This window comes from Papaver somniferum, chromosome 9 (assembly GCF_003573695.1).
Source record: "Papaver somniferum cultivar HN1 chromosome 9, ASM357369v1, whole genome shotgun sequence".
NCBI lineage: Eukaryota > Viridiplantae > Streptophyta > Magnoliopsida > Ranunculales > Papaveraceae > Papaver > Papaver somniferum.
In genome coordinates this window covers 130,823,750-130,895,838 of record NC_039366.1, presented here as the reverse complement: position 1 = coordinate 130,895,838, position 72,089 = coordinate 130,823,750, and the positions used below count along the sequence as shown (strand labels likewise).

At 39.5% G+C, this 72,089-nt stretch overlaps 5 protein-coding genes across 14 annotated transcripts; 2 read left to right on the top strand and 3 right to left on the bottom strand.

Annotated features, from left to right (window-relative positions):
- The first annotated feature begins 2,121 nt into the window (after positions 1 to 2,121).
- LOC113310393 lies at positions 2,122 to 6,112 on the top strand. 10 transcript variants are annotated; one of them, XR_003341121.1, is made up of 5 exons: positions 2,122 to 2,419; positions 2,740 to 2,837; positions 2,959 to 4,856; positions 4,995 to 5,090; positions 5,242 to 6,112. XR_003341121.1 is itself a non-coding variant. In XM_026559061.1 (4 exons), the coding sequence occupies exons 2-4, from the start codon at positions 4,769 to 4,771 to the stop codon at positions 6,062 to 6,064; spliced, it is 705 nt and encodes a 234-aa protein (XP_026414846.1). In that variant the 5' UTR covers positions 2,122 to 2,837; positions 2,959 to 4,768; the 3' UTR covers positions 6,065 to 6,112. The 10 variants fall into 10 exon arrangements, 3 of the variants coding, with proteins under 3 accessions (XP_026414846.1, XP_026414845.1, XP_026414844.1); XR_003341123.1 differs by having other exon boundaries at positions 2,686 to 2,837; XR_003341120.1 differs by having other exon boundaries at positions 2,122 to 2,837; positions 2,959 to 3,154; positions 3,297 to 4,856.
- Positions 6,113 to 18,933: 12,821 nt separating this feature from the next.
- On the bottom strand, positions 18,934 to 20,636 carry LOC113312589. The gene is made up of 3 exons (XM_026561333.1): positions 20,609 to 20,636; positions 20,337 to 20,396; positions 18,934 to 20,159 (listed from the first exon to the last, which is right to left on the bottom strand). Exons 1-3 carry the CDS (start codon positions 20,634 to 20,636, stop codon positions 18,934 to 18,936), a joined length of 1,314 nt encoding a protein of 437 aa, XP_026417118.1.
- Positions 20,637 to 50,289: 29,653 nt separating this feature from the next.
- Positions 50,290 to 52,221, bottom strand: LOC113307792. Its single transcript, XM_026556245.1, has 2 exons — positions 50,941 to 52,221; positions 50,290 to 50,871 (listed from the first exon to the last, which is right to left on the bottom strand). Exon 1 carries the CDS (start codon positions 52,214 to 52,216, stop codon positions 50,969 to 50,971), a length of 1,248 nt encoding a protein of 415 aa, XP_026412030.1. The 5' UTR covers positions 52,217 to 52,221; the 3' UTR covers positions 50,290 to 50,871; positions 50,941 to 50,968.
- Positions 52,222 to 57,323: 5,102 nt separating this feature from the next.
- LOC113313186 (protein THYLAKOID ASSEMBLY 8-like, chloroplastic) lies at positions 57,324 to 58,473 on the top strand. The gene is made up of 2 exons (XM_026561925.1): positions 57,324 to 57,773; positions 57,919 to 58,473. Exons 1-2 carry the CDS (start codon positions 57,399 to 57,401, stop codon positions 58,306 to 58,308), a joined length of 765 nt encoding a protein of 254 aa, XP_026417710.1. The 5' UTR covers positions 57,324 to 57,398; the 3' UTR covers positions 58,309 to 58,473.
- A 9,902-nt stretch (positions 58,474 to 68,375) lies between these two features.
- On the bottom strand, positions 68,376 to 70,875 carry LOC113312599. Its single transcript, XM_026561341.1, has 4 exons — positions 70,285 to 70,875; positions 69,324 to 69,423; positions 69,082 to 69,163; positions 68,376 to 68,991 (listed from the first exon to the last, which is right to left on the bottom strand). The coding sequence occupies exons 1-4, from the start codon at positions 70,716 to 70,718 to the stop codon at positions 68,690 to 68,692; spliced, it is 918 nt and encodes a 305-aa protein (XP_026417126.1). The 5' UTR covers positions 70,719 to 70,875; the 3' UTR covers positions 68,376 to 68,689.
- Positions 70,876 to 72,089: the final 1,214 nt, after the last annotated feature.

The following is a 72,089-nucleotide window of genomic DNA, read 5'->3' as shown; positions in this document are numbered from 1 at the left end:
ATATTATATATTAGTTACCATTAATTAATTAATTAATTAATTTTTTATTTTTAATTAAAAAATTAATTCATTTTAGTAAATATTCTCATTTTACAACAGATTTGGTTGGTAACCTAGCAACAAGCTGGGCTCCAACTCCTTTTTGAATAGCAATACCAACTCTATGAAAAATAAAACTACCAAAACCACTACTAGCGTCATTGCTAACCAAACAATTCTTCAGACGCTTGAAAAAACACAAAGTATCTTCACCGAGTTCTCCTAAGGTAGAGAAAGCTAGCACACCCAGACCATAACCATGTGATACACACTTTTCCAAGTATTTAGTGCGTTTACGCGAAACAGCACTAGAATAGCCTTACCTGGGACGAAAGAGCGGGTACCCTCACCAGTGAAAGGTGAGACAACTATGACATCCATGCAAACATCTTGAAAATTTTCCCAGTTAAGAACAAGTATATCAGCAGGTCAGTAAATCTTTGCCATCATGTATATTATTAATTAACTATATTTTTATTAAAAATCTTTTAATTACCATGTATATTAATAATTAACATTAATTCATTAATTAGTTCAAATTGTATATTAATTAACATTGATTCATTTTTGTGAAGCTAAAAAACATTTCATTATAATTTCAATACAATTTTAATATATATAAAATAATAAAAAAATATAACAACAAAATGTGGTAACGCATGAGATGGAAAAACACCAGCAAAGGAATAATAAGTCACCGACAAGAACGTGTGAGGCACAACAATATGTCAGACTAAAAGATGAACTTTCATAATCTATTCTTATTTTCTTTATTATTTATTGAAAATCAAGGCATTTTTTTTGATGGGAAAGACTAATGCCTCAGAATTTTCATTAATAAAAAAATTTGTTTACAATCATATTGATTACATCAGTAAACGGATTAAGATAGAAAGTACATTACATAATTCGAGACTTAAAGAAACGAACAATGGAGAAAATACTGAATATCCATAATCCGACAAGGAACTTGATGTCCTGATGGTTTGAAACCACTGTAGAAGACGTTTGCCGTAGAACTTAGATGCTTCCATAAAGAAGTAATATGCCCGAATTGCCCCGATCGCTTTCGAATTATGTTGATCTTGTCTAATTTGATTAATACGTTGTCGAAAACAGAGCGTCCTTGAAATGTGCTCAATGATGAAGTACCACCAAAAAAGTCAATATAAATCACTCGAAGAGTGGATAGGAAACGATAATAGCAATGATCTACCATATCTACTGAAAATAAAATACAAAAAAAACCCAACCAAAAATTGCTAGTAATGCAATTTTGTTTTATTTAGATTTATGTACATAACCTATATTACCCTACGCCGGATCTTAAATACAATTAAAATCCGGGAAGAAAAACCAATGAAATCTTGAGACAACAATGGAAAGGATGAAGATAACCGTGTACTGGATGAAGATAACCGTCTGTTTTCAAGATAGAGTTGCAGAATAATTTAGCTTATTTGAATCTTATAGCACGCATTGAAAAAAAAAATCAAGGCATTTGGAAATCATTTTCTCATATGTATACATAACAAAGAGGACAAGATATCAGACATATATGATATATATTAAAATAATAATATATTCTAGAAAATAAAATTCTAAAAGTAAATAACTTTTTAAAATAAATAAATTCTAGAAAATAAGAATTCTCTAAAATAATTAAAAAAGGATTTGAATTCAATTTCCAATTCATTAATACAAAAGTATTGATATGTAATTTCATTAATACAAGAACGGGCCCTAGCTCAGCTAGTCATCCCCGTTTCCGAAAGTTTCATGCGCTGTAGGAGGTTCCAGGTTCGAGCCCCCAATGACGTAATATTGCAGGAATTAACATGGATGGTAGAATTAGCTTGCCCCTCTTGTGACACAATCTCAACCCCTTCCCGCTTCGGCTCCCTTGGCTAGGTTACCCATGAGGCTCACTGGTAGGCTAGCACTATAACATGTTCAATTAATGTAGTAGTATGTTGTTGAAGCCTAGCTTGTTAGGCTTCCAACTAATTAATTTAATACTCTTTATCCAATAATAAAAATTATATAAATAATAATAATAAGAGGATTTTAGGGGATTGACGAATTGTGTTTTTGAGAGAGCGACAGGGAGAGAGATAGGGATTGACGAATTGTGTTTTTCTAGATGTTCAGGATTGATATTAGCATATCTTCTCAGTGAAGAAGAAGTTGTGTCCAAATTTTCAGTTGGGGTTTCGTTGATTGGTGGTGGTGTTTATCGATTGGAGTGGTAATTTGTGATTGGAGAGGGGCTTTGTTGATTGAAGAGGATTTTAGGGGTTGGGGTCTTTGGTTTCACAGTTTCAAGTTGGGGTTTTTGGTTCTTGTGGAGGAGTTGTTTGAAGATCGATTTGGGTTTTGTGTAAGTGGATTTCTTTGTTTCTTTATAGGTTTTTGTTTGTCTTCTTTGTTTCTACAGCATTCTCTGAGAAGTATTTTCAATTTACAAGGTCTTATGCTCATCTTTGATGTTTTAATTAGTGGTTTGATGAATGGTACTTTGAGGTTTCATTCTTTGAAATCTTAATTTCTCATCCTTCAAATTCTAATTTTTGTCCCTGTTCGATTATTGTGTGTAATTGAAGCTGCTTTAGTGAAGGGTTTTGTCAATTGTGGTTTGTTTGCAAGTGTGTAGTTTAGACAACTAGCTCTTACTTCTCAGTGGTGCAAGAATTTGTTCAGGGGTTTGTGCTGCTGAGGATTTGTTCTTCAATTCTTCTCTTTTGCTCTGTGAAGATTCTATCAGTGTACCACAAGCTATCAGCCATGCCTTACACCAGGTCTAGACCTTCACCTTCTTCATCGCGATATAGAGCATCATCATCCAGGCCTTCTTCATCCAGATCTCAATGTCCTATATCACCCCCATCTTCTTCTCAAATTTCTTTTGTGTTATCGCAGGGAGATAAGTTTCAATGCCCCTTCAAGGTTTTTGATGAATGTGGTGGTGGTGTTAGGGGGAGGGGGTATGCCAAGAGTTCAATTTACAGGCACTTAGCAGACGGGCACTTCCCCACTATTGAAGCCGAGGATATCTGTAGAGCACGAATACAGAATGATGCAAATTGTTTTGATGCGTGGGAGAGTATTTTAGCAGGTATGCAGATGTGGCTTTGCATCAAATGTCTGCAGGTCCATGCTTGGAAAAAGTCATGCACATCCAAATCACATGTTGCTGATATTTTTGCAGGCCGCTTAATGATAACAATGGTTCTTATTTTCTTATATATGGCACACAGAAACCACAATCTTCAGAAGCATGTAACCCTGCACCTCAGAATTCTACTGAGCTTGTTGATGCAAGCCTCACAGTGGAGATGCTCCACCTGATTTTTCAGAAACAAGTTACCACAATTGCGAGCATCCCCCATCACCACAGATTTTATTTTTCTCGTGCCTTAAAAACTGATTTGGATAAGGTACTTGCAAAACCTTCAGATCTGTATGTTTGGTTGCATCTCCCGTTTCTTCCAATTGGTACCTTAAATCGTTATGTGCCAAAATGTTCCACCGAGGAACGATCTGGTAACAGGAAAAAACTCCAAGTTGCTGCAATCAATCAGGCTTTACAAAGATGGAGTGAACCAAATGGGTGTGTGCACATGATTCAAAAGATGTTTTCTCAACCACAACAAACATACATGCAGTCAAGCACGAAGAAGATAAAGAAGGATACTAGCCTGCAAGCCTGCTAGAAGAAACTTAGTTATGGTCACTATTCTGCCGCCATACACATCCTCTCCTCAGATGGTATTGCAACACCTACCCCTGATACCCTATATGACTTGCAGCAGAAACACCCATCAGCTCCACCCCCACTATCCCCACAGAGAATGTCTCCGCACCGGCATTAACTGTAGATGCAAGTAATGTTCTTGCTGCCTTGAAAAGCTTTCCTATAGGGACTGGTTGCGGAAGAGATGGACTCCACGCACAACACTTACTAGATGTTATGAGTGGTGCCGCTGCAGCCGTGGCTGAGGACCTACTGCAATCTATAACAGGAGTGGTTAATTTATGGTTGTCAGGTAAGTGCCCCCTGCCCTTGGTAAATTTGTTGATAGTGCCCCTTTAACTCCTTTGCTTAAGCCAGAAGGAGGGATACGACCAATAGCCGTAGGCACTATTTCGAGGCGTCTGTGTTCTAAGATTGCAGCCACTGCTGTCTCCAAAGATATGACGGCCTATTTAGATAATTTATAATTTGGTGTAGGGATATCCTGCGGAGGGGAATGGATAATCCACTCAACTAATAGGTTGTTGGAGATGAAGGGACATGATAACTCCATGACAATGTTGCTCGTAGATTTTTCTAATGCATTTAATTTAGTTGATAGATCAATTATTATTAGAGAAGCTAGGGCTCATTGTCTGAGTATTGCCAGTTGGATTGAGTTTTGTTATTCTAATCCGGCTAGACTTTATTATGACGATGTTGTTCTTTCATCTGCCCAAGGAGTTCAACAGGGTGACCCACTGGGTCCGTTGTTGTTTGCCCTAGCCTTGCACCCAATTGCAGAGAAGATTGCCACTCAGTGCTCATTAGATCTTCATGATTGGTACTTAGACGATGGTACTATCATAGGCGACACTATGAAGGTATCTCAGGCTCTTAAAATCATTCAGACAGACGGTCCTGCTCGAGGTTTACATGTGAACGTTACCAAGACTGAAGTTTTTTGGCCCTCATTGGGGACCTGTCAGTCTTGATATGCAGTATTGTAGTGAGGTTGTTCAGGGAAGAGTTGATAAAACTTTGCACCTTTGGGAGAAAGTTCAGAAGCTGCATGACCCTCAAAGTGAGTTGTTACTCTTGCGCAGTTGCAGTGGTGTTTCCAAGCTTTACTTTACGCTTCGAACCACCGGCCCCTTGGCTATACAGTCTGTTGCTATTCAATATGATTCACAACTCATGTTATACTTGTGTCAACTTGTAGTGGGGGATGGTGCTGGTTTTGGATTGTTTCAACAACGTCTAGCCATGCTGCCAATAAAAGTTGGAGGTTTTGGAATATATACTTTGAATGACACAGGTCAGTACTGTTTCCTAGCCTCTTGTGCCCAGACCCAGCATCTACAATAATCCATCTTGAAACAGCCATCAGTCCTAGACCCTAGCTTCAGATTTCAACATGCTCTGCAGTCTTTTACCCAAGTTTGTGGTCTCTCTGTCTCCGATTTCAGCAACAATGACGCTGCCCCTCAATGCATGAAGACCCTGGCAGTCATCTACTTTGGTGCCGTTAAAAAGAAGATACCAACCAACTTTTCTCTTACAGACCGGGATCTGACCTTATGGCATTGCAACCGCACTCCTCATGCAATGGACTTTCTAAAAGCCATTCCTATACATGGGCTAAATCAAGCTATTACTCCTAGACAGTTTCGATCATTTCTAATGTATCAACTTGGGATGCCTCTCTTCAGTAAAGATAGTATGTGTTCTAACTGCAACGGACTTATGTATGTGTTTGGTGACCATGCAGTTCACTGTGCTGGGGAGGTAGGGCAAAAATTTAGACACTATGTGGTGAAGGATGTCTTGGCAGACATGTGTTACAAAGCTGGAGTTGTTGCAAGGAAGGAAGTTTCGTTAGGTTTCTCCTCCAATAATGTATATTCTCTACGGCCCGCTGATATTCTCTTCTACAATTGGGAAGATGGGAAGGATGTTTGTATGGACGTTACCGGGGTTTCCCCCTTTACAAGTGCTAGAACTCGTAATTTCACACCTGGTCATGCTATTTCTGCAACAGTCACTCGTAAACGTGATAAATATCTTGATACGTGTACAGCTCAGGGTTATGGCTTTGTTGTTTTAGCCTTTTCTACTTTGGGTGAGCTAGGTAGTGAGATGATTTCTTTCTTACAAAGGCTGAGAAATTGCCTTGTGAGCCATGATGCAAATCATAAGATAGGTGATTCTCTCTTCTTTAGACTGGGTGTTGTGATTCAGAAAGGCATAGGAGCCCAGCTTGTTGCTCGGATACCTGCACCTAATGTATGATTTTTCTTTTGATTTTAAATAAATAAAATTTACTCCCTCCGTCCCTAATTAGATGACCTAGTTATAGTTTGCACAATTTTTAAGACAAGGATGTTAGTAAAACTTAAAAATGATTTATCTCTTAAACTATATCACGGTTTTTCGTAAACTTTATACCGTTGAAAAGCATTTTAAAACACCTACGTAACGAATGTAAACATAACTATCAAATTATACATATTTCTTATAGTAACAAAAATAGGTCATTTATTTATGGGACAAAACTTAAAACCAAGTAGGTCATCTAATTAGGGAAGGAGGGAGTATTATTTAAAAATAATAATAATAATAATAATAATAAAATAGGGTATGGGTTCGGTGTTTTGGCTTTCTCCACTTTTGGTGAGCTTAGTACGGATTTCTTAACTTTCCTGAAGAGATTAAGGAATTGCATGGCAGGATATGATGCCAATTTCAAGATAGGCAATTCTCTTTTTCATAGGCTAGGGATCGTTATTCAAAAAGGTGTTGGTGCCCAACTTGTTGCTAGGCTACCCACCATCTGTGTTGGCGCCCCAGCTTGTCGCTCGGTTGCCTTCTACCGACTTGTAATATACACACTTTCGTCTTGCTAATAAAATACCCTGAGTGGTTTATAATAAATAATAATAATAATAATAATAAATAAAATAATAATAACGGGCCCTAGCTCAGATGGTCAACCCCGTTCTTCAAAGGTGATGCGTTCCAGGAGGTCCCAGGTTCGAGTCTTCGATGGCGTAACATTGCAGGAATTAACATGGAAGGTGTTGTTAGCTTGCCCCCCTTGTGCCACAATCTCGCCCCCCAGTCCGCCGTTTCGGCTCCCCTTGGCAAGGTTACCCATGAGGCCCACTGGTAGGCTAGCACAGCAACCTGTTCAATTAATGTAGTAGTATGTCGTTGGAGCCTAGCTTGTTAGGCTTCCAACTAGTTTCATGTAATCATCGATCTCCCATTAATGAGAAAAAAAAATTATTAAAAAAAATAAATAATAATAATAATAAAATAATAATAATAATAATATTTATTGCCACTGAATAATAATAACCCTAGAGGAAAGAGAAGCTCCGGCGATCGTGGGGGAGATTTTCAGGCGACTGAAAACCAGAAATCATCCCTGCCTTTGTCCGTGATTCAAAGCATACATCACCCTTTTTCCTCTTTGTTTATTGTTTGATCGCATATAGGGATGCAAGAAATAGTTCTTCTAGGGTTTTTCTGATTCTCAGACTCAGCTTTCCCTTAGATTATTCTATTCCCATAACACGTTCTTCAGCTTCTTCAGGAATCCGTAGGAATGACAGCCCTGAATCCCAATCCTCCATGGCCTCATCTTCGCAGAGTGATAAGCTTCCTTGTCCTTTCGCAACTTTTGATGGCTGTCAAGGAGGTCTTGGTGGTTTGGGGTACTCCAGGAGTGGTCTAACAAGACATCTGAAAGACCATAACTTTCCAACAGAGAATGCCAGACTGGTTTGCGTAAAAAAAATTCAGACAATCGAGAGCTGCTTCACAGCATGGGAAGGCAATCTGTTGGAGTTGGAATCCTGGTTATGCACCAAATGCATGACTACTCATACATGAAAAATGGCCTGAAAAAACAAGTTGCATTCTTCAGATGTCATTCCAGGGCCGTTCAATGGAATTGGTGCAGATTTCCTGATTCATGGTGTTGCGAAACCACGCAATGCGTCGCCTGGTGCAGTGGATAACGCTGGTGCAGGTGTTTCAGTGGGTGAAGAGCTTGCAGGTGGTGAAGAGTTTGCATGCCTTACTGTGGAGATACTAAACCTGATGTTGCAACGACAAATACCTACGACTGTTAGTATTCCTCCACACTGCAGACTACATTTTTCGCGTGCTCTCAAGTCTGCTTTAGATTCTGTTCTAGCTAATCCCATGAACATTGCGGCCTGGATACGATTGTTACTGCTGCCAATTTGTACACTAAACTTGTATGAACCTCAGAGTTCCAGTGAGGAACGCTCCGGTACGAGAAAGAAGTTGCAGACTGCTGTTATAAACAAAGCTTTGTTGGTTTGGAGGGAACCTGCCGGCTGCATCAGTTTGGTACAACAATTGCTTGGCCTGACCAAAAGAGCTTCTAAACAGCGTGCTCCCAGCAAATAGAAGACGAAGAAACATCTAGTAGCTTGTCGAAAAAAGCTGAGTTATGGCAACTACACAGCAGCAATTCGCATTCTTTCTTCCAGTGGCGTTGCTCCACCTACCCCAGACACCTTGTTCGAACTCCAGCGGAAACATCCACATGCTCCAACTCCATGAGTGGAGCTGGTGCTGCGATTTCTGATGAGTTGATGCTGTCGATTACTGGTGTCGTGAACCTGTGGCTTGCAGGTAAATGTCCTATTTCCCTTGGTGAATTTGTGGCCAGTGCTCCCTTAACCCCACTACGTAAACCTGGTGGTGGTTTAAGACCAATTGCGGTAGGTACCATCTGGCGTAGGCTGTGTTCTAAGTTAGCAGCTACTTCAGTTTGCAAAAACTTGAACAACTATCTTGGCAATCACCAATATGGAGTTGGCATTCCTTGCGGCGGGGAGGGTATTCTACACGCAGAGAATAGATTGCTTGAACTGCATGGATCTTATAACACCAAATCTATGTTATTAATAGATTTTGTGTTATCATTCAACATGGTTGATCGATCCATTATTATCCGTGAGGTAAGAACACACTGCCCAAGCATCTCTCGTTGGGTTGAATTCTGTTATATGCAACCTGCCAGGCTATATTATCAAGAGCACATTCTCTCCTAGACACAAGGGGTTCAGCAGGGTGACCCTCTTGGTCCCATTCTTTTTGCTTTAGCTTTGCACCCTCTTATCGAGAAGATTGCATCCACTTGTACGTTGGATTTCCATGCCTGGTATTTAGACGATGGCACCATCGCAGGTGACACTATGGAAGTGTCTAAGGCATTGAAGATTCTCCAAGAGGATGAACCAGGCTACGCGTTACATCTGAATATTTCGAAGACGGAATTATTTTGGCCTTCTTATGATCCGAGAAGGGATTCCGATACTGCCTTTCCTGCGAATATTGGTAAGCCAAAAGATGGTGTTAAATTGCTTGGTGGACCAGTCAGCCTAGATATGAACTTCTGTAGTAATGTGGTGTTGAACAGGGTTGACAAAAACCTCTCAGCTCATAGACAAGATTCAAGAGCTTCACGATCCTCAGTGTGAACTTTTGCTTTTGCGCAACTGTACTGGAGTATCGAGGTTATATTTTGCCCTACGCACTACTTTCCCCCAGGCGATTCAGAATGTTGCCACGCGCTTTGATGATTATCTTATGCAGTATCTTCGTCGTCTTATAGTCGGAGATGGGGCTGGTTTTGGCTTAGTCCAACAACGACTAGCCACTCTTCCCATCAAAGATGGTGGTCTGGGTATTCTTACTATGAAAGATACTATGCAGTACTGTTACCTTGCATCTCAGGCACAGACCCAGCATTTGTAGAATTCTTTTTTGAGGCTGCCTGCAACAACCGACTTATGCCATGGTTTCCATAATACTTTGCAGAGCTTCACACAAGCTTGTGGGATCCCCCTTCCTGATTTCAACATTAATGATGCCGCCCCCCATTACATGAAGTCATTGGCAGCTATCTACTTTGGAGCTATCAAGGAAAATGTACCTTCTCGCTTTTCTTTTTCTGCACGTGAAGCTAATGTTTGGTAATGTAATAGATCTGATCATGCTATGGATTTCCTTAAGGCAATACCTATTCCTGGGCTTAACCAGGCAGTTGGTTCCAAGCAGTTTAGCTCGGTCTTACAATATCGTTTAGCTATACCCCTTTTTGAGGAAGGTAATAAATGTACCTGTTGCGGCAAACTCATGGATATCTTTGGCGATCATGCTATCCATTGTGCTAGCGAGGTCGGGCTTAAATTCAGACATGATTTAGTAAAAGATATTCTGGCAGACATGTGTTACAGAGCTGGTGTTGCGGCTAGAAAAGAGGTTTCTTTGGGCGTCATCAATAATAAGGATTTTCGGCCAGCGGACATCATGGTTTATAATTGGGTAGATGGGAAGGATGTTTGTCTCGACGTCACTGGGGTCTCTCCGTTTACCAGTGCTAAAACACGCAACTTCATACCAGGTCATGCCATTTCTGCAGCAATTACTCGCAAGAACATTAAATACTTAGATGTTTGCACTTCTCTCGGGTATGGGTTCGGTGTTTTGGCTTTCTCCACTTTTGGCGAGCTTAGTACGGATTTCTTAACTTTCCTGAAGAGATTAAGGAATTGCATGGCAGGACATGATGCCAACTTCAAGATAGGCAATTCTCTTTTTCATAGGCTAGGGATCGTTATTCAAAAAGGTGTTGGTGCCCAACTTGTTGCTAGGCTACCCACCATCTCTTGTAATATTGATTTTGAATAATAATAATAATAATAATAATAATAATAATAATAAATACTTACTCGCAATTACTCTTTTTCATAAACACGCAACTTCATACCAGGTCATGCCATTTCTGCAGCAATTACTCGCAAGAACACTAAATACTTAGATGTTTTCACTTCTCTCGGGTATGGGTTCGGTGTTTTGGCTTTCTCCACTCTTGGTGAGATTAGTACGGATTTCTTAACTTTCCTGAAGAGATTAAGGAATTGCATGGAAGGACATGATGCCAACTTCAAGATAGGCAATTCTCTTTTTCATAGGCTAGGGATCGTTATTCAAAAAGGTGTTGGTGCTCAACTTGTTGCTAGGCTACCCACCATCTCTTGTAATATTGATTTCAATAATAATAATAATAATAATAATAAACCCTAGGAAAGAGAAGCTCCGGCGACTGTGTGGGGGATTTTCAGGCGACTGAAAACCAGAAATCTCCCCTGCCTTTGTCCGTGAATTCAACACATACATCTCCCTGTTTCCTCTGTGTTTATTGTTTGATCGCATATAGGGATGCAAGGCATAGTTCTTCTAGGGTTTTTCTGTTTCTCAACTTTCCCCTAGTCTTTCTATGCCCAAAACACGTTCTGCAGATTCATCAGGAATCCATAGGAATGGCATCCCTGATTCCCAATCCTCCATGGCCTCATCTTCGCAGAGTGATAAGCTTCCTTGCCCTTTAGCAACTTTTGATGGCTGTCAAGGAGGTCCTGGTGGTTTGGGTTAGTCCAGAGTGGTTTAACAAGACATCTGAAAGACCACCACTTTCCAACAGAGGATGCCAGATTGGTTTGCATAGAAAGGATTCGGACTAACGAGAGCTGCTTCACAGCATGGGAAAGCAATCTGTTGGAGTTGGAATCCTGGTTATGCACCAAATGCATGACTACTAATACATGGAAAAAGGCCTGCAAAAACAAGTTGCATTCTGCAGATGTCGTTCCAGGGCCGTTCAATGGAATTGGTGCAGATTTCCTGATTCATGGTGTTGCCAAAACCACATAATGCTTCGCCTGGTGCAGTGGATAACGCTGGTGCAGGTGTTTCAGTGAGTGAAGAGCTTGCAGGTGATGAAGAGTTTGCAGGCCTTAATGTGGAGATACTAAACCTGATGCTGCAACGACAAATACCTATGACTGTTAGTATTCCTCCACACTGCAGGTTACATTTTTCGCGTGCTCTCAAGTCTGCTTTAGATTTTGTTCTAGCTAACCCCATGAACATTACGGCCTGGATACGATTGTTACTGCTGCCAATTTGTACACTAAACCTGTATGAGCCTCAGAGTTCCAGTGAGGAACGCTCCGGTACGAGAAAGAAGTTGCAGACTGCTGCTATAAACAAAGCTTTGTTGGTTTGGAGGGAACCTGCCGGATGCATCAGTTTGGTACAACAATTGCTTGGCCTGACCAAAAGAGCTTCTATACAGCGTGATCCTTTCAAAAAGAAGACGAAGCGACATCTAGAATCCTGTCGAAAAAAGCTGAGTTATGGCCAGTACACAGCAGCAATTCGCATTCTTTCTTCTAGTGGCGTTTCTCAACCTGCCGCAGACACCTTGTTCGAACTCCAGCAGCAACATCCATATGCTCCACCTCCTATTATACCCACTGAAGCTGTTTCAACACCCTCCCTGACTGTTGATTCCAAGTCTGTACTTTCAGCCCTAAAGAGCTTCCCCAAGGGTACATCTTGTGGCAGAGACGGTCTCCGTGCTCAGCACTTGTTGGACGCCATGAGTGGAGCTGGTGCTGCGATTTCTGATGAGTAGCTGCTGTCGATTACTGGCGTCGTGAACCTGTGGCTTGCAGGTAAATGTCCTCCTTCCCTTGGTATATTTGTGGCCAATGCTCCCTTAACCCCACTACTTAAACCTGGTGGTGGTTTGAAACCAATTGCGGTAGGCACCATCTGGCGAAGGCTGTGTTCTAAGTTAGCAGCTACTTCAGTTTGCAAAACCTTGAACAACTATCTTGGAAATCACCAATATGGAGTTGGCATCCCTTGCGGCGGAGAGAGTATTCTACACGCGGCGAATAGATTGCTTGAAATGCATGGATCTGATAACACCAAATCTATGTTATTAATAGATTTTTCGAATGCTTTCAACATGGTTGATCGATCCACTATTATCCGTGAGGTAAGAACACACTGCCCTAGCATCTCTCGTTGGTTTGAATTCTGCTATATGCAACCCACCAGACTATATTATCAAGAGCACTTACTCTCCTCGACACAAGGGGTTCAGCAGGGTGACCCTCTTGGTCCCCTTCTTTTTGCTTTAGCTTTGCACCCTCTTATCGAGAAGATTGCATCCACTTGTATGTTGGATTTCCATGCCTGGTATTTAGACGATGGCACCATCGCAGGTGACACTATGGAAGTGTCTAAGGCATTGAAGATTCTCCAAGAGGACGGACCTGTCTACGGGTTACATCTGAATATTTCGAAGACTGAATTATTTTGTCCCTCTTATGACCCGAGAAGGGATTCCGATATTGCCTTTCCTGCGAATATTGGTAAGCCAAAAGATGGTGTTAAATTGCTTGGTGGACCAGTCAGCCTAGATATGAACTTCTGTAGTAATGTGGTGTTGAACAGGGTTGACAAAACCTCTCAGCTCATTGACAAGATTCAAGAGCTGCATGATCCTCAGTGTGAACTTTTGCTTTTGCGCAACTGTACTGGAGTTTCGAGGTTATATTTTGCCCTACGCACTACTTGCCCCCAGGCGATTCAGAATGTTGCCACGCGCTTTGATGATTATCTTATGCAGTATCTTCGTCGTCTTATAGTCGGAGATGGGGCTGGTTTTGGCTTAGTCCAACAGCGACTAGCCACTCTCCCCATCAAAGATGGTGGTCTGGGTATTCTTACTATGACAGATACTATGCAGTACTGTTACCTTGCATCTCAGGCACAGACCCAACATTTGCAGAATTCTATTTTGAGGCTGCCTGCAACAACCGACTTATGCCTTGTTTCCATACTACTTTACAGAGTTTCACACAAGCTTGTGAGATCCCCCTCCCTGATTTCAACATTAATGATGCCGCCCCCCATTACATAAAGTCATTGGCAGCTATCTACCTTGGAGCTATCATGGAAAAGGTACTTACTCGCTTTTCTTTTTCTACACGTGAAGCTACTGTTTGGCAATGTAATAGATCTGATCATGCTATGGATTTCCTTAAGGCAATACCTATTCCTGGGCTCAACCAGGCAGTTGGTTCCAGGCAATTTAGCTCGGTCTTACAATATCGTTTAGCTATACCCCTTTTTGAGGAAGGTAATAAATGTACCTGTTATGGCAAACTCATGGATATCTTTGGAGACCACGCTATCCATTGTGCTAGTGAGGTCGGGCTTAAATTCAGACATGATTTAGTAAAAGATATTCTGGCATACATGTGTTACAGAGCTGGGGTTGTGGCTAGAAAAGAGGTTTCTTTGGGCGTCATCAATAATAAGGATTTTCGGCCAGCGGACATCATGGTTTATAATTGGGTAGATGGTAAGGATGTTTGTCTCGACGTCACTGGAGTCTCTCCGTTTACCAGTGCTAAGACACGCCACTTCATACCAGGTCATGCCATTTCTGCAGCAATTACTCGCAAGAACACTAAATACTTAGATGTTTGCACTTCTCTCGGATATGGGTTCGGTGTTTTTGCTTTCTCCACTTTTGGCGAGCTTAGTACGGATTTATTAACTTTCCTGAAGAGATTAAGGAATTTCTTGGTAGGAAATGATGCCAACTTTAAGATAGGCAATTCTCTTTTTCATAGGCTAGGAATCGTTATTCAAAAAGGTGTTGGTGCCCAACTTGTTGCTAGGCTACCCACCATCTCTTGTAATATTGATTTTGATTAATAATAATAATTATAATAATAATATTACTATTTTCCCTATTTTCAATAAAAGCCCTCAGAGGCACGTTTCCATAATAATAATAATAATAATAATAAGGGTATGAGAGAGAAACTCCGGGCGATTTACAGGCGACAGAAAGTATGCAAATTTGTTCCGGCAATTACATCGAATTTCCTCCATAGAATTCTGATCACTCTTCTTCTTTCAAATCCCCTTGTTATCTCCTTTCGATTGATTCCAATGTTAACCACAGTCTCTCACCATCTGAGGTAGTTACAGCGGTTATTTTTCTTTACAGAAGCCATGCATCGTACTCGTTCTAGATCATCTTCCTCATCACAACATGGGGTATCATCATCCGTGACGTCGTCTTCTATATCAGGTTCTCAATACTTTAGCCCAGCAACGGATTTTACTCCATCCCATGATCCTGGTGAAGATACAGAGTCAAACGGTGATCACTTTCATTGTCCTTTTAAAGGGTTTGACGATTGCAGAGACGGGGTTAATGGTAGAGGGTTCGTTAGCAGTTCGTTCACCAGACACCTTAATGACAGACATTTTCGTACTACAGAGGCTAAACAAACCTGCAAGGATAGAATCAGCAACAACTTGAATGTTTTTACAGCATGGGAACGAGTTCTAGGGTCATTACAGATGTGGCTCTGCAGTTTATGCATGAGTATGCATGTCTGGAAAAAACCCTGTCGTCATTCAAGCCATCATGGAAAAATTGTCTCAGGACCATTCAATGGACAATGCGCTGATTTCCTTATCTATGATATTACCAAGCCTGTTGCGACTGCCGCAGACACAACATACACTGTGGCTGAGAATACCCCATCTCTATCTGTAGAACTTCTCAATGAAGTCTTTCAAAGGCACTTTACCACTATCAATAGTATTCCCTCACCCTGCCGACTGAACTTCTCAAGAACTCTTAAATCATGTTTGGACGCCGTCATATTAAGTCCCACTGACTTATCAGCATGGATAAAATTACTGCTCCTTCCTATTTGCATTCTCAACCTCTACACTCCTAAGAGCACACCTGAAGAGCGTTCTGGCAACAGGAAACTCTTGCAAGTTGCCTCTATCAATAGTGTAATACTCACATGGAGAGAACATAATGGATGTGCTACTCTCATCACCAAACTGTTGGAAGTACCAAGGCGTGAACCATTGAGAAAACCAAGAAGCAAGAAGACCCAAGAGAGTGCCAACTTGCAGGCTTGCAGGAAGAAGTTGAGTTTTGGGGATTATACATCGGCTATCCGAGTTCTCTCATCAAATGGTATTGCACCATGCACTACAGATACACTAACGGAACTGCAGGAAAAACACCCACATGCTCACCCTCCTACTATACCCACTGAACCAATCTCTGTTGATCCCATTGCTGTAGATACAGGTGCAGTCCTTGGTGCTATAAAAAACTTCCCCAAAGGAACATCCTGTGGCAGGGATGGCCTCAGGGCACAACATCTACTTGATGCCATGAGTGGAGCATCAAGTGCAGTCGCAGATGAGCTTGTCACATCAATCACAAAGGTAGTAAATATCTTACTTGCTGGAAAATGCCATGCCATCCTAGGTGAATACATTGCTAGTGCTCCCCTTACACCATTGCAGAAACCTGGTGGTGGGCTTAGACCCATTGCAGTGGGTACTATATGGTGCAGGCTAGTTTCCAAAGCTGCAGCTGTAAAAATTGGAAAGGAAATGTCTACCTATTTGGGTGACTACCAATTTGTTGTGGGAGTGCCATGCGGTGGGGAAAGTATCCTCCATTCTGTCAACAGACTCATGGAGTTAAAAGGTACAATGAACAATACTTCCATGTTACTCATCGACTTCTTGAACGCATTCAACATGGTTGATCGTACAACACTAATCCAAGAGGTCAGATCCCATTGTCCTGCAATTGCTCAATGGGTAGAATTCTGTTATGCTAAACCAGCTCGGCTATACTATAATGAGTTCATCTTATCCTCGGCTAAGGGAGTGCAACAAGGTGACCCCCTTGGTCCGTTGCTCTTCGCACTTACTCTCCATCCTGTTGTATTGAGCATCGCCTCCAAGTGCAAGTTAGACTTAAATGCATGGTACCTCGACGATGGCACCATCATTGGTGATACGTTGGAAGTCTACAAGGCCTTGGCTATAATTCAATCTGAAGGTGTCTGCAGGGGTCTTCACCTCAACATCACCAAAACCGAGTTATTTTGGCCTACACCAGATCAACGGAGTTTAATTCCAGGCGTTTTCCCTGCCAACATTGGTCGACCCTCAACTGGTGTCAAACTCCTAGGTGGTCCTGTCAGTCTAGATTTGCAATTCTGCAAGGAAATGGTGATGCAGAGAGTGACTAAAACCATCAACCTCATGTCAGTGGTCAAGAAGCTCAAGGATCCGCAGAGTGAACTATTATTATTGCGCAATTGTACTGGGGTCTCCAGATTATACTTCACTATGCGCACAACAAATCCCTTAGCATTGCAGCAAGCTATGACTCACTTTGACGATCACCTCTTTCATTATTTGCGACAACTTATTACTGCAGATGGGGCAGGATTTGGTCCATTGCAATACCGCATCGCTACCCTACCAATCAAAGATGGAGGTCTCGGCGTATATACGATGCATGACACCAGCAAGTACTGCTACTTGGCTTCACAGCTTCAAACTCGGGCTATACATGATGTCATATTGAAGGACATCCCTCCTACCATTTAAAGCTCAACATATCAGCAAGCCTTAGCAGCCTACATCCAAGTCTGTGGTCTTACCTCTTCCTCACATAGGTTTGACGATACATCCCCTCATTCTATGCACTCCCTGGCTGTCTTATACTTCGAAGCAGTGAATAAACGGATCCCCACAACCTACCATTTGAGTGTACGTGACAGTGTTTTATGGCAATGCAACAAGCTCAAACACGCCCAAGATTATTTACTTGCCATACCCATTGCCGGTTTGAATCAAACCCTTGGACCCCGTCATTTCAGATGCGTTCTCAGCTACCGACTTGGCATCCCGCTTTTTCCCGAAGGAAGTCATTGTTCAAGCTGTAATAAGGAGATGGACATATTTGGAGACCATGCCTTACATTATGCTAGCGACGTAGGACTCAAATTCCGACATGATCTGGTACGTGACATTTTTATGGATATATGTATCAAAGCCGGTGTCGCAGCACGTAAAGAAGCAGCCTTAGGTTTTCTTTCAGATGAGAATGTTGTTTTGAGGCCTGCTGACTTATTAGTACACAACTGGGAAAACGGCAGAGATACATGCTTCGATGTCACAGGCGTTTCTCCCTTCACTGGGGAAATTCGTTCTTTCACCCCGGGCCAAGCTCTCTCTAAGGCGATTCTCCGTAAACGCAACAAATATTTAGAGAAGTGTGAGTCACACGGATATGGATTTCATATTCTCGCTTTCACTACATTGGGTGAACTAAGTGAGGACACGGTGGCTTTTGTAAAGTGGTTGAAGAACTGCCTATCTCACAATGACGCAAATTGTGGCACTGGCAGTTTTCTTTTTCATCGTTTATGTATTGTTATTCAAAAGGGTGTTGGTTCTCAGCTTGTAGCTAGGTTACCAACACCTTCCATGTAATATTACTATTTTCCCTATTTTCAATAAAATCCCTCAGAGGCACGTTTCCATAAAATAATAATAATAATAATAATAATAATAATAATAACATGGAAGGTAGAGTTAGTTTACCCCCCTTTTGACACAATCTCAGCCCCCATCCGCTTCGGCTCCCTTGGCTAGGTTACCCATGAGGCTCGCTGTTAGGCTAGCACAACAACCTGTTAAATTAATGTAATTGTACGTCGTTGGAGCTTAGCTTGTTAGGATTCCAACTAGTTTCATGTAATAATCATTATCCAATAATATAATAATATTTAAAAAAAATAAAATAAAAAATAAAAATAATAATATAATAATAAACTATTTACAATCATAAGTGGACATTGATAAGAGAGAATAAAACAGACAAAGGCAAAAAATACACAAATGAAACAGACAAGCACTAGAAACAAACTGTAATTTTATTATTATTATTATTATTATTACATAGAAACTTATTATTGAGATGAAAGATCAAGGTTACAGGAAATGGTGGGCAGCCTAGCAACAAGCTGAGCGCCAACACCTTTTTGGATTGCCACTCCTACTCTATGAAATAAAAATCTTTCAATTCCACAGTTTGCATCATTGTTCATAAGACAATTCTTGAGTCGCTTCAAAAACACTATTGTATCTTCACCTAATTCACCCAAAGTGGTGAAGACTAAAACACCAAAGTTATATCCATGAGACTCACAAGTAGCTAAGTACTTGTTGCATTTGCGAAGAATAGCTTTTGCAATAGCCTTCCCAGGAACGAAAGAGAGAATGTCATTTGTGAAGGGATAAACCCCCGTGACATCAAAACATGTATCTTTCTCGTTCTCCCAGTTGTAAACTAACAAGTCAGCTGGAAGTAATGTGTGGTTCCCATCAGAGATAAAACCAAGTTATGCCTCTTTTCTAGCTGAAATCCCTGCTCTGAAACAGATGTCTACGAAAATATCACGTACAAGATCATGCCTAAATTTATTGCCAACCTCACTGGCACAATGTAATGCGTGGTCACCATATATATCCATCTCCCTGTTGCAGCTAGTACATCGACTATCTTTGGGGAAAAGAGGAATGCCAAGACGATAACTAAGTATACATCGAAACTGTGTAGGACCAAGTGTTTGGTTTAAACCACTTATAGGTATAGCAAGCAAGTAATCTTGGGCATGTTTCAATATGTTACTTTGCCACAACATACAGTCACGTGTAGACATATTGAAATTGGTGGGAAGCTGTTTCTTCACTGATTCAAAATATATTACTTCCAGAGAATGCATGGAATCCATGGATGGGGGGGAAGCACTATCAAAGTTAAGCAAAGAAGAAGTTATACCACAAACCTGGGTGAACGTCTGCAAGGCCTGCTGACTAATGGGGCTTGGTTCTGCTGAAGTTATGCTACTCAGGATGATGCGCTGAATAAACTGCGTCTGAAATTGAGAAGCCAAGTAGCAGTAGTGGGTTGTATCTGACATGGTGTAAATCCCAAGACTGCCATCCCTGATTGGAAAAGTTACAAGCCTGTATTGTAATGGTCCGAAGCCTGCACCATCAACTGTCACTAACTGCCTCAGGTATTGATAAAGGTGATCATCAAAGTGAGTTTTGGATTTCTCTAAGGCCAGAGGGCAAGTGGTGCGCATGGTGAAGTATAGTTTGGAAACACCAGAAAAATTGCGCAACAACAACAATTCACATTGGGGATCATTAAGCTTCTTGACAATATTCATGAGCTGAATTGTCTTGTTCATCCTTTGCATAACCATATCATTACAAAACTGTAAATCCATGCTTACCAGACCACCAAGTAATTTGACACCTGAAGACGGTCGACTGATGTTGTTAGGAAAAACGTCAGGGTCAAAACTTCTTGGATCTGCAGCTGGCCAAAAAAGTTCAGTTTTATGAACATTAAGATGAAGACCTCGGTGTAATCCTTCAAATTGGATGATATTCAAAACCTTTAAGACTTCCATAGTGTCTCCAATGATAGTCCCATCATCCAAATACCAAGCCTGCAGGTCAAGGCTACATTGAGATGCAATCTTGTTCATAATAGGATGAAGTATAAGAGCAAAAAGCAAGGGTCCAAGGGGATCACCTTGTTGCACACCTTGTGCTGAGAAAATAATGACATCATTATAATACAACCTGGCAGGTTTTGCGTAACGGAATTCCACCCAATAAGAAATTGCAGGTCACTGCGCTCTGACTTCTTTAATTAATGATGTCATATCTACCATGTTGAAGGCATTGGAGAAGTCAACAAGGAGCATGGTTATATCACTCAAATGACCTTTCAATTCCATAAGTCTGTTAACAGAATGAAGTATACTTTCTCCACCACATGGCACACCTACACCAAATTGAAAATCACCCAGATATGCAATCATTTCTTTCCATACTCTTGTAGCAGCAAGTTTGGAAACTAACCTTCTCAAAATGGTACACCACCAGGTTTCAGCAGAGGGATTAGGGGAGAACTAGCGATATATTACCCAAGAGCAGATGGACAACATCCTGCTAGCCAAAGATTAACCACCTTAGTAATCGAGGATAATAGCTCACCTGCTACTGCATTGGAAGCACCGCTCATAGCATCAAGAAGATGCTGAGCTCTCAAACCGTCTCTCCCACAGGATGTGCCCTTAGGGAAACTTTTTATAGCTTAAGAATAGCCCCAGTGTCCACTGATAATGCATCACAATTAATGGCCTCAACTGAAATGGAGGGTGGGGGAGCAGAAGGATGTTTCTGCCTCAACTCAGAGAGAGTAGTCTCATTGCAGGGAGCAATGCCATCCGAGGAAAGAACTCTGATAGCTGCAGTATAGTGTCCATAAGATATCTTCCTTCTACAAGCCTCAACATTAGCACACACCTGTGATTTATTCTTTTTGGCTTGCTCAAACTTCTACGAATGGGCTGTTCTAATAGTTTATGAATCAAAGTGAGACATACATTAGGTTATCTTCAGTCAAGCAAAGCCTGATTAATAGACGCAACTTGTAGCTTTTTCATGGTGCCAGATCGTTCTTCTGAAGAGCTTTTAGGGATGTACAGGTTAAGAGTACAAATAGGAAGAAGTAATAGTCTGATCCAAGAAGATATCTCCCTAGGGTTGAGAATAATTGCATCTAGACATGACTTTAGTGTCTTTGAGAAATTCAACCTACAGGGTGGAGGAATACTCACAATAATAGTAAATTGTTGTTGAAAACATCATTGAGCAATTCTAAGGAGATAGATGTAGCAGTATTCTATACGCAGGAGGATGAGATGTCTACAGAAGAAGATGAGCCCGCATTGTGTTGAGGTTTCACTGCACCATGAATAAGAAATCCCACATCAGTGTCATTCAAGGGTCCAGCGATAACATCTGCAGGGTGAGATTTTGAATTGCAGGGTTTCTTCCATGCGTGAATGCGCAGACATTTAATGCAAATCCACATCTTCAAAGCGGATAAAACCTTCTCCCAAGCCACAAAACAATCGGCATTGTTCAGTATTCTATCCCAGCAAATATCCTTGTCTTTATCAATCGGGAAACGCCAATCTGAGACATGCCGATAGAAAGCGCTCCTGGCATATCCTCTACCGCAACTCCATCTTGGCATCCATCAAAAATTTTGAAGGGGCAGTGAAACTTATCCCCTTGTGAAGAGGATATGGAAAGATCCAAACCCCTATCTCCAACACCAGTTTTACAACCATCAAAATCCCTGAAAGGGCACTGAAGAGAATTGTTAGCAGGTTGAGAATCAAAACCTTGAGGGATGGGGCTCAAGCATTGTACCTGTCTAGCCCTAGTAACCATAGGCATAATGAGGAAGAGAAAAATAAACACCAAGAGCAAGAATTAGAGTTTAGAGTATGGGAATTCAAGGTTTCAATCACCAGTGAAAACTTAAAGTACCACACCACAAAACACTAATTAAACCTTCACAGTGGAAGGGAATCAAACACAACTATCCAAACAAGGTTCCAAGTACTGATAGAATCACACCCCAATTCCGAATTGAAGCAACACTGAAGAAATACAACAAAAATCCCCAAACACAACTGCACAAACACCTTTAGCTCCTTAATCCTTCCTTGAAACACCAAAACCCCCAAATTGTAAAACACAACTCTTGTAAAAATTCCCAATTTCCACGCAATTAATCAAGAAAACAAACCCCAATTCAATTTTCTACAAACACTCTCTGAAGGAAAACAACCACAGTCTTAAAGCAAATACAAAAACCCCAGTCGACAATTACACAGAAGAAAAACTAGGGTGAAGAAAAGTCGAAAATTTACATAGAAATTAAGCAAAAGGGAGAAAACCAATTCACAAAAACCTAGAAACAGACTACAACATTAATTCTGAATCAACAATCACACAATTTCAAAACCCTCACTGCCAATAGAGGAAAGAAGGATTTCAAACCTTAGTTGAATAAACAGAACCCTAGTTGAATAATTGATAAAAACCCCTATGCAAAACGGTGAAAACAAGAATTCAAATACCTGATGGAAACACTAAAAACCCTTAAGAATCGAAAAAAGCTACCATTGATTTCGTTATTATTTTTTTTTTTTTTTTTATTATTTTTTTTTTTTTTTTTTTTTTTTTTTTTTTTTTTTTTTATTATTTTTTTTTTTTTTTATTATTATTTTATTTTATTTTTATTATAAAGAAGCTTTATTCATAAGATGAAAAATCAAGGTTACAAGTAATGGTGGGAAACCTAGCAACAAGTTGAGTGCCCACACCTTTTTGAATAGCTACTCCAACTCTATGAAATAAAAATCTACCTAAGCCACAATTGGCATCATTGTTCGCAAGACAATTCTTGAGTCGCTTCAAAAATACTATAGTATCTTCACCTAACTCTCCCAAGGTGGTGAAGGCTAAAACACCAAAGCCCTATCCATGAGACTCACAAGTAGCTAAATATTTGTTACATTTGCGGAGAATTGCTTTAACAATGGCCTGCCCAGGAACAAAAGAACGAATGTCATTTGTGAAGGGAGATACCCTTGTGACATCAAAACAAGTATCTTTCCCGTTCTCCCAGTTGTAAACTAACAAGTCAGCTGGAAGCAAGGTGTGATTCCCTTCAGAAATTAAACCAAGTTGTGCTTCTTTTCTGACTGAAACACTTGATCTGAAACATATGTCTACAAAGATGTCACGAACGATATCATGCCTAAATTTAATCCCAACCTCGTTGGCACAATGTAAAGCATGGTCACCATATATATCCATCTCCCTGTTGCAGCAATTGCATCGACAATCTTTGGGGAAAAGAGGAATGCCAAGACGATAACTAAGAATATAACGAAATTGTCTAGGACCAAGAGTTTGGTTTAAACCACTTATAGGTATAGCAAGCAAGTAATCTTGGGCATGTTTCAATCTGTTGCTCTTCCACAACATACAATCACGTGCAGACATATTGAAATTGGTGGGCAGTTGCTTCTTCACAGATTCAAAGTATATTACTGCAGAGAATGCATGGAATCCATGGAAGGGGGGCAGTACTATTGAAATTAAGCGAAGAAGAAGATAAACCACAAACCTGGGTGAACGTCTGCATGGCCTGCTGACTAACGATACTTGGTTCTGCTGAAGTTATGTTACACAGAATAGTGCGCTAAACCGACTGCGTCTGCAATTGAGAAGCTAAGTAACAGTAATTAGCAGTATCTGGCATGGTGTAAATCCCAAGTCCGCCATCCCTGATTGGAAGAGTTGCAAGTCTATATTGTAACGGTCCGAACCCTGCACCATCAGCTGTCACTAAATGTCGCAAGTATTGAAATAGATGAGCATCAAAATGAGTTTTGGCTTGTTCTAAGGCCAAAGGGCAAGTAGTACGCATGGTGAAGTAAATTTTAGAAACACCAGAACAATTGCGCAACAACAACAATTCACATTGGGGGTCATTAAGCTTCTTGACAACATTCATGAGCTGAATTGTCTTATTCACCTGTGTAAAACCACATCTTTACAAAAACTGTAAATCCAAACTTACCGGACCACCTAACAATTTGACACCTGAAGATGGTCGACTGATGTTGGGAGGAAAAACACCAGGTTCAAAACTTCTTGGATCCACAGCTGGCCAAAAAAGTTCAGTTTTCTGAACATTAAGATGAAGACCACGGTTTAACCCTTCAGATTGGATAATATGCAAAGCCTTTGAAACTTTCATAGTGTCTCCGATGATCGTCCCATCATCTAAATACCAGGCTTGTAAGTCAAGGAAACATTGGGATGCAATCTTCTTCACAATGGGATGGAGAGTAAGTGCAAAAAGCAAGGGTCCAAGGGGATCCCCTTGTTGCACACCTTAAGCTGAAGAAAGAATAACATTATTATAGTTCAACCTGGCTGGTCTTGCATAACAAAATTCCACCCAATAAGAAATTAAAGGACACTGCGCTCTGACTTCACTAATTAATGATGTCATGTCAACCATGTTGAAGGCGTTGGAGAAGTCAACAAGGAGCATGGATATATCACACAAATGACCTTTCAATTCCATAAGACTGTTAACATAATGAAGTATACTTTCTCCCCACATGGCACACCTACACCAAATTGAAAATCACCTAGATATGAAGCTAATTCTTTCCCTACTCTTGTTGCAGCAAGTTTGGATACTAACCTTCTCCAAATGGTACCCACTGCAATGGGTCGAATACCGCCACCAGATTTCTGCAAAGGGGTAAGGGGAGAACTAGCAATATATTCACCAAGTGCAGATGGACAGCAACCTGCTAGCCAAATATTTACAACCTTAGTAATCGAAGATAATAACTCAACTGATACAGCGTTGGCAGCACCACTCATTGCATCAAGAAGGTGTTGATCCCGCAAGCCATCTCTTCCACATGAAGTGCCCTTGGGGAAACTTTTTAACGTCTTTAAAACATCCCCTGAGTCCACTGATAATGCATCACATTTAATGGCCTTAACTGGAATGGAAGGTGGGGGAGCAGTAGGGTGTTTTTTCCTGAATTCTGAAAGAGTAGACTCATTGCAGGGAGCAATACCATCAGCCGAAAGCACTCTGGTAGCTGCAGTATAGTGACCAAAAGACATTTTCCTTCTACAAGCATCCAGATTGGTACTAACCTGTGATTTCTTCTTTAAGGGCTTGCTCAAACTTCTACGTATAGGCTGTTCTAACATTTTTTGAATCAAAGTGAGACACCCGTTAGGTTCTCTCCAACCCAACAAAGCCTGATTAATATATGCAACTTGTAGCCTTTTCCTGGTACTTGATCGTTCTTCAGAAGAGATTTTAGGACGATACAGGTTAAGAGTGCAGATAGGGAGAAGTAAAAGTTTGATCCAAGAAGAAATTTCCCTAGGGTTAAGGATAATAGTATCTAAACATGACTTTAGAGTTCTTGAAAAATGCAGCCTGCAAGGTGGAGGAATACTCACAACTATGGTGAAGTGCCTTTGAAATACATCATTGAGCAAATCTAAGTAGATAGAAGCAGAAGTACTCTCTATGCAGGAGGATGAGATTTCAGTGACAGCAGCAAGTGGTTTGACAATGTCAGATACCAGAAAATCGACATGCCCACCATTATAAGGTCCTGGAATGACAATATTATTGTGGTTGCATGATTTTTTCCAAGCATGTAAAACCAAGCAATGACTACACAACCAACAATGCATTTGCTGCAAAACCTTTTTCCAAGCAGTGTAAAAACACCTATCTTTACTTAGACTTTCTCTGCACTGTGGTTTAGCATCTTCCGAAGAAAAATGTCTATCGCTGGGATGTCTTTGAAAGGAACTACGAACATACTCTCTGCCATCAACCCTCTCAGTGCACTCATCAAAAATCTTGAATGGGCAATGAATGCGAACACCATGAACAGGGGAAGATACCGGTACAGGGCTGTTGTAGATAGGTGCAGACGAAATTGAAGATGCCACAGGGATTGAGGTAGAAGAAGAAGAACAATATCTAGTTCTAGGCATAACTACAAACCAATATGATTAGGGATCAAAGAATGGGACAATAAGAATTCAAAACATGAAAAACAACCTCAATTGAAAACTTAGAATACCATTCCTTAAATTACTAATCAGGAAAAACAACAGCTTGAAAGAGTCTGGTACACACTTCTTCAAATCAGAAAAAAACCACCTGTGCCTACAAAACACCACACAGAAGAAAAAAAACCCTCCAATTACACTAAAGAAGCTTAATACAAACACTTACAAAAGCCCCACTTCAAAGTCTCTTGATAAAAATTCTGCACCACTGAACAATCACAGCCTCAAAACAAAAACTGAACAGAACATAAGATGAAACTATTCACATGCAACACCTAAGATTAAAAATTAGTTTCAACAAACTTCTCCCTTGTCGTCAAACCACAATAAACACCCCAAATTCAATCCTCAAACACACAACAGTACTAAATTTTCAATATCAACGCCACTGAACACCCACAGAACAAGCACATTCTCAAAACAAACAGATAACAAAAGAAGAATACACACCTTTCACCACTGAGAATTAAGAGCTAATTGATCAACCTACTCCCTTTTGCAATCAAACTGATCGAGAAAACTAAATCCTGGTATTCACTTGACAAAGCCCAGAAAAACTGCTTCTCTGAGAAGAAGGATGAAGAGGACAGCCACAAAAACCCTAACCCAGTATTGCAATCGGCGAAACCACGATGCCCCAAATTCCCAAAAACGAAAAACTACTGCTGGAAAAACAAGAAATCAAATCCCTAATTCAAAAAGAATTAAAGAACTGAGGAAGGAGAACTAATTGATTCTTTAGTATCCAAAACCGCGAAACCCACCACAAATTCACCTTCAAAAACACCAACTATCAATCTGAATAAAGAAACCCCTCTTTCACAGAAACACCACTTACAATTAAAACAACTTATTACAAAGAGTTTTTATTAGTAGTATGTAAAAAAAAAAAAAACCCTAATCAAAACCTAATCTGAATAAATTATTAGTATTAGTATTAGTATTATTATTAGTAGTATGTAAAAAAACAATTAATATTTATTACAAAGAGTTTGTTGGTAGCCTAACAACAAGCTGAGCACCAACACCTTTCTGAATAGTAATTCCAATACGATGAAAAAGAGAACCTCCTACTTTGGAATTAACATCTTGACTAGCAAGACGATTCTTCAACCTACTCAAAAATATACAAGTATCTTCTCCCAATTCACCAAATGTTGAAAAAGCAAAAATACCAAACTCATATCCGTGTGTCAGGCATTTGTCTAGGTATTTATTACATTTGCGAGTAACAACCGCAGAAATAGCATGCCCTTGGGTGAAGAAGTAGTTCTAGCACTAGTGAACGGCGAGACACCCGTGACATCAAAGCACGTATCCCGACCATTTTCCAAATTGTAGACAAGTAAATCTGCCGACCTTAAGGCATGAGCAGTGTCGGATAAGAAACCCATAGAAACCTCCTTGCGAGCGGGCACATCGGCTTTGTAACAAATATCCGCCAAAACATCACGAAACATGTCGTGTCGAAATTTGATGTCGACTGCACTAGCACAATGTATAGCATGGTCACCATACTTATCCATAGCACGATTACAACATGAACATAAGTTATTTTCCTCAAACATTGGTATACCCAATCTATAGTTAAGAACTCCTCGAAATTGACGAGGTCCGACTGCTTGATTAAGCCCATGAATGTGAACAGCTTTGAGAAAATCCATAGCATGCTCCGTTCTATTACATTGCCAAAGATCAAATATCCCTCGCAGATAGTGAATACTTGGTGGGCAGTTCCTTCTTAATCACATCAAAGTATGTCGCTGCCAATGATTTCATGAAATGGAGGGCAGCATCGTTGATGTTAAATTATGAAGGAGATAAACCACAAGTTAGAATACATATACCTGCAAAGCATGCTGATACTGTTGGCTTGCATCAAAGGAGGTTGTATGCTGTAAGATAATATCCTGCAGGTCTGAAGTCTGGGCACATGATGCTAAATAACAATATTTGGAAGTGTCTGCCATAGTATAAACACCCAATCCACCGTATTTAATAGGCAAAGTAACCATGCGCTGTTGAATCACACCAAAACCAGCACCATCCCCAACTATTAAGTGTCGCAAGTATTGAAACAACGATGTATCGAACTGTATTGTGGCTGGTTGAAGTGTTGAAGGGCAAGTTGTACGTAAAGTGAAGTACAACTTAGACACACCGGTGCAGCTACGTAAAAGGAGGAGCTCACTCTGAGGATCTTGCAACTTCTTGATAGTGTTCATAAGCTGTGTTGACTTCTCAACTCGACTCACAACCAGATTGCGGCAATATTGTAAGTTGGTACTAACTGGTCCTCCAAGTAACTTGACACCCTCAGTGGGTTTACTAATATTGGCAGGGAAAACACCGGCTATATCTCTCCTCGGGTCAACTGTTGGCCGATAAATTTCAGTCTTGATGATATTTAAAAATAAGCCTCTTGTAGGACCTTCCTCTTGAATGATTCTAAGAGCTTTAGCCACCTCTAGAGTATCTCCAGCAATAGTGCCATCATCAAAATACCATGCATGTAAATCGAGTGTGCATTCCGAAGCAATCTTGCTTACCAGTGGGTGTAGGATGAGAGAAAATAGTAGTGGCCCTAAAGGGTCGCCTTGTTGTACTCCTTTTGCTGATGACAGGACTGAGTCATTGTAATAAAGGCGAGCTGGTTTTGCATAGCAAAACTCGACCCATCTAGATATGGTAGGGCATCTAGCTCTGACCTCATTGACCAATACGGTTCTATCCACCAAATTATTATTATTATTATTATTATTTTATTTTATTTTATTTTTTTTATTTTTATTTTATTTTTATTTTATCTTTATTTTATTTTTTATAAAAAAATTTATTCATAAAAGGAAAGATCAATGTTACAAGAAATGGTGGGTAGCTTAGCGACAAGCTGGGCACCCACACCTTTTTGAATAATAATACATATTCTATGAAAAAGTGAATTACCAATTTTATAGTTGGCGTCATTTCTAATAAAACAATTCCCCAAACGCTTTAGAAAAGTGATAGTGTCTTCACTTATTATTATTATTATTATTATTATTATTGAGAATCAAAATCAATATTACAAGAGATGGTGGGTAGCCTAGCAACAAGTTGGGCACCAACACCTTTTTGAATAACGATCCCTAGCCTATGAAAAAGAGAATTGCCTATCTTGAAGTTGGCATCATGTCCTGCCATGCAATTCCTTAATCTCTTCAGGAAAGTTAAGAAATCCGTACTAAGCTCACCAAAAGTGGAGAAAGCCAAAACACCGAACCCATACCTGAGAGAAGTGCAAACATCTAAGTATTTAGTGTTCTTGCGAGTAATTGTTGCAGAAATGGCATGACCTGGTATGAAGTTGCGTGTTTTAGCACTGGTAAACGGAGAGACCCCAATGACGTCGAGACAAACATCCTTCCCATCTACCCAATTATAAACCATGATATCCGCTGGCCGAAAATCCTTATTATTGATGACGCCCAAAGAAACCTTTTTTCTAGTCGCAACACCAGCTCTGTAACACATGTCTGCCAGAATATCTTTTACTAAATCATGTCTGAATTTAAGCCCGACCTCGCTAGCACAATGGATAGCGTGATCGCCAAAGATATCCATGGGTTTTCCGAAACAGGTACATTTATTACCTTCCTCAAAAAGGGGTATAGCTAAACGATATTGTAAGACCGAGCTAAACTGCCTGGAACCAACTTACTGGTTAAGCCCAGGAATAGGTATTGCCTTAAGAAAATCCATAGCATGATCAGATCTATTACATTGCCAAACAGTAGCTTCACGTGCAGAAAAAGAAAAGTGAGAAGGTACCTTTTCCCTGATAGCTCCAAAGTAGATAGCTGCCAATGAATTCATGTATTGGGGGGCGGCATCATTAATGTTGAAATCAGGAAGGGGGATCCCACAAGCTTGTGTGAAGCTCTGCAAAATATTATGTAAACCAGGGCATAAGTCGGTTGTTGCAGGCAGCCTCAAAATAGAATTCTGCAAATGTTGGGTCTGTGCCTGAGATGCAAGGTAACAGTACTGCATAGTATCTGTCATAGTAAGAATACCCATACCACCATCTTTGATGGGGAGAGTGGCTAGTCGTTGTTGGACTAAGCCAAAACCAGCCCCATCTCCGACTATAAGACGACGAAGACACTACACAAGATAATCATCAAAGCGCGTGGCAACATTCTGAATCGCCTGGGGGAAAGTAGTGCGTAGGGAAAAATATAACCTCGATACTCCAGTACATTTGCACAAAAGCAAAAGTTCACACTGAGAATCGTGCAGCTCTTGAATCTTGTCTATGAGCTGAGAGGTTTTGTCAACCCTGTTCAACACCACATTACAGCAGAAGTTCATATCTAGGCTGACTGGTCCACCAAGCAATTTAACACCATCTTTTGGCTTACCAATATTCGCAGGAAAGGCAGTATCAGAATCCCTTCTCAGATCATAAGAAGGCCAAAATAATTCCGTCTTCGAAATATTCAGATGTAACCCGTAGCCTGGTCCATCCTCTTGTAGAATCTTCAATTCCTTAGACACTTCCATAGTGTCACCTGCGATGGTGACATCGTTTAAATACCAGGCATGGAAATCCAACGTACAAGTGGCTGCAATCTTCTCGATAAGAGGGTGCAAAGCTAAAGCAAAAAGAAGGGGACCTAGAGGGTCACCCTGCTGAACCCCTTGTGTCGAGGAGAGAATGTTCTCTTGATAATATAGCCTGGAAGGTTGCATATAGAAGAATTCAACCCAACGAGAGATGCTAGGGCAGTGTGTTCTTACCTCACGGATAATAGTGGATCGATCAACCATGTTGAATGCATTCGAAAAATCTATTAATAACATAGATTTGGTGTTATCAGATCCATACAGTTCAAGCAATCTATTCGCCGCGTGTAGAATACCCTCCCCGCCACAAGGAATGCCAACTCCATATTGGTGATTGCCAAGATAGTTGTTCAAGTTTTTGCAAACTGAAGTAGATGCTAACTTAGAACACAGCCTACACCAGATGGTACCTACCGTAATTGGTCTTAAACCACCACCAGGTTTAAGTAGTGAGATTAAGGGATCACTGGCCACAAATTCACCAAGGGAAGAGGACATTTACCTGCAAGACACAGGTTCACGACACCAGTAATCGACAACAACAACTCATCAGAAATCGCAGCACCAGCTCCACTCATGGCGTCCAACAAGTGTTGAGCGCGGAGACCGTCTCTGCCACAATATGTCCCCTTGGGGAAACTCTTCAGGGCTGCAAGTACAGCCTTGGAATCAACAGTCAGGGAAAGTGTTGAAACAGCTTCTGTGGGTATAGTTGGAGGTGGATCATGTGGATGTTTTTGCTGGAGTTCGAACAAGGTGTCTGGGGTAGATGGAGAAACGCCACCGGAAGAAAGAATGCGAATTGCTGTTGTGTAGTGGCCATAACTCAGCTTTTTTCGACAGGCTACTAAATGTTTCTTCGTCTTCTTTTTGCTGGGAGCACGCTGTTTAGAAGCTCTTTTGGTCAGGCCAAGCAATTGTTGTACCAAACTGATGCAGCCGGCAGGTTCCCTCCAAACCAACAAAGCTTTGTTTATAGCAGCAGTCTGCAACTTCTTTCTCGTACCGGAGCGTTCCTCACTGGAACTCTGAGGTCCATACAAGTTTAGTGTACAAATTGGCAGCAGTAACAATCGTATCCACGCCGCAATGTTCATGGGATTAGCTAGAACAGAATCTAAAGCAGACTTGAGAGCACGCGAAATATGTAGCATGTAGTGTGGAGGAATACTAACAGTCGTAGGTATTTGTCGTTGCAGCATCAAGTTTAGTATCTCCATAGTAAGGCCTGCAAACTCTTCACCACCTGCAAGCTCTTCACCCACTGAAACACCTGCACCAGCGTTATCCACTGCACCAGGCGACGCATTGCGTGGTTTCGCAACACCATGAATCAGGAAATCTGCACCAATTCCATTGAACGGCCCTGGAATGACATCTGCAGAATGAAACTTATTTTTGCAGGCCATTTTCCATGTATGAGTAATCATGCATTTGGTGCATAACCAGGATTCCAACTCCAACAGATTGCCTTCCCATGCTGTGAAGCAGCTCTCGATTGTCTGAATTCTTTCTACGCAAACCAGTCTGGCATTCTCCGTTGGAAAGTGATGGTCTTTCAGATGTCTTGTTAAACCACTCCTGGAGTACCCCAAACCACCAGGACCTCCTTGACATCCATCAAAAGTTGCGAAAGGACAAGGAAGCTTATCACTCTGCGAAGATGAGGCCATGGAGGATTGGGATTCAGGGATGCCATTCCTACGGATTCCTGAAGAAGCTTAAGAACGTGTTATGGGCATAGAATTATATAAGGGAAAGCTGAGTCTGAGAATCAGAAAAAACCCTAGAAGAACTATGTCTTGCATCCATATATGCGATCAAACAATAAACAAAGAGGAAAAAGGGTGATGTATGCTTTGAATCACGGACAAAGGCAGGGATGATTTCTGGTTTTCAGTTGCCTGAAAATCTCCCCCACGATCTCCGGAGCTTCTCTTTCCTCTACACCTTTCCAACTGAATCAAATACAAGGTACAAAATCGATGGAGGGCAACCTAGCAACAAGTTGGTCCCCTACACCTTTTTGAATAGCCATTCCCAACCTATGAAATAAAAAGTAATCAGTATCACAATTGGCGTTGTTGTTAGCAATACAATTCTTTAATCTATTCACGAAAGCCACCAAATCATCACCTAGTTCTCCTAAGGTAGTGAATGCTAAAACTCCAAAACAATAACCATGAGTTTCACAAACGGCTAAATACTTATTTCGCTTGTGTAAAACTGCTTTAGCAATTGCTTGACCCGGGATGAAGGTGTGAATGCAACTCGTGAAAGGAGAGACACCGGTAACATCTAAGCATGTGTCCTTCCCATTCTCCCAATTATAAACCAACAAGTCAGCCGGTAGCAAGGTGGTATTCCCATCTTATCAAAGTCCAAGAGCCACTTCCTTTCCAACTGAAACACTAGCCTTGAAGCAAATGTCTACCAAAACATCACGTATAAAATTGTGTATGAATTTCACACCAATTTCACTGGCACGGTGTAGTGCATGGTCCCCAAAAATGTCCATATCCCTCTTGCAAATAGTACAACAACTATTTTCTGGAAAAAGAGGAATGCCAAATCGATAATAAAGCTTCGAAACTGTCTAGGACCAAGAGTTTGGTTCAAACCATCTATAGGTATCGACATTAGATAATCTTGAGCATGTTTCAACTTATTATTATTTATTTTTTTAATTATTTTTTTAATTAGAAAATTATACTTATTATATAATATTTTTACAACGTACAATACTAAGATCACTACACATCGGTAGAGGGAAGTCGAGCGACAAGCTGGGCACCCACACCTTTTTGGATAACAATGCCTAGTCTATGAAAAAGAGCTCCATATATCTTATGGTTCGCATCGTGGCTGATAAGACAATTCCTTAATCGTTTCAGAAAAGTGATTGTGTCATCTCCTAGTTCCCCTAGAGTAGTAAAAGAAAGAACTCCAAACCCGTATCCATGTGTAGAGCATTTCTCAAGATATTTATTACGTTTGCGAGTAATATCCATGGAAATTGCGTGTCCAGGAGTGAAGTTGCGAGTACTAGAACTTGTGAAGGGGGAGACACCTGTGACATCAAAGCAAACATCCTTACCACCTTCCCAGTTAAGCACCAGAACGTCCACTGGCTTAAGATCCTTGGAAGAGTTAGATCGTATACCTAAGGAGGCCTCTTTCCTAGCGGGTACTTTAGCTTTGTAGCATATATCGAACAAAGCATCTCTTGCAATGTCATGGCGGTATTTAAGTCCCACACCCTTAGCACAGTGTAAAGCGTGATCTCCAAAGACATCCATCAGTTTCTCGCAACTTGAGCATAGGTCGTCTTCGTCAAAGATAGGAATGCCTAGGTGGTATTGAAGTACAACCCGGAATTGTCTAGGCCCAACTGAAAAAGCGGGGGTCTAACAACACCACCCAATATTTCGCTTAGCAATCTGTATGGACTAACTCCGAAATACTTTATAGAGAATCAACTATACAGTCAGACTCAATCTAGGTAAAAGTATTTCAAGGAGTTAATATCTCTCTCTTGTTTTAATTTACTCAAGCTAATAGAAATCAGAGAGTCCTAATCAAATACAAGGATTAACTCGGATGGTACCAAAGACCAATATCCGAGGATCAATCAATGACAATAAACAACCAAGGGTTGGATTACTTTAATTGATGATCTAATACACAACCTGTATTATTTCAATTATATAGATAAAACAATATAATGCGGAAACTGAAATAACACAGACACCAGAAATTTTGTTAACGAGGAAACCGCAAATGCAGAAAAACCCACAGATCTAGTCCAGATTGAACACACATTGTATTAAGCCGCTACAGACACTAGCCTACTCCAAACTAACTTCGGTGTGGACTGTAGTTGAACCCCAATCAATCTCACACTGATCCAAGGTACAGTTATGCTCCTACGCCTCTGATCCCAGCATGATATTGCACACTTGATTCCCTTAGTTGATCTCACCCACAGCTAAGAGTTGCTACGACCAAAAGTCGAAGACTTTAATAAATCTGTATCACACAGAAAAGTCTACGATAATAGATAAATCCGTCTCCCACGAATATACCTACGAGTTTTGTTGCGTCTTTTGATAAATCAAGGTGAACAGGAACCAATCAATAATACCAGACTTATATTCCCGAAGAACAACTTAGTATTATCAATCACCTCACAATAATCTTAATCGATGCAGCGAAAAAAGATATTGTGGAATCACAAACGATGAGACGAAGATGTTTGTGACTTCCTTTATATCTTGCCTATCGGAGATATAAAATCTCGAGCCAATTATTACAATCGTACTCGTAACGATAGAATATGCAAGATCAGTTCATACAACTACAAGAAAAGTAGTATCGGTCTGGCTTCACAATCCCAATGAAGTCTTTAAGTCGTTAACCTGGTTTAGAAGAAGAAACCAAAGGTTAAAGGAGAATCGACTCTAGCTTAGCACAACTAGTATCACACATAATGTGTGGGGATTAGGTTTCCCAGTTGCTAGACTTCTCCCTTATATACACTTTCAAATCAGGGTTTGCAATCAATGTTAGCTTAGTAACAAAGCATTCAATATTCACCGTTAGATGAAAACCTGATTAGATTCAAGCTAATATTTCTCAACTGTTAGATCGAAAACTTAGCTTGTCACACACAAATGAAATGTCCAATTTTGGGTTTATGAACCGTACCCAAACATTAACATTTGTTGCTTTAAAAAGTCAACCAAATGGTTAGCCATATGATTACTTTCATATCAACCATATTCTTCTTCACCATAACTAGTTCACATGACTCAAATGAACTAGTTAGAGAGTTGTTCAATTGCTTAGATCTTATCTAACTACACAAGACACAATCGAAGCAAAAACGGTTTGATTCACTCGAATCGGTTCATGAACTTTATAGCCATGGTTTGCAAAAGCATTCCTTAGTTTAAATAAACATGAGTTCAATAATAACCGGTTTTAGATATAACCTGCTCAAGTTCGCGGACTGGGTTCGCGGACTTAAGCTCATGGAAGGAGTTCACAAACTCCAACAGAAATTCTCGGGTCGAGAACTTCCGCCAGTTCGCGGATTGAGTTCACGTACTTGGCTCGCGCCACTTCTATTTCTCTTGATCAACAAAGTTCGCAAACTTTGATTCAAGGAATAAGGACTTGTACATATATGTGTTTCCACAACAATGCTTATATCCTACCAATGGTTATGTAATCTAAACTTTCATTTCAATCATTGAAACATTCTCAGAGGACGGATATAACTGTTATTCACAGACCATTTTTCGTCAGAGCAATTTTCAAAGTGATTGAAATATAACATGACTTTCGTCACTAGGTAAAGATGAATTCGGCTAAAGTGAAAGTTTACCAACACATATTTCGAGAAATAGATAGGCGAGATAAACTCGGCTCGAAATAGCAAATGTGTATAATGAAAGTCTATATATCAAAACGACTTTGTCTCAAGAGTATGAGATAAAATAGATAGACTTTTGAGTGACAGATAAGTTCAAGTCTCCACATACCTTTTAGTCGATGAAGATCCACCAGTTCCTTGAGTAGTCCTTCGTTTTGTATGATGATTGCCATGGAGTTCTTGAGCTCAACTACACTTTCTATCCTAGTCCGAGACCTTTAGCTATGTATGCTAGAAATCAAGACTTATAGTTTTGATCACTAACATTGACAAACATGCTTGAGATAGCAACGCATGCGAGTTCGACCGAGCAATGCTCTAACAATCTCCCCCTTTGTCAATTTTAGTGGAAAAACTATTAATACATATGGAATACAAAAAATAAACAAATTAACTTTTGTTGCTCCTATTCCACATGCCTGATCTTCAACATTACTCGAAATCTTAGTCACTTCCAAGTACTCCAATGATCCCAAAGGTTGTAAGTTTAGCATCATCGTTGTTGACGTATCTATAACAACAAGAAAACAATAGTTCTCAATCATTGTTATACAGTGTCATAGTATCATGACACAGCGTCAAAGTTCAATTGTATCACAACTTAAACAACAATACTATGGTGATATGTATCACTCCCCCTTAGTCAATACTCCATCTCACATGGAAACCACTCCCCCTTACATAATGATCCGAAAACCATATGTATTTGTAGTGTGAACTACATATTAATTCTCCCCATTTTTTTCAATAAAATTCGCAAAGGTACAAGAACGGGATCCTAATGAAATTTCCGAAAGAGACATTTCATGACCAAAAGAAAGAACACACATCATCTTATTTAGATGCAATCATAAAGCCGAAGCTAAATGCATTCATCAAGGAGTTTAAAGATACAAGATAACCCCTATAATATTCCACAGCCGCACTCCCCACAAAGATTTGGCAATTAAGCGCAAGTTCAAAAAGAACTCTCCCCCATAAAATGTCATTCCCAAGGGAACAACAAGAGCGACCTTAATTTCGAAAGAGAAAAGAAGGATTTCTTTGGACATAACAACTCACATACAAGTATGAATTTGAATCCAAAATATTAAATTTACCATAAGAAGTTCATGATTAATTTAATCAAAAATTCTCAACACAAGTAAACTTATGGAGACTTAAGAGCGCTTAATTAGATTAATCACAAGTAAGCCCATAATTAATTTAGTCGAAATACGCAACCAAATTAACCACAAAAGTAATCAATTTAATTGGTCATACTCACATAAGAGAGTCTATGGAGCAATGACTAAGTTAAACAAACAACCCAGTCATGAACGCTCAAACATAAGAAAACTTATGGAGTCATAACTAAATAACCAAACAAGATTATTAATTTAATTGAAAATGCTCGACATAAAGTACCTTACGGAACAACAACATAGCTAATAAAAAATAATCAACTTGGTTGTTTAATGCTCAACATAAGACGCTTTACGGAGCCTCACAGTAATACATAAAATATGGATCAGGGAAGATCAATTACTGCGGAATACACAAGGATTCATTCTACTTTCCATCACTATTCGCATAACGACATTTAATAGACATAATCCTTGCAAACAAATTTTTTTAACCTATCTTCCATCAATAATTGACAATATAGGCTTAACTTTTGTATTTGTCAAAAGTTCATTCATTCTTTTATCAATACATGCATATCGACATACGAAAGACTTTACTTTTGACAAGATATGGGACAATCAAGTTCACAGACGCAAACACACATATCCCATAAACAATTGCAATATATAAAACCATAAAGATTAATACTGCAAAAATCATCTTCCAAACAAATTTAGATAAATCTAAAAACATGAAGATGAAAATGTTGGACATAGCTATGTGTAATCACAATAATGGGTATTCCAAACTCTAGTTATTCTTCTAATAAAAACAGAAAATAGAAGATTTACTAGGCAATAAGACCTTTGAAGAATTCTTTATCGTCCTCGAACTCCTTGTCGTCAACAGCCATTGGCACATAAGGTTCATTAAGGTAGGAGTTTATATGAATAAACCTTCTCGGCTGATGTTGTCAAACCAGGGCCTTCTGAATCTCATGAGTCTTACACACAAAAGCCTTTATTTGTTGAATCTCCTTTCGCATCTCCTTCAACTCTTCAAGAACACCAGAAAACTTCTGAGAGTTTGAAGGAACGGCTCTTGGCTTCCTCACATTCCTTCGTTTTCTTCTCAAGGTAGGAGATAACGGAGATTTTTCTTTTTCCTTCATGATTGATGGCTTAACAATCACATTAACATCTTTTCCATCAGAAGACATCATGCTTGGAGTATCCATAACGTATGGGTTTGTGAGAGGAAATCACAAATTGAACTCAACAAGTAGTCTTGAGATAAAAAGAGGTTTTGAGGGAGGAAAAAGTAATGTAGGGTTTTGAAACCATTAAACAGGTTCGTTCACGTCCAACTCACAACCCTATAAAGAGTCGAATTGTTGATAATAACCCTCCTTTGTTGATAGACAGGGAAGAACGAAAACTAAGAAAAAGAAAGAAAACTTTTCCTAAAGCCTGAGAGGTACAAAATCATTGTCTCTTTTGATTAGGCACATGAGACAAGATTTCCAAATCAACACAATCAAGTTGCGTTGTGGTGAACAACCATTTGTCCACCATTTTCCTCTTGAGAGGAATCCTTAGACTTCTGTCAATCAAACCGACTCGACCATACTTTCTTCTCTAATGGTCTTGGTTTATCCTTGGAAACTAACTTCTTAGACGAAGATAAGATCCTACATACCTCAGCGGTCTTCTGAGCAAGTTTAAGCTTCCTTGCTAAATTATTTGCTCTTCGTTGAAGTTTGTTGATGTGCCTCAATTGGTGTTTGTACTTGTAACACTTTGAAAGTTCATGACCCTTTAGAGAACAATACGAACACGTCAAACTAGGATATAAATCAGGCTTCTGAGATGTGCATGCAGCTAGACACATGGTGGAACCTGAAACATTACAAATAGAGTTTCCAAGAAATGGGTCAATTTTTTCTTCCAGATTAGTTGGATTATCTTCTGAAATAATATTGAGATTGATGTATGTATTGCTACAGTTATCAAAATCAATATTTTCACAAAGAAGTGCAACACTTGATTTCTCGTCTTCATTAGAATCATAGCTGTCAGACATTTCATCAAGAGTTGCAGCAAGACCTTTGTTCCCAGTGTATTTTCTACGATTTGGACACTCGTTTGAAAAATGACCAAATCCTTTACACTTAAAGCACTGAGGCATATCCTCATCATCAGTCTCATCTCTTTCCCTGTTTTTAGGAGGAATACGATTATGAGGTTTAACTGATGCTTTAGGTTTATCTCTGGAGAACCGTTTACTTCTCTTCAACAGAAGATCTCTAAACTGTCTTGTGATCATCGAGACTGACTTGTCAAGATATTCATCTGATGAATCTGTCTCAGAATGATCATCTTCAGAGATATACACTTTTTTACTCTTATCAAGTAATTTAGTGTCCTTTTGTGCTTTGAACGCGACATCCTTAGTTTTGGATGAATGTTCGTAATCAAAGATCTTAAGCTTCCCAACCAGCGTATTTCTGGAAAGATTATCAAAGTTATTTCCCTCAACGATGGCATGCTTCTTAGAATCGTATCTAGATGGCAGCGATCTGAGAATTTTCATCACAATGTCCTTTTCAGGAATAGTCTTACCCAATGCAAAAGATGCATTAACAATTTCAGACACTTTGTGATTAAACTCATCAAATGTTTCTTCATCTGCCATACGAAGGTTATCCCAATCGGAATTAAGGTTTTGAAGCCTAGCTTCCTTTTCACTGGAGCTACCTTCGAATACGGTTTCCAAGATATCCCAAGCTTCTTGCGACTTAGTGAAATTAGTCACATGGTGCTGAAGATTTGGGGTAATGGCATGTATGATCGCATTTAAACCGTCGGAGTTTTGCTTTGCAGCAAGTATCTCAGCAGCGCTGTATTCACCAATAGGTTTGGGAACGTTTATATCTCCAACTGCCACAACGGGAGGATCATATCCATTAACAACATATACCCATGATTTAAAATCACGCGCTTGAAGAAAAGTTCGCATAACAATTTTCCACCATAAGTAATTAGAGCCATCGAAGACTGGTGGTACGTTAATAGAGATAGCACCTCTGTCCCTAGAGTCAGATCGCTACAAACACAGACTTGTGAGGTCTTGAACGTGCTTGCTTGCTCTGATACCAATTGAAAAAGTGGGGGTCTAACAACACCACCCAATATTTCGCTTAGAAATCTGTATGGACTAACTCCGAAATACTTTATAGAGAATCAACTAGACAGTCAGACTCAATCTAGGTAAAAGTATTTCAAGGAGTTAATATCTCTCTCTTGTTTTGATTTACTCAAGATAATAGAAATCAGCGAGTCTTAATCAAATATAAGGAATAACTCTGATGGTACCAAAGACCAATATCCGAGGATCAATCAATGACAATCAACAACCAAGGGTTGGATTACTTTAATTGATGATCTAACACACAACCTGTATTATTTCAATTATATAGATAAAAAAATATAATGCTGAAACTGAAATAACACAGACACCAGAAATTTTGTTAACGAGAAAACCGCAAATGCAGAAAAACCCAGGGACCTAGTCCAGATTGAACACACACTATATTAAACCGCTACAGACACTAGCCTACTCTAAACTAACTTCGGTCTGGACTGTAGTTGAACCCCAATCAATCTCACACTGATCCAAGGTATAGTTATGCTCCTACGCCTCTGATCCCAGCAGGATACTGCGCACTTGATTCCCTTAGTTGATCTCACCCACAGCTAAGATTTGCTACGACCCAAATTCGAAGACTTTAATAAATCTATATCACACAGAAAAGTCTACGATAACAGATAAATCCGTCTCCCACGAATATACCTACGAGTTTTGTTCCGTCTTTTGATAAATCAAGGTGAACAGGAACCAATCAATTACCAGACTTATATTCCCGAAGAACGGCTTAATATTATCAATCACCTCACAATAATCTTAATCGACGCAATGAAAAAAGATATTGTGGAATCACAAACGATGAGACGAAGATGTTTGTGACTTCTTTTCCATATTTCCTATCGGAGATATAAAATCTCGAGCCAATTATTACAATCGTACTCGTAACGATAGAATATGCAAGATCAGATCACACAACTACAAGAAAAGTAGTATCGGTCTGGCTTCACAATCCCAATGAAGTCTTTAAGTCGTTAACCTGGTTTAGAAGAAGAAACCAAAGGTTAAAGGAGAATCGACTCTAGCTTAGCACAACTAGTATCACACATAATGTGTGGGGATTAGGTTTCCCAGTTGCTAGAGTTCTCCATTATATACACTTTCAAATCAGGGTTTGCAATCAATGTTAGCTTAGTAACAAAGCATTCAATATTCATCGTTATATGAAAACCTGATTAGATTCAAGCTAATATTTCTCAACCGTTAGATCGAAAACTTAGCTTGTCACACACAAATGAAATGTCCAATTTTGGGTTTATGAACCGTACCCAAACATTAACATTTGTTGCTTTAAAAAGTCAACCAAATGGTTAGCCATATGATTACTTTCATATCAACCATATTCTTCTTCACCATAACTAGTTCACATGACTCAAATGAACTAGTTAGAGAGTTGTTCAATTGCTTAGATCTTACCTAACTACACAAGACACAATCGAAGCAAAAACGGTTTGATTCACTCGAATCGGTTCATGAACTTTATAGCCATGGTTTGCAAAAGCATTCCTTAGTTTAAATAAACATGAGTTCAAGAATAACCGGTTTTAGATATAACCTGCTCAAGTTCGCGGACTGGGTTCGCGGACTTAAGCTCATGGAAGGAGTTCACAAACTCCAGCAGAAATTCTCGGGTCGAGAACTTCCGTCAGTTCGCGGATTGAGTTCACGTACTTGGCTCACGCCACTTCCATTTCTCTTGATCAACAAAGTTCGCAAACTTTGGTTCAAGGAATAAGGACTTATACATATATGTGTTTCCACAACAATGTTTATATCCTACCAATGGTTATGTAATCTAACCTCTCATTTCAATCATTGAAACATTCTCAGAGGACGGATATAGCCGTTATTCACAGACCATTTTTCGTCAGAGCAATTTTCAAAGTGATTGAAACATAACATGACTTTCGTCACTAGGTAAAGATGAATTCGACTAAAGCGAAAGCTTACCAACACATATTTCGAGAAATAGATAGGCGAGATAAACTCGGCTCGAAATAGAAAATGTGTATAATGAAAGTCTATATATCAAAACGACTTTTGTCTCAAGAGTAGGAGATAGAATAGATAGACTTTTGAGTGACAGATAAGTTCAAGTCTCCACATACCTTTTAGTCGATGAAGATCCACCAGTTCCTTGAGTAGTCCTTCGTATTGTATGATGATTTCCATGGAGTTCTTGAGCTCAACTACACTTTCTATCCTAGTCCGAGACCTTTAGCTATGTAGGCTAGAAATTAAGACTTATAGTTTGGATCACTAATATTGACTAACATGCTTGAGATAGCAACGCATGCGAGTTCGACCGAGAAATGCTCTAACACCAACATCTTGGCCAAGCCCACTAATAGGGATTGCTTTGAGAAAGTCCATTGCGTGAGGAAGCCTGTTTCCATTCCATAAAAATAAGTCACACTCGGTTAGAGTAAACGTTGTGGATAAATTTTCAGAAATCACATCAAAGTACTTTGCTGCCAGATTGTTCATATACTGGGGGGCAGCGTCGTTGATGTCGAAGTCCGAAGAAAAGACACCGCAGGCTTGCGTGTAAGACATCAAGGCAAGTTGATAGTTAGTGCAGGGTTCTGATGCATCAGGGCTTGGTAAGATGGTGTTCTGGAGATGTCGGGTCTGATGACACGAAGAGAGATAGCAGTAGACACCAGCGTCAGTCATTGTAAGAATGCCTAGGCTACCCTTTTTGATGGGAAGAGTTGCAATTCGTTGTTGCATTGTTCCAAAGCCTGCACCATCACCAACAATGATTTTACGGAGATACTGCATGAGGTGCATATCAAAGTTTGACGCTGCTGGGTGTATAGCTTGGGTACAAGTTGTCTGCAATGTGAAATATAGTTTCGAAACGCCACTGCAATTGCGGAGTAACAACAACTCGGCTTGCGGATCTTGTAATTGATGAATTTGGCCATTAACTCAATTGTCTTGTCCACCCTCCCCTGAACCATGTCTTTACAATACTGCAAATCGTGACTGACAGGCCCTCCTAGAAGTTTCGCCCCCACGGTTTGTTTACTGATTTGTGCAGGGAAGACGCCTGCGTCATCTCTCCGAGGGTCATAAGATGGCCAGTATAATTCAGTTTTGGATAAATTCAAATGCAAGCCTCTGCGTGGTCCTCTTCTTGTAATATCTTAAAAGCTTTAGAAACTTCCAAGGTGTCACCTGCAATTGTTCCATCATACAGGTACCAGGCATGAAAGGTAAGAGAGCATTGCGAAGCAATCAATTCGGCAATAGGATGTAGTGCTAGAGAAAATAATAGGGGACCAAGGGGGTCACCCTGTTGGACTCCTTGCGCAGAGAAAAGTATCGAGTCATTGTAGTAAAGTTTAGCAGGTGACGAATAGCAGAATTCGACCCATTTTGAGATACTGGGGAAGTGACGTCTTACTTCTCTAATCAAGGTTGACCTGTCAACCATGTTAAAGGCGTTTGAAAAATCTATCAGCAGCATAGTCATGCTAGAATCATTACCATATAATTCCAGCAGCTTATTAGTCGCATGCATGATTCCTTCTCCACCTCCTGGGATGCCAACACCGAATTGTAGGGTACCTAAATAGGTTGTCATATCTCGGCAGACTGGGGAGGCTGCAAGTTTGGAACATAACCTGCGCCAAATTGTCCCTACAGCTATCGGCCTTACACCGCCCCCAGGCTTAATTAGAGGTGTTAAGGGAGCACTCGGGACGTATTCACCGAGCACGGAGGGGCATGAACCATCCAACCACAAATTGATTACACCGGCAATTGATTGAAGCAATTCATCTGCAATTGCTGCGGCAGGGACACTCATGGCACCGAGTAGATGCTGCGCTCTCAGGCCATCTCTACCATAAGAGGTGCCTTTAGGAAAGCTTTTAATAGCTGCCAAAACAGAAACGGCATTAACAGATAATGCGTCAACTAGAATACACTCTGCAGGGATTACCGGAGGTCGTGCTGCTGGATGCTTGAATTCTAACTCCTGCAATGTCTCAGGGGTTGAAGGTGCGACTCCATTGGATTGGAGAATACGTATGGAAACTGAACAATGTCCATTGTTTATTTTCCGCCTGCAGGCATCAATGTTGGTGTCCTTCTTCTCCTTCTTTGTGCTAGCTGATGTGTGCCTGGGTTTTGGCTTAGAAAGATCCAGCAATTGTTGAGTCAAATGATAACATCCGTGTGGTTCATTTCATTTAACGAACGTCTTATTTATTGCTGCAATTTGCAGTTTCTTACGTGTGCCAGATCGTTCTTCGGCAGAGCTCTTTGGCACGTAGAGATTTAGGGAACATGCTGGTAGGAGGAGAAGATTCACCCAGACTTCCAGATTCATGGGGCTAGCAATGACAGCATCTAAGGAAGTTTTAAAGGCTCTTGCAAATTGTAATCTACACGGAGGTGGAATACTTATAATTGTTGTGATTTTTCGCTGGAAAATCATATTGAGCATTTCAACTGTGAGATTGAGAACTTCACCAGAAACATTTGGGGGTGGATTCTCAGATGAGGAGGCACCAGCACTTCCCTGAGGTTTCCGGACACCATGGATAAGAAAGTCTGCATGAGAACCATTAAGCGGGATAGCAATGACTTCAGATGCATGGGATTGCGATGTGCATGGTTTCTTCCATGCATGAATGCGTAGGCATTTGATGCGTAACCACATCCACATGTTAGTAAGAACCGTTTCCCAGGCAACAAAAAATCAACATTATTCCGTATCCTTTCCCTGCAAATATCTTTATCTCTCTCTGTTGGGAAGTGTTTGTCAGATATGTGCCGGTAAAGCGCACTTTTAGCTTAGCCTCTGCCATTGTAACCGTCTAGACATCCATCGTAGTTTTTAAAGGGACAATGGAATTTATCCCCTTGTGAAGATAAAATGGATGGGTTCTGGGAAGATGCCGGTGATTGGGGGTAATCCTCAATATCTGATTCATGGTGGATTAGGTTTTGTGAAGTAGAAGATTTCCTTCTCGTTCTAGGCATTGTAACCGTAGAAACTGACACTGGATCGGTGAAAAACTATGGTTATGGCATTGCATTCCTAACGCTGAAGACAATAATAATGATGGAGAAGAAAGAGTATAGTGATCGAATAGAAGGAACGGTGGAGTAGGAGGATCAATTCCTGGTTTTCTCTCGCTAGAAAAATCGCCTCCCAATCGCCGGACACTCTCTCTCCTGGTTTTTTATTATTATTATTATTATTATTATTATTATTATTGTTATAACATTAAAAAAATATTAAGGAAATTACACAGATTTGTTTGAAAGGGTTGGGAGCTTAGCAACAATCTTCGCTCCAACACCTTTCTGAATAGCTAAACCTATCCTATGAAAGAGAGAACTTCTCACCTTATAGTTAGCATCATAGTTGGCCAAGCAGTTCCTCAATCTGTTTAACAATATTATAAAGTCATCACCCAACTCTCCTAATGTCGAGAAGGCTAGAACTGTAAAATTATGCCCATGAGATAAGCATCTATCAAGATACTTGGATTCTTGCGCCTAGTAGCAGCAGCAATAGCACGTCCCAGAACAAAACTTCGAGGCCCATCACCTTTAAAAGGGGAGATCCAGGTAACATCGAAGCAAGTGCCACGTCCATTTTCCCAATTATACACCAGTACATCAGCTGGCCGAATGTCATTGCCATCAGACATAAAATTCAGGCCCACCTCTTTCCTCGCAGCCACTCCAGACTTATAACAAATGTCAATAACCACGTCTCGTACTATGTTATGTCGAAATTTCACTCCTACGTCATTAGCACAATGAATGGCGTGGTCACCAAACATGTCCATGGAGCGACCACAACAAGAGAAAGAACTGTCTTTAGGGAAAAGAGGCATTCCTAAGAGATATTGTAATACAGCCCTGAAGTGCCTAGGTCCAATATTCTGACTCATGCCCTCAAGGGGAATTGCTTTCAAAAAGTCCATCGCGTGAGCTAAATTGTTGCTTTGCCAAAGAACAACGTCTCTCTCAGTCAAAGTGGAACTTAGTTGGTATTTCCCTTTTAACGACATCAAAGTACCAAACTGCCAGAACTTTCATGGGATGTGGGGCAGTTTCTTTGATGTTGAAAGAAGAAGGAAGACCATAAGTTTGTATATAAGAGTTGAGCGTTGCCTGAAAATGCATGTTATGTGATGAAGTGTCAGTATTACATAGGATAGTACCTTGTAGCGTTTCAGTTTGAAGGCATGAAGCTAGATAGCAATACTGACTAGCGTATGACTTTGTATAAACGCCGAGTCATCCGTATTTAATAGGCAAAGTAGCAAGTCGATGCTGTAGTGGTCCATATCCTGCACCGTCGCCAGTAATCAAATGTCGTAAAAAGTAGAATAGGTGTTGATGAAACTGTGTACTGGATGCTTGTAGAACATGAGGAGTTGTAGTTCTCAGTGTGAAGTAGATCTTAGAAACCCCAGCACAGTTGCGCAGGAGTAGAAGCTCACTCTATGGGTCTTTTAGATTCTTCACACATTCCATAAGATGAACAGTTTTGTTGACCCTAGACAATACAATTTCACTGCAATATTGTGCATCAGAACTTACTGGCCCTCATAACAATTTAACTCCAACAGCAGCTCTCCCAATGTTGGCTGGAAATACACCTTCCTCAAGATTCCGCGAATCAGTAGATGGCCAAAACACTTGTGTTTTATTGATGTTCAGATGTAAGCCCCTAGCAGGGCCCTCTTGCCTGATGCTATTGAGAGCTTTAGATACTTCTAGAGTGTCATCAACTATAGTACCGTCATCGAGGTACCAGGAATGTAATTGCAGAGAGCACTCAGCAACCACTTTACTGACGAGAGGGTGCAATGTTAAGACAAAAAGCAGAGGGCCTAGGGAATCTCCCTGTTGGACCCCTTTAGCAGAAGAAAGAGTGGATTCGTCGTAGTATAACTTTGCCGGAGTGGGATAGCAGAATTCGACCCACTGCGATATGCTTGGACATCTATTTATCACCTCTTGGATAAGGGTAGTTCGATCCACTGAATTAAACGCATTTCTAAAGTCAATTAACATCATAGTTAGATCAGATTGGGTACCTTTCAACTCTAAGAGCTTGTTTGCTGCGTGCATTATCCCTTCACCTCCACATGGAACTCCTAATCCGAACTGGTAATTTCCCAAGTATGCAGACATTGCAGTGCTGACTGATGTTGTCGCAAGCATAGAACAAAACCTTCTCCATATTGTGCCGATAGCAATCGGCCTAAGCCCCCCATCAGGCTTGAGGAGTGGAGTGAGAGGTGCACTGGCAATGTATTCGCCTAGAACTTTAGGGCATTTTCCAGACAACCATAGGTTAACCACGCCAGTTATGGACAACAAAAGCTCTTCAGAAACAGCAGTTGTAGGGCCGCTTAAGGCATCAAGTAAGTGTTGTGCTCTAAGCCCATCCCTCCCACAAGAAGTACCCTTAGGGAAGCTTCGAATTGCATCCAACACAACCTGAGTATCAACTGAAACAGGCGCAACATCAATAGGCTCTAAGGGGATAATGGGTGGGGGTGCATGAGGATGTTTCAATTGAAGTTCATGCGATGTACCTGCAGTATGAGGAGCAACTCCATTCGATGAGAGAATCCTTATGGTCGCAGAATAATGCCCATAACTGACTTCTTGCATGCCTGAATGTTGGACTTGGGTTTCTTTTTGGCTTGCTTTATGCTTCGTTGGTTTTCTTTGTGCGCTTCCATCAGCTGGCGAATCAATGTGATACAAGCATCATGTTCCTTCCAAGCAACCAAAGATCTATCAATTGCAGATTTCTGAAGTCTTTTCCTATTGCCGGATCTCTCTTCATTGGAGCTTTTAGGCACATACAGACTGAGAGTGCAGACATGCAAAAGGAGTAACTGCAACCATGGAGTTAAGTCACTGGGGTTGTTCAAAACTTTGTCTAAGGAAGCTTTTAAGGTCCTAGAAAAGCTAAGCCGACAATGTGGAGGGATGCTAGAAACTGTAGTGATCTGTGTTTTGAAAACCAAGTCAAGCAAATCAATAGAGAGACCTGGAGAATCAACTGCATTGGGTATTGAATTGTGAATATTATGTTCATGTGAACGCGAAGTGGATGTTGATGTAGAGTTGATGGTGGACTTAAGGGAAGGAATGGGTTTCTCGACACCATAAAAGATAAAATCTGCCCCCCTGCCATTGAAAGGTCCAGGTAATGTCCCTCCTTCATGATCCTTGCACAGTCTCTTCCAAGAATACCATTGCATACATGGGAAACAAAGCCACATCAGAAGATGATTCAATAATTTTTCACAAGCCCCGTACACCCTAATTTCTGTACGTATTCTTTCGCTGCATATGATTAGTCCATCTTTAATTGAAAAATGCCTATCTTGGAATATATTTATTATTATTATCATGAAACAGCACCTCAGCGGGCCTTTATTAAGAAAACCTCAAAAAGTATTAATTATTAGGGCTTTTTAATAAAGTGACCATGTTTTTGCAGTATATTTCAGAACCTGGCCGTTATTTTGAATGTTTACATAAAGTGGCCGACATAGACATTCTCCATCCCGTTTTTTCTGAAAAACGGATAACTGCAGTTAACTATCTAGGTGTCGGTTATCCTTCTTAGGAAAAGACCTATAAATCCCTCTCATAAACTGACTAGGCATAACCTAGTTGACCCGTACCAAGAGATTGAGTCAATACCTAGTTAAACCATGACTATCTCATGTTCTTCTCAATACCTGTAACGTGTTCTTCCCCGTGTTCTTCCCCAAATTGAATCATTATTAACAACCCTAATTAACCAAAACTCTTAGGTCTTAATGCATCACCAAAAGTCCTAACCAAACAAACTCTAAATCACCCATTAATCACCTAAAACAAAAAAATCCATTCACTTCTCCTTATCTTTTCTCTGCCAGAAATTAAAATCAAGCTAGGGTGTTCTTTCTTTGTCAATTTGTCAACAAAAAAAATCAGAATCATCAATTTATATGAGAATACAACTACCCGATTCATAAATTATCAAAAAGAAATTCATGTATTATAAATCCCCCAAATTTCTTAAGAACCCTAATTAAGAGAATCCCCAATTCAACATCCAGAAACCCTAATTCACGAAATTCAGTTCAAAAAAACATGTATAAGATGAATTTAACATAAACCCATTGTCTCAAACTGATTCAATTTGATTGAAAAATCATCAACATCGTCAAAAAATACATCTACCAACTTACGAGAGATATAATTGAGAGAGAGTGAGACTAGTTGCAACAAAGAGGTTCTGCTGGTGGTAGAGTTCAATTCAATCAATAATAGAAACTCGAATAATCCATACTTCAAAACTCTATCACAAATCAAAACCACTCGAATGATTTCTCCTTCTGTAACTCTCCTCCTCTAATTTCTCATATCTTCCAAAACTTCACAAATCTTCTAAACAGAGTGATATCGATCTCCTCCTCTACTCACTCAAAACTTCATACATCTTCGATATGATTTCTCACCAACAATCCTTATGCATCTCTCCTATGCTTGAGAGAAGAATTTTTTTTTAAACGAAAACAGGTCTATCTCGACATAATAAAGAGATGACTAGGGTTACCAAGGATATGGTGGTAATTTTAACAGTGATAATCGACTAAATCAACCTAGTTGACCACTTTGGTGGGTCCACCTGTTATATCTAACGGAAAGGCCAGTTTATAAAAGGATTAAATTTTCTGACCGGTTTATTAATTAGGTGTGCGGAAGCTGGTTATTTTCTTAATTTGCCCTTATTATTATTATTATTATTATTATTATTATTATGAAAGGGAGCCGCAGAGGCATATATTAAGAAAAACCAAAAGGTATAATTACAGAGACTTGGCTGGGAGTCGCGCAACAAGTTGTGCCCCAATGTCTTTTTGAATAATAATTCCTAGTCTATGAAAGAGAGAACTTCCTAAATGGTTATTAACATCGTAAGTAGCCATACAATTCTTCAACCGCTTCATGAAGTCGGTAACATCATCACCCAATTCTCCCAAGGTTGTGAAAGCCAGTACACCAAAACTATACCCATTGGACGAACATAACTCTGCATATTTATTGCGTTTCCGCGTAATGACAGCGGCAATGGCTTGTCCGGGTGTGAATCTTCGGTTTCCACCTTTAGAAAATGGGGAGACACCGGTGACATCAAAGCAAATATCACGTCCATTTTCCCAATTGTAGACCATAATATCCGCCGGTTTGGGAGGAGTACTCCTATCTGTCGTGGTTATCGAAACTTCTTTCCTGGAAGAGACTCCTGCTTTATAACATAACTCATCAAATAAGTCTCTTACCAAGTCATGTCGATATCAATCCAACCTCGCTTGCACAATGGATTGCGTGATCTCCAAAACGATCCATAATCCTGTTGTAGCATGAACAAAGGTTATCCTCATCGAAAAGCGGTATGCCCAGCCTATATTGCAAAACTGACCTGAATTGGCGCGACCCTATGAACTGGTTCAAGCCATGGATGGGGATAGCTTTGAGGTAGTCTTGTGCATGGGATTTCTTGTTGCATTGCCATAAAATAGAATCCCGTTCAGACATACAAAAGTGGTAGGAATAGACTTCGTAACAACATCAAAATAACGTGTCGCCAGATGGTGCATAGGTTGGGGGGCGATGTCATTGATGTCGAAAGAAGATGAAGACATACCACAAATTTGCATGTACGAGTCCAACGCAGACTGGAAGTTGGGACCAAGATCTGTTGATCCTTGTAAAATGTTGCTTTGCAGATACTTGGTTTGGTAACAGGAGGCAATGTAGCAGTATTGGTTGGTGTCCTCCATTGTGTAAACACCCAGACCTCTGTAGTTGATAGGTAACGTAGATATACGCTGCTGAAGTTGTCCAAAACCCGCCCCATCTGCAGTGACTAAGTAGCGTAGAAACTGGCTTAGATGATGGTGGAAACGTTGTTGGGCAGAGTCTAGAACTTGAGGCCGAGTTGTTCTCATAGTGAAATACAACTTCGAGACACCAGCGCAGTTACGAAGAAGTAACAATTTGCTCTGTGGATCGTTGAGCTTTTTAATGCAGTCCATGAGATGTGAAGTTTTGTCGACACGATCTAAAATGGTGCTGCTACAATATTCCGTGCTTAAACTGACAGGACCACCCAGTAAACGAACATCTTCCACAGGCCTGCCAATATCCGGTGGGAAAAGTTGATTGCAACGTATATCTGGACTAGGCCAGAACACTTCTGTTTTCCGGATATTCAAGCATAAACCTCTTGTCGCACCATCTTCTCTAATAATCTGCAATGCTCTTGCCACTTCCATAGAGTCCCCTACAAGTGTTCCATCATCCAAGTACCATGAACGAAGGTCAAGTGAGCATTCTGAAGACATCTTACAAACAAGAGGGTGCAGTGCAAGAGAGAAGAGCATCGGTCCGAGCGGATCACCATGTTGAACTCCCTGGGCAGACGACAATATATGTTCATTGTAATACAATTTGGCCGGCTTAGCATAACAAAACTCGACCCATTTCGAGATACCAGGGCATCTTTCACGAACTTCATTGATTAAAACAGATCGATTAACTAAATTAAAGGCGTTCGTGAAATCAATAAGCATCATAGCCAGGTGGTCTTGGTCAACTTTTAATTCCAGAAGTCGATTTGCAGCGTGCATGATACTCTCTCCCCCACAGGGAATCCCAACACCAAACTGGTGGTTGCTTATAAGGTAGTGTGTCATATCTTTGAGAACTGCAGCAGCTGCGAGTTTGGAACACAGACGGCGCCAAATTGTTCCCACAGCAATTGGGCGTATTCCACCACCAGGTTTCAGTAATGGGGTTATTGGTGCGCTGGCAATATATTCTCCCAGGGCAGAAGGACATGAACCAGAGAGCCATAGATTAACAACACCAGTGATGGCCGCAATAATATTTTCTGACACAGCTGTTGCTGCACCACTAGTAGCATCAAGCAGATGTTGAGCGCGTAGTCCATCACGTCCACAAGACGTTTCTTTCGGGAAGCTTCTTATGACTTTCAGCACTGCCTGAGTGTCTACAGAAATTGCAGCAGATGCAGGCTCCTCAGAAGGGATGTATGGTGATCGTGCAGAAGGGTGTTTCGATTTTAATTTGTGGAGTGTGTCAGGATTATCAGGTGCTACACCATCAGAGGATAAGATGCGAATAGCTGTTGTATAATGGCCTGCACTCAACTACTTTTGACATGCTTCAACATTAGTTTTGCGTTTCTTCCGTTGTGGACGTTTACGTTGCTGCTATGTCTGTTGGTTACGATGTGCAACTTCAAGTAGATGCCGAAAAATACTGATACACCCATTAGGTTGACCCCACTGGATTAAAGATTGGTTGATGGCAGTTATTTGCAATTTCTTCCTCGTGCTTGAGCGACTCTCATTGGCATTGTTTGGCACATACAGGTTTAAGGTACAGATAGATAAGAACAAAAGTTGTAACCAAAGAGAAATCTCACCTGGGTTAGACAACACTCTATCAAGTGCAGTTTTTAAATCCCTAGAGAAGTTCAATCTGCACGGTGGTGGTATGCTGGAAGTTATAGTGAATTGCTTCTGGTAAACCAAGTCCAGCAACTCAAAAGACAAAGCAGTTGTGTCATCCGGCATATCTGACGATTCTGCAACAACGGGGGGAGATTCACTGGTCACAGGCTTATCAATTCCGTGTATCAGAAAGTCTGCATTTCGGTTGTTGAAAGGTCCTAGTAATATGTTTACATTATGGGGACGACAAGGCCGCTTCCAAGATTGCACTTTCATACAGTCTCCACACAACCACATTTGCAGGTGGTGTAGGAGTCTCTCCCAGGCATTGTAAACATGAAAATTAGTACATATTCGTTCCTTGAAAGTTGTCATACGTGTTGCAGATGGCCAATGGTGATCACGAATATGGCGAAGGACTGAGGTTTTTGCGTAACCTCTTCCATTGTATCCATCCTGGCAGTCATCAAAGATTTTGGATGGACAGTGTACTAACTTTCCATCTGTTGAATCCGTGCAAGGATCATCGGGCTCTTCCGTGTCTGAGAGGGATTGCACTTGGGAAGATGAAGAGTTTTTGGTGATCGGCATTGCAACATCCAAGATAACCGCAATAACCGTTCAACAAAATCCGAACAACCAACAAAACCCTCACGAAATTGGAATCGAAATGCGGAGAAGAAGATGACGGATCAAACGATGTATAGGGTGAAGTGATTGTGAGTGCTAGGAATCGTGAAATAATAGAAAAACAATATAGGTTTTCAATCGCCTATATCATCGCCGGATTTTCTCTCTCCTGCGTATATTATTATTATTATTACTATTATTATTATTATTATTATTATTATTATTATGTGAAGTCACCTCTGAGGGCATTTATTAAAGATAAACAAAGAAATATTCATACAGAGTTTGTTGGTAGTCGAGCTACCAACTGAGCACCAACACCTTTTTGAATTGCAATGTCTACTCTATGGAATAGAAAGTTGCCAGTTTCATTGGCATCATTGTGAGCAAGGCAGTTCTTCAGTCTCTTTAGGAATATGGTAGTGTCTTCGCCTAGTTCACCAAGGGTGGTGAAGGCTAAAACACCCCGCTCGTATCCATTTGCTTCACAAGTAGCAAGATATTTGTTGTGCTTGCGTTGGATAGCTTTTGCGATTGCCTGACCGGGTGCAAAATAGCGGATGTCACTCGTGAAAGGAGATACGCCGGTGATGTCAAAACAGGTGTCCTTCCCGTTGGTCCAATTGTAAACTAGGATGTCCGCAGGGATCAAAGTAGTGTTATTCCCTGATGAGAGACCTAGTGACGCTTCCTTCCTTGTCGAGATTCCAGCTCTGAAACATATGTCGACAAAGATATCCCGTACTAGGTCATGGAGGAATTTAAGCCCAACCTCACTTGCGCAGTGGAGTGCATGATCCCCGTATATGTCCATTTCTCTGTTGCAGCAAGTATAACGGCTTCCTTCATCGAATAATGGTATGCCATAGCGATAGCTGAGGATGTATCTGAATTGACGAGGGACAATTATCTGGTTTAAGCCACAGATGGGTATCGCTAGTAAGTAGTCCTGTGCGTGCTTTATTTTGTTACCCTGCCAGAGCACATTATCTCTCACAGACATGTTATAGGCAGTGGGTATTTGTTTCTTGATAGCCTCAAAACATGTTACAGCCAACGAATGCATAGAATGCATGGGATGGGGGATGTAGTATCGAAACTAAGAGGAGAATATTGAATCTCGCAAACCTGGTTGTATGCCTCTAGGGCCAGCTGCGTTGTTGTACTTGGGCTTGTAGTGTCAACGCTGCTCAGAATGGTTCGTTGAACTGTCTGTGTCTGAAACTGCGAAGCTAATACTTCGATGTGTCAGACATTGTATATTATTATTATTATTATTATTATATATATATATTTATATATTTTTGTTTAATCAGAAAATTAATCAATCTTATATATTATCAATCATCAGATTCATTACACGGCAGACAAATAATTTTGCATACATAGCAGACAATTCTTTTCAATCCAATCACAAGTTACTAACTATCAATTATTATTTTCTCATTAAAAAAAATATATGAGGTAATCATGGATGGGCACACATCAAATACATAGCAGACAACAAACACTTCTTCTGATTCGCATCATGTGAGTAAAAGTAAAAGTAAAATAAAATATGTATACACCACCCTCATTAAAAAAATAGAAGCCATGTAAAAAGACTTTTTTTTTTAAATGGCATAGAACAAACAAACAACGTATGACAGTGCAACCAATACCAAAAGCATATTCAAACAAATATGGTTGAGATATCAATCATCAATATAAAAATAGCATATACATAACAAACATTATCAGTCATTTTAATCAACCATACAAAGACAAGGATACATACAAGGACAGAGATGCATCAGAAAGCATATTATATAAAAACAAAAGGGGATTTGTTTAGGCATACCTCGAAAGTATCCGATTGAAAGGAAAAATAAATAAATTGAAGTACAGATCTGATGATATCACGACTGATTATTTCGTACTGTGAATTGATATTAATCAACGTAGGCGCTGGGAAGAGCTCGTGCTTATAACGTTTTGGAGTAAGAATGAGAAAGAGAGAAAAGGGAGAAGAACTTTTCATTAACCAGAGATGGAACCATATTACACATGTATAACATTTTATTTACAAGAGAAGAGAAACCCTAGAATTTTAATGGACCGTACATCCATGGGCCATAGGCCCTACAACAACTAGGAGTAGTGATTTAATTTTCTTTCCGCACATCCTTTAGAGAGAACCCTCATTTGGGGCATGCATAAAAAATTTGGGGCATACATATGGATGACCCTAACTAGTGTGGGGTGATAAGGGGTGTCTAATGAGTGGTTAAGTTACTTAAATACCTTTGATTAATTAATTAATTTTTATTATTAACTTTTTTTAGTTTATTTTTTTAAAAAAAATTTGAAATTTTTCTTTTTTTAAAATTTTTTTTTGTCTTTCTTATTGCATGGAATTTTTTTTTACGACAATTACAGAGCAAAGTTCGGCTAACAATAAAATCAAAATTATCAGCCGAACTTCTCTTTTTTTCATCCTGAAAGTGTCGATGAACAGTTCGGCAGATAATTAAACACGAAGATGTTAGCCGAACTTCACTTTATAAAGAATAATATTAAGTTCGGATGTCCTGTTTTTTTTATCGAATCTGTCGAACCTAGGTATGTTTTCACAAAACACAAGTTCGGTTGACATATTATCAGCCGAACCTACGTATGTTTAGGTTCGGCATATCACTTGTCCGCCGAACTTGGATTCGTTAATTTTTTTTTTTAAAAAAAAAAAGTTAAATTAAAAAAAACACGCTCAAGATTACCTTTTGGCCATACCCATTAGTGGTCTGAATCAATGTCTTGGACCAAGACAGTTTAGAGCCGTAGTTTGCTACCGCCTGGGTATCCCCTTGTTTGTCGATGGAAGTCTATGCTCTACTTGCAATGGGCACATGGATATTTTTGGTGATCATGCTCTTCATTGTGCCAAGGATGTTGGGATCGAGTTTAGGTATGACCTGGTACGTGACATAATCATTGACATCTGTTACAAAGCTGGCGTGCCCGTACGTAAGGAAGCCGCCCTTGGGCTTCTTTCTGATGATAACAGAGATTTGCGCCCTACTGGTATCCTTGTTCTCAATTGGAAAAATGGTCAGGATGTTTGTATGGATGTTACAGGGGCCTCACCTTTCACAGGTGAAGGTATTCACGGTTTTGTCCCAGGCCAAGCTATTTCCAATGTTGTATCGCGTAAACGTAACAAATATTCAGATCAATGTGTTTCACATGGATACGGTTTGGGTGTCCTAGCCTTTACCACGTTAGGGGAACTACGTGATGATACTTTGTGTTTTTTTAAGAGATTGAAGAATTATCTAGTTTGTAATGATGCTAATAGTGGCGTAGGTAAAAAAAAAAATTCTATAGGCTAGGTGTTGCTATTCAAAAAGGCGTTGGTGCCCAACTTGTTGCTAGGTTACCCGCCAAGGTTCCGTACGAGTCATTTGATTGATCATTAATAAGTTATCAACTTTATAAAAAAAAATTAAAAAATATAAATAATTAGGGCATTTTTACCAATGTGAAAAATAGTTAGATATGGGCACCCTGGAAACACTACTTCCACTTGTTTTTTTGTCTTATTCAAGAAGCCCCAAAATCTTTAGGTATGCCCCAAATGATGGTTCTTTAGAGAAGCTTTTAGATCCGTCGGTCATTTAGTGGTGGGCAGTGGGCCTGGTGGCAACTTCGTGTCATTTTTAGTTACATTTTTATTTGTATCGCTCTCTCCCAGTCAGGGTTTTAGTGGAACTTCCAAATTTGAGCTTCTTCAATGGCGATTCGTTCATTTTGGAGATCAAAAAGTAGGTTTATGATTTCTTCAATGACTATTCGAGACTTTATAGTACCAATCATTGCAGAATCACCCACTCTTATAATACCTCAAAACTCAATCAATGAAATTAATCAAATGAACTCATCAGTGAGGTGTTACCATGATGGTAGACCAAGAGGACCACTTTGGAGAGGTAAGAAATTGATTGGTAAAGAAGCTTTATTTGTGATTTTGGGCATCAAAAGATTCAAAGATGATGAAGACAAGCTTGGAAAGTTTATTAAAACTCAAGTTTTTAGATTGTTGAAGATGGATATGATTGCAGTTCTCACTGAGCTTGAGAGGCAAGAGGAAGTTGGTTTGGCTTTAAAGGTGAGATTTTGATGCTAGAATCTTCATTTTAATTTCATTTTGGTTCTGGGTTTTTGATATCTTGATAGTTATCATACCATTTCTTGTTGATTCTGTAGAAAAAGTCATAATTTTTGGGAGTTTTGAAATGTTTTTTCTTTTCCAGATGTTTAGGATAATTCAGAAGCAAGATTGGTACAAGCCTGATGTGTATCTGTACAAGGACTTGATTATTGCGTTGGCGAAGAATAAGAAAATGGAGGATGCAATACAAGTATGGGAAAGCATGAGACAAGAGGGTTTGTTTCCTGATTGTCAAACTTATGCTGAAGTAATTCGAGGTTTTTTAAGGTATGGGTCACCAGGGGATGCTATGAATGTATACGAAGACATGAAGAAGTCTCCTGAGCCTCCAGAGGAATTACCATTCAGGATTTTAATGAAGGGTCTCTTACCTCATCCCCTTTTGAGAAACAAAGTGAAGCAAGATTTTGAAGAAATATTTCCTGATAGACATGTGTATGATCCTCCGGAAGAGATATTCGGATTGCGATGAGGTACTATCATGCTTATATATTGATATAGTCTATAGCTTTCTCTTACATGCACTTTAGATGAGGCGTTTCTTTATTATGTTTGAACTCATTCCTTATCCATGGAACATCGGGTCCTTGTATTGATGCCTGTTATATAGAAAGGAATTCATCTTTGCTTTCAGTCATATCTGTTAGTTATATTTCAGTGTATATTTTAGTCTATTGTGAATTGCGACAGATCCATACTAGTTTGCCCGTCATTCGTTAACACAGGAGTCTTCCAATTCGTCAGATAACAACAAAGATGATACATAGCATAAATAGTATGGATAACACCTGAGCATATGAAGTTAATGCATAAAAACTGTCAAGAGTCCCCAAGATCATAGGTCAACTAGCCTAATGATGACCAGCAAACAACACCATTAGATGATGCGGTTCTGCACTTCCCCAGAAATGTTTTGTTGTTCTGGGAAAATTGGTTAAGTGCCAAGATGATGCATGAAAACCACCAAGACTCCCCAAGATTATTGGTCAACTAGCCTAATGATGACCTACAAACGACGCCATTAGATGACGGGGTTCTGCACTTCCACAGATCAAAAAACTAGTCCCTCTCTTAGTCTCTTATCAAAATAGACAAATAGCCCAGTTGCTCCAAATAGCATAAGTAGGTATATTGTTCATTCAGTTTCCCCCCAAAATAGTTTGTGTTAGCGATTCTCTCTTTTCTCTAATCTCTCAATAGTGACTGCTGACTCTGTGAACCAATAAGCTTACTCAGCTTGCAGATGCTCAACTCACCACCATTACTCTCGACCTTATTCTGCAAGCTTTTAACTACAAACATGTCTACGAGACCTTTTAATACGAGCATTTTACCTGAAGCTTTTCTTTATTCTAGAATTCATTCCTTATTCATGGAAAATTGGGTCCTTGTTATGATGTCTGTCATTTGAGAAACGAAAAAGGTTCCTTTTTCGAGGATACAGTAAACTCATTTTATTAATTTCAGTGTTTTCTTAGTATACTCTATTGTGAACTGCAACAGGCCTATGCTACTTGTTTTACTCGGTATACATAGACACTTGAGTACAACAACTTGGTTACTTTACTAATGATGATGCATACAAAGCAACAAAACTCTGAGATCATAGGCCCACTGAGACGGACTGTAGACGGTCTACTAGGTGATGCGACTATTCACTCCCATGAAATTATTTGGTGGTGCTAGGCGAGTTGGTGTTTGGCCTAGCATTTGGTCGTGGAGTCTTTGGCCATAGTTGTGCTCAAACTGACAATTGATGTTCTAGGATAGACTCATTCTTAATTAAGGTCTCCTTCGTTTTTGACTTTAGTTGAAGGAACCTCCATACCTTTAACGAACTGGCATGTATTTTCTGATACCGAAGCAGCAGAAGTATATAGTAGATCATGCAAGTGGAGATTTTTCCAAAGCATCACTTTGTTTCATTGCAACTAGATTTACTTTTGTATTTGTTGTCTCAATCAAGTCATTTGTTTTATACAAGAACGGTTGAGTGTCTAGAAATAGATTAGATCTATTCTGATCCTATAACATAATAAAACGACTTCGGTAACTGACCATCAAACAGTATCTATTATTCATGGTCCAATATATACATGGAGTAGAATACCAATTCCTAAAAGAATAGGAAAAAAGTAGTTCTTCTCCATTTAATGCAAAATTTTTTGCTTTCTGAAGTTCAAAGTTCACCTGAATCAGAGTTTGTAGCATCCTTTTTCTTATGTTTCATCATTAGTTTTCATATGTTCTTCTTTGATCCATTCTAAGTTCTTTTCAGCATAACCACCATATTGCAGCATTTTTCAATGTCATGAACACCTTTAGCAGGGATGCATATCCATGTAGAGTTGTTTCCAGAGTCATTATTGTTAATTCCCTCTACCACATGTCTAAAAATGTGTAGAAAGAAATTGGTTAAACTGCTAACAGTTGCCAACATCTGTTCTTTAAGCATGTCTATTAAACAAATCGACCCAAATGCCGCACATCCAAATGGTACTCCACCCCAACATGTGGGAAAATACAAGCGTGTTTGCTTTTGTTTTAGGCTTTTAGCACCCAAAACATAAATCAGATGTTACCAACATTTACAACAATAGGTAATAGAAAATCAGACCTTCAACAGAGGTATTCAGAATTTGTAGCAACAGAGGGTGATGCTGAACTTCTGAAATCTTTCTTCGTCTTCCTTTGTTAGCTGAAAGACAAGGTATATAGGTATTTCTGTATCAGGTTTAAGGCTTTTGAACTTAGACACGTTGTCCATCTGTAGTATTATTTTTGTGTTTGTATAGTTAGGGTACCTATGCATAAAAAGTTCCCCAAAAGCCCAAAGGTAAGCTCTATAAGACGGCAATTAGACCTGTGATGTTGTATGGTGCTGAATGTTGAGCTACTAAAAGACAACACATTCAGAAGATAAGTGTAGCAGAGGTGCATATGCTGCGGTGGAGTTGTGGACATACAAGACATGACCGAATTAGAAATGAAAGATATACGCGATAAACTTGGAGTGATGCAAATTGAGAGAAGCTTATTCAACATCGTCTGAGATGGTTTGGACATATCCAGCGGAGGCTTCCGGAGGTGCCTGTGCGCACTGGTATCATAGTCGTAAACACAAAGAGGGGCAGAGGTCGACCAAGATTGACATGGGAGGAAGCAATGAAAAGAAACTCAAAGGAATGAGATACATCTAAAAAACTGGCTTTGGACCGAAATATGTGGAAGTTAGCGATCCATGTGCTAGAACCATGACCTAGGGAGTTTGGCTAAGATTTGTTTAGGGGTAGTATTAGAGGCTCGGACTCTGTATAGTGGCCGGGGATCAAGGACGTAAAGCTTAGGACTTTGGCACTTAGGATTTTTTAGTATACTTGGTATATGTATTATTTCTAGCATCATTGGTAGCATTACTGTTGCCTTTTTACTTTTCTGCTTTTGAATTTGGTAATTTCGACATGAATTTTGTTTGTATAGTTAGGGTCAAGGCTCTCTATGTTTTGTGTTGTTTCATGAATTGTGAGATCGTAAGTTATTTTGCTTGTGTTTTGCGATCGTGAGACTAGTGACTTTCCTACTAGGATAGGCTTGCACCAATGGTGACTTATTTTGCTTCTGCTTAGCGATAGCGAGATCAGTGACTTAACTATTAGGAAAGGATTGCACCAAGGGTCAGCTTTGAGTCCTTACGTTTTCGCCCTGGTGATAGACATACTAGGGGAGATCCCCCAGTGCATGCTCTTTTGCTGATAATGTGGTGTTAATTGGCGAGAATAGGGTGGGGTTAATAGACAACTGGAGCTGTGGAGACAAACTCTAGAGTCCAAGGGTATTAAACTTAGTAGGACTAAAACCGTCTACCCTAGAGCAAAGGATGGCGATGTCACTTTAGACGGACAAGTAGTACCTAGGAAGGATACTTTTCGATATATAGGATCGATGCTGCAGAGTGATGGCAAGATTGATGAGGATATTGGTCATAGGATTCGAGCAGGATGGGAAAATGACTACATGCAACCGGAATCCTGTGTGACAAAAAAAGTACCGCAAATTCTCAAAGGCAAGATTCATAGGAACGGCGATTGAACCTGCGATGTTGTGTGGTGCGGAATGTTATTCAGAAAGTAAGTGTAGCAGAGATGCATCTGCTGCGGTGGAGTTGTGAACATACTAGACAGGACCAAATTAGAAATGATGATATACGAGATAAACTTGGATTGGCGCCGATCATTCATTGGGCTGAGATGGTTTTGACATCTCCAACGGAGACCTCCGGGGGCACCAGTGTGCACTGGTATCGCAAGCCGTACCGTAAATACAAAGATAAGCAGAGGTTGGCCAAAATTAACATGGGAGGAAGCGTTGAAAAGAGACTGAAAGGAATGGAATGTGTCCAAAGAGCTAGCTTCAGACAGAAATGTGTAGAAGTTAGGGATCCACGTACCAGAATGATGACCTAGGGAATTTGGTTAAGATTTGTTTAGGATAACATTTAGAGGCTAGGACTCTGTCTAGCAACCTGGGATCAAAGACCTAGAACTTTGGCCCCTAAATTTTTTTAGTAGTTAGCATAAGATTTTTTACTACCCCAACTTTATTTACTTTGTTTATTTGATTTAGGTAACTTCAACATGGGTTCCATTTCTAGCCTACCCCAACTTGTTTGGGGCTAAAGGCTTGGTTATTGTTGTTGTTAAGGTTCTCGGTTTTTTGGTTTGATTTTGATGAAACTCTTGATGGAGTTTGGCTTTTTATAGTGTTATATGATCAAGTAACTTACATTATAGAACATAAGAATCCCTTTGTAACATGTTGCAGGATGAAGTAAAAGGAAGCTGGGAGCCTGTTAGATATTTATATATTATATGTAAATGAGCTCTGGTTATGTAAATTCTCCTAATTGAAGCTTTTTCTCTGAAGTGGATTAGGTCTTTAACAAATTGCTAATAGGTTCTTGTAGATTTGCTCTTGATGTCACTAAGCATGACCTGATTGTTATAATCCAAATGCATCTGTCTTTTCATGGAGGTCTTTTACTGCTCGTGGATGGATTTTTAATGGATGTTTCTTTTTATAGTTTACAATGTTTAATCCTTCAAAGTCAAGCATAGAAGAGAAGAGTGTAATACTATGTGTTTAATTAAAACTAACCTGATGTAGTTGTTTATGAACATCTTATCAGGAAATGCTCTATGTGGTATAGGCATCTTATCAGGAAATGCTCTATGTGGTATAGGCATCTTATCAGGAAATGCTCCGTGTATGTGAGCTATTTACTGATGTCTCGCTTTCACAGTTTGTAATGTTTAATACTGCTAAATGATGCCGGGAAGAGTGTTTTACATGTTTCAATACTGAAATCATGTATTTGTTGATTTACATCTTTTTAGGATATGCCTTGTCGGGGTAAAACCCATGCAACAAGTAGTGATTGGTAGCTTTTATTTCTTTTGCCATGGTTTATCATTTTAGGTTAAAGATATGTAAGCCAGATAACTGATACGTGCTTTGGTTCTGGCAGAATGTGCCCTATGTGTTTGTTCCTTCGAAGGAAAGTGCTGGCCGAGCATTTGGAGACACAAGGTCTGTTATTGCTTGTTCAATGACCAGCATCGAGGGAAGCCAGTTGAAAACCCGAATTAGTCAGCTTTATACTAGTGGAAGTTCCATTAAAATGATGAGAATAATAGTAAGATTGGTGTTAGATCGGTGAGAAATGAAAGAAATTTTGAGATCCAGAAATTATGTAGGCGGCTGAAGATATTTTTAAGGGTGGAGTACGTTTATGTATCAAGGCTTAATCGGCTCAAAAGTCGTCATGAATTTTTTTTAAAGATAACGACCCTCAAGAGTCGTCATTGTTTCAGTGACGACTCTAATCAGTCGTTATTGCTTATAAAAGAGTCGTTATTTTCTTTAAAGATTCATTAATGGCGGAATACATTAAAGGGTTGTCATATGCGTAGTTGAATTAACGACTGTCTATAGTCGTCACTAAACAATGAAGACCCTTGAGGGTCGTTTTTGGAACAATAACGACTGTTTAGAGTCTTTACTGAAACAATGACGATTCTTGAGGGTCGTTAATTTTTTAAAAATTTCCAAATTTGAACAGAATTTCTTTTTTGCAAACATAAAATTTGGAAAAAAAAATTGATTTTGATTTTAAAATTTTGCATTAATTAAGTGAGATTATCACTAATTAGATAAGGGTAGATTAGGCATTTCCAAAATATTTGGATAAGAGGTGACCCAAATTAGAATTGGGTGACCTTTTTTATCCTCTAGTGGGAGGCCCCAAATTAATGCCCAGGGCCCCCAATTCAGCGTTGTTATGTATGTTCCTAGTCTGGGGTATAAAGCAAATGATCCAACGGTTGTAGGCGTGGCAGCAAGTCAATATCTCAACTAATGATCCAACGGTTGTTGGCAGATTCCACACAAGACCAGATGTAAATGCGTCGATTAATCACTGTGAACGGTTTGTCCTATTTAAGCTGCGCCTAGTGCACTGAGCAAGTAGTGGGAGGATTACAATCTGACTCGTGTCAATTCAGAGTGTTGGGATGATTGTTTGTTTGTTGTGCATCAAGTTCGTGTCAAATGCGTTGAAATGTGGCACTTACAAAAAATACTAGCAATCCTAGTTGTACGAGATACTACGAAGCAATGAAACAGAACAAAGATCCAAATTTCAGTGTGATTGGAGTAACATTAGGAAGTTTAACGTACCACAGCAAGGCATCCCCTCTGTCAATGCGGCTTTGTAAATTTCTCTCATGGGGAGTGGTGAAATCTTTTTTGGCGCAGGCGGAAATTGACTCGCTCTCTCTCTCTCTATTCGACTTCTTAGTTTTGGTTCTTTGGATCGAGTAAGCTGAGATGCACTTAATGTAAACAATCAATTTCAATTTTCTTTCAAGTAGCGATTTTCTTGTTCACTTGTAAGCTAAATAGCACCACCAAATGGAGCTACATACATCGACTCACAATTCAAAGGGAAAATCTGGGGAAAAAAATCGCACCGGAATGACATATGATGAAATTAACGACAGCAATAAGTTTAACATGTCCATGGACACTAAAACGTTGACAAGGGACCAAGGCTTTCAATCATTTTACTGAATTATAATGGACAAGAAGCATGACTACTTAAGAGAGGAGCTTCAAAACCATTGTGGATAGATTTATGCTTTATGATATAGAAAAAAGGTATATAAAATTCAAAAATGATATGCAACTATGCTAGTCATCACTGGCTTAATTTACGGATCATCAATCATTAACAACATTTATAGATCAAGTAAATCTAAACTATAAATTGCCTTTAAAAATATAGGCAATTTCTAAGTAACCAGACAACAAAGAGGCTAATACAGGGAATTTGGATACGGAGCGAGGCGAAAGTTATGAAAATCTTGTTGGGAAAATTGGTATCCGGAGCACAACGGAAATCGGGATCACAAATGGCAATTGGTAATTTGAACCAAATATGGAAAAAATAATAATAGAGATAGAAGATAAACAAGCACACACAACAACAACACAAGATATACGTGGTTCATCTTTACAGGCTACATCTACGGCCAACACTACCAGAAAAACTTTCATTAGATCAAAGACCATTACAAGTTCTTTCCGCAACCCAAGACAAGACAAAGAGTTAACATGACATACCCGAGAACACCATTTTTGAAACCATAGAAATCAATTCTCTAACCATTCCTCAAACCAACCTTGTGGTTTCTCTTCTACACCGTCTTCATAGCTGCTACTAACAGAGGAGAAACATTGAAACACTAGAAACTTGGTTTAGGGAAAAGCCGTAAACCCTAATCACTAGAACACCAAAATCCTCTCTCTACAAGTTTTTCTCTCACACCGATATTGACCTTCACGGTAGCACACGACCCTCCCTACCAAAGAGACCAAAACCCTAAGCACGAGGATTTTTACCACTCTTTTAGGTTGGATTATCTACAAACCTACAATTCTAGTCCTATATATAGAGATACAAACTTGGCCCTTAAGAAATCATTACTTTAGGTATAAGTTTTCCTAACTTGGTTTAGAAGTAACTAAACTTTAGGCACAAGTTTAGTCATGAAAGAATTTGACCAAATCTAATCTCTTTTCCACCGACTAAACTAAAAATTCTCCACCTCAGATCATGCTTTGAAGCATGAGACGATCACAGGAAAAACACCTCAATCTTCTACCATAGTTGCTTCACCATCTCTATATACCCGTAGAATTACTTTGAAGCTCACACCGAACTTCTATATTCATAGAACCATCTCTTCGACCAAGATACCATGATGTTGATAAAAGTCTTCAAACCATCTTCTTTATGAAGAACACTTGTGAAACTGGCCACGCTTCACAAACACCATGAAAATCTTCTACCACCATCAACGAATCCTTGAACAGACTCCACCATTGATCACCAAGAGAACCATCTAGAAGAATCACAGCTAGCTCCACCTAACCAGTAAGCTAACAACATATTGAATTTTATCCCAGAAAGGAAGAATTAACTTCAATATCATACTCCAGAACATGTCATGATTACCGTGTATCTGAAACAAACCATCAGACATCACCACTGTGATTAAGAGGCTTAATCCTTTAAGTGATTCTCAAGCCATCACTAATCTGACATAATCTTTACCACCATCACATACAACATACTCGCTTAGAATATATACCATGTGAATGCCCATATTACCGTGGTACATGCATCCGAGATCGGGCACATTCTTGATATTACGTGCAAGCCATCAAGAATACTTTAACATATATTTAACAACATAAATATATAACATCTCGTGCATAACTTCGAAGAATTGCTGATCCTTCTTCTATATGAGACCTCACAGCCCCATCCTTACTTCAAACTTTGTAACCCATTCTTTATAGTGTATGATTACTAACACTCTTCAAGAAGTATGTATGTATTCCACCTCATTCAGTCTTATTTTGCATCCCATACTACATCATAAAACAAAACGAAGAACATACACTTCTACCAAGTTGAACCTCTGATTCGTAAATCACATCACAAATCCATCTTTGTGTAACACCGGTTGAAACATTATCTTCATAACATATTTACCCACCCGAACAATAAACCATCATTCAATTCCAGATTCAATAAACATTATCTTCATAAAATTGGCATCCCGATTGCAGCGGAAATCAGGATCATAAAGGGAAATTGGTGATTTGAACTAAACATGGGAAAAATAATAAGAGAGACAGAAGATAAACAAGCACACACAACCACAACACAAGATATACATGGTTCACATTTACATGCTACATCATTTATATTTTTCCATGTTTTGCCCCATAACCATTCCTTTTGTTGTATTCTTATATTGTTATTGTTTTTAAGGCTTCATTTTACATAAAGGGAAAATCAAAGATATTGCAGTAAAGCCGTTTGACGTTATCTGCCTCTGTGTTAGAGAAATTTTGGTTTACGAGAGGTTTTGATTTATTAATTTGTGTTATGTTATTAGTCTAAATTATGTATTACGTTGAGAAAATTATGTTGCCACGTTTAGAATGATGATGTGAATCAACTTTAACTTTAATAATGTTAAACTTAGTGTGGTTTGTGATTTTGGGTTGATGCTGCTTTTAGATATATTTGCTGGGGATCATACAAGTTACGATGGCGCCACCAGACCAGTTACTAAAGTTGAAGTGCTTAAGGTGAGCTTCTTAGATATATAAATTGTGTTGCAGATCTTCTAGCTTCATGTTGACTTTTATGTGGTCTTGAACTACAAAGTTGGATGATCTTTGCTCTTGTAGATATGTAAGTGGTGTTTGTTTCTGTGATAGTTCTGACACAACCGCTGGTTGTGGTGTCTACTACCTATGTTGCATGTGAGGTTGGCTAGGTATTAACACAGAGTTGAGGTGAGTGTTATGTCTGGTGTGCTTTCAGCTAACTTGACTATTGAAAACTCAGTTTTCGGGTTGTTGAAGATGGACAAGGTTGCAGTTCTCAGTGAGCTGAACATGCAAGAGGGAGTCAGTTGGGCTAATGGTGCAATTATTATGTTAAAATTTCTTGGTAACAAATGGTGGCGGTCCTGCAACATGGGGACAATTATGATGTTTTTTGGGCAGAGAAATCTGTACCGAACCCAAATCTACCTTAGTAAATTTGAAACCAAATATCTGTCACTGTAATATGAAATCTATCTTCTAAGTATATTAATCTGTCCTATGACTTAAACTTGCTCCCTGCAAGAATGTATGGTTGTGGCGTTCTGCTAGTTAAGTTGGCGTTTCAGCCAGCATCAAGCGTGGGAACTCATGTTAGGTTCTCATTTCTGCCGTCATTCTTTTTTTCATTGCAGTTCAGGATTAAAGCAGCACAAGTTTAAAATGGATCACATCATTACCAGAAATCTTTTAGAAGCATCACTTTTCATTACAAAACTCGTGCCAACTTAAATTCCTTCGTATTTGCCTATTTGGTGTCATTTGTTTGTACTAAAACTGTTGAATATCTAGAAATAAATGAAATGTGATCATACTATAAGAATGTAATAACTAATTCAGAAGATTATTTTGATGATAATCTATAGTTTGGCATCTAATATATACATGAAGTTGGATACCAAATCCTAGAAGAATAAGAAAAATAAACTAGTCCATCCCAGTATCAACACACAGCATAGTCATAGTTGCTTTAAAGCATGCGTGCATATTGCTCCTTTCCTATCACCATAGCCTAATAACGAGAACAGGAAAAATGTAAAGTTAAAAGTCCACATAGTATAGGAATTTAGAGAATCTTTGTTTTTCCGTTCCTACAATCTTCACTTGTTCTAAGCTCGCTTCACCATAACCACCATTATTGCAGCAATTGTCAGCGCGATGAATGGAGCACCTTTAGCAGAAGTGCATTTCCATATAGAGTTGTTGGCAGAGTCGGTGTTGTTGATTCCTTCTACTGCAGTCCTGAAAATGTGCTGAAAGAACTCAGTTAAACTGCTAACCATAGCCAACACCTGTTCTTTAATCATATCAATTAAACTAATCAGCCCATTTGTCGCATTTCCAAATGATACTCCATCATCATGTTTCCTTTCAACCCCAACATCAGGAACATATTCATTCATGTTTGCTTCTGTTTAAGCACACAAACATAACCAAAATCAGGCATCATTAAAATTTTCAACAATGGGAACTTGTACATGCCTAAATCATATTATCTTACTTCGGTAAAATTCCATTAGCTCCTCATTCTTCATCACAGCTTCCCAAACATTTTTATCAGATGCTAGCGCAGCAACCACATTCTACCAAAGTGGAAAAAAAGAAAGTGAACCTTTTTGGAATATAGCACCATTAGAAGTTCATATACAAATGCAAATCCAACTCTATGAGAATGTGTGTGAATTCCTTGAAGTTATCTCTTCTCACACAGGTTTTACTCTAGTTACGTTAAGAAGTGAGTACCTGGACTTCAGGGCTATCTTGCAACAAAGCAAAAGCTTGGAAAGCTTGATTTGGCTGTGACGGAAACCCCACTGTTCTTTCACCAGGAGTGAAATATATCCTAAACAGACAAGTGAGATAAAACAATTCAGAAACAAACTAAACTCCAGTATAACAACTTCCAGTACTCATAAACAAGATGTGAAGCCAGCAGCAATTATTTGGCCGCATATATGGAAAGCTAGGTGTAAAGCAGCAGCATATAAAGACCTCACCGCAACAACAATACACCTCATTCGAACAGTATGACATCCAATGTTGTATAAACAACACCCCAAACTAAGACCATGGCAAACAGAACTGCATGATGTAAATGAAATCCGTTTCGGGCAACAGTGCCTGCTTTAATTTCTGTGGATGGTGCAATGTACCCGAAAACTACAGTTGCAGGTTATGTATAACATAAGTATTGTTTATCATGCAGGACACAGCAACAGACACAGGCACACAGCAGGATAAACTCATGCTATCCTGCAGAATTTTGTGAAGGATGCAGTGTTAACTCTCCTATTACTCTCTAGTGGGAAAAAACATGGGAGCACTAGAATAGTTAAAACGCCATAGAAATGTTGTCGCCGACATAGCTAGCTAGTTTAGTTATGCTTCAAAACATTGTTTCAACAAGTCTGGGTTTAAAAAACAAACAAAACCTTCAGTCTAGCATCCCTGTTATAGTATTTTCACTTAATCTGTATGCACAAACTTCTTGATGAAGGGTAAAAAAAGTCCCCCTAGTTTTCACTTTGGGGAAGTTTGAAACAAGAAACACAAGACAACTTAGCCAAGCTATCCCCACCTATATTTGAGATTAGTAACGAATCTCAGCCCAAACCCTTTCCACCATATTGAATCAAGATAATCCAAAATCAAATGAAATGAAACAAGAACAAAAATGGTAAAAAGTAAAAAAAAAAATACATACTTTCCCAAGGCATCTTTAAGATCAGAAGTGGCAGAATTAGCTTCATCAAGACTTGGAACAGATCCAAAAATGAAATCACCGCTACCAGTAGTAGTACAAGAATATGTTGAATGATCAACAGCAGCAGCAGCACCACACATATTATTAAGATCAACAATGATTTTTTCGCCATTATTACTCTCATTTATAATAAACTCCCAATCATTGACTTCATAAGAATACGAAGAAGATGGGTTCTTATTATTATTATTATGAAGTGATGAAAGATTAATGAGTTTAGGATTAAGATTTGACGGAGGTATAGCTGAATTACGAGCATTAACAACACGGTCAGCTAACGGAACAGGTGAAGATGGTAAACCTCTGTAATGATTACCGATTGCACCTATTCCTACTTTTGCTGTACTTCTCCATATTGCTCCTCCTCCTCCCATGATGAACCCTAATTCTTTGCCCTAATTTTCTTACTATTATTCTTCTTATTCTGATGTTATACGATCCGATGGACTCTCAAAGGCTTGTTTGTTTTCAGAGCGTCGGAATATTGATCGGTTGGGGTTGGGGTTGGCTTTAATTTGACGGTACACGTGTTATCATTTTGTTATGTGGTCAGTGATTGGTCGCGAGCAAAGAAAGAGTCGATGATTTTCTTCTTATCCAAAATCTTACTAAAAATAATTTTTTTCTTATTTTCCAAATTCTTTGGTTGATTATATGTGGTAGTATATTATATACTAGTTAAGTTGTGATTTTTGTTATGCGTTATCACATATGTAACATGGTTAAGTTGGGGCCTATGCCATTTAATTGGGGGTTATGCATTTCTTCATCCAACATGGATAAATTGAAGCCTATGCCACTTAATTGGGGCCTATGAATTTCTTCATCCACCCAATAAAGAATGATAAGGGGTGTCTAAAATATTGTAAAAATACTAAACTAACCCTTAAAGAAAGATTATTCTAACACAAATACAAATACAAAATCATAACTTAATTAACAAATACAAAAATCATTAATCAAAACTCAATTTATTTTTCAATTTCCATCAAAATCAAAACTTAATCTTAATCAATCACAAACAACAATCAAAGTCTTATTTTGTTGTTTGTAAAAAGAAAACCCAAAAACAGACAATTCAAGTGATTGAGTTAAATCCCTTTAAACCATTCCTTGTAAGAGATACTCTACAATGATTTACCTCTAAATCTTAAAAATTCACTCATCAAATTTTCTGAAAATTCACCCATAATCGATTTATATGTTCAGCACAGTAATCCGATTGTAATCTTAATCGGATTTTAATGTGAACCTACATAAACCGATTCTGGGTTAATGTGATGAACAACTATAATCGGATTACATTAATACACATATAAACCGATTCAGGATTCCTGTTCGGATCATTTTGGACCATATGTAATCTGATTGTTTAGTTAAAATCTCTGTACCCTTTTCTTCCAATAATCGGATTACATTATCCTCCATATAAACCGATTCTGGAAAAGCTGCAACAAACTAACTCCAAAATCGGACTCTATAAATGAATAAGAAGTCTGATTTTGTTACAAATTTCTATAAATGAGCCCAAGTTACCCAAAAAAAGAAAACCACTTTCATTCATTAAGGTTGGTTCAAGTTTGCAAAATACAATATAAGAAAGCGACAAAATATAAGCATCCGATAGATCAAGTTTTTAACATAAGGAAAATACTCATTCCAACAAATGGAGACCATCGAATTGATCCGGCACGATCAATTCCTCCCATCGCCTCATGTTGGGATCGTATATTTTTATCCACTCC

Coding starts and splice junctions, on each gene's coding strand:
- LOC113307792 (XM_026556245.1), bottom strand. CDS start 52,216: ATGACACACTACCTTATAAGCAACCACCAGTTTGGTGTTGGGATTCCC.
- LOC113313186 (XM_026561925.1), top strand. CDS start 57,399: ATGGCGATTCGTTCATTTTGGAGATCAAAAAGTAGGTTTATGATTTCT. Junction 57,774..57,918: donor AAGTTGGTTTGGCTTTAAAG/GTGAGATTTTGA, acceptor TTTCTTTTCCAG/ATGTTTAGGATAATTCAGAA.
- LOC113312599 (XM_026561341.1), bottom strand. CDS start 70,718: ATGGGAGGAGGAGGAGCAATATGGAGAAGTACAGCAAAAGTAGGAATA. Junction 69,164..69,323: donor AAGATAGCCCTGAAGTCCAG/GTACTCACTTCT, acceptor CCACTTTGGTAG/AATGTGGTTGCTGCGCTAGC. Junction 68,992..69,081: donor GCTAATGGAATTTTACCGAA/GTAAGATAATAT, acceptor GTGCTTAAACAG/AAGCAAACATGAATGAATAT.
- LOC113310393 (XM_026559060.1), top strand. CDS start 5,267: ATGAAGACCCTGGCAGTCATCTACTTTGGTGCCGTTAAAAAGAAGATA.
- LOC113312589 (XM_026561333.1), bottom strand. CDS start 20,636: ATGAGCGGTGCTTCCAATGCAGTAGCAG. Junction 20,397..20,608: donor TGCTTCCAATGCAGTAGCAG/GTGAGCTATTAT, acceptor AATTTGGTGTAG/GTGTGCCATGTGGTGGAGAA. Junction 20,160..20,336: donor CAGACTTATGGAATTGAAAG/GTCATTTGAGTG, acceptor TTATTTTCTCAG/CACAAGGTGTGCAACAAGGT.